This window comes from Martes martes (assembly GCF_963455335.1).
Source record: "Martes martes genome assembly, chromosome: 18".
Classification (NCBI taxonomy): Eukaryota; Metazoa; Chordata; class Mammalia; order Carnivora; family Mustelidae; genus Martes; species Martes martes.
Genome location: NC_137906.1, coordinates 31,843,415 through 31,915,027, shown reverse-complemented (window position 1 = coordinate 31,915,027; position 71,613 = coordinate 31,843,415). Strand labels below are relative to the sequence as shown.

At 44.5% G+C, this 71,613-nt stretch overlaps 2 protein-coding genes across 3 annotated transcripts in view; both read right to left on the bottom strand.

Moving 5' to 3' along the window:
* The window catches only part of RSL1D1 (ribosomal L1 domain containing 1), a 12,428-nt gene extending 6,681 nt beyond the window's left edge, over positions 1-5,747 (bottom strand). The window contains exons 1-5 of the mRNA XM_080830619.1: positions 5,585-5,747; positions 4,709-4,848; positions 3,752-3,890; positions 1,825-1,973; positions 1,634-1,735 (exon numbers count right to left, since the gene is read on the bottom strand). Coding sequence (XP_080686745.1) covers positions 1,634-1,735; positions 1,825-1,973; positions 3,752-3,890; positions 4,709-4,848; positions 5,585-5,707 — 653 coding nt within the window. The 5' untranslated portion in view covers positions 5,708-5,747. The remainder of the gene's footprint in view (positions 1-1,633; positions 1,736-1,824; positions 1,974-3,751; positions 3,891-4,708; positions 4,849-5,584) is intronic.
* Positions 5,748-14,770: 9,023 nt separating this feature from the next.
* On the bottom strand, positions 14,771-53,239 carry GSPT1 (G1 to S phase transition 1). 2 transcript variants are annotated; one of them, XM_080830618.1, is made up of 16 exons: positions 52,809-53,156; positions 52,569-52,622; positions 39,584-39,628; positions 39,422-39,463; positions 38,456-38,683; positions 37,430-37,463; positions 34,502-34,579; positions 31,037-31,217; positions 30,268-30,422; positions 29,932-30,072; positions 28,292-28,385; positions 27,358-27,438; positions 22,533-22,706; positions 21,624-21,713; positions 21,283-21,451; positions 14,771-19,516 (listed from the first exon to the last, which is right to left on the bottom strand). In XM_080830618.1, the coding sequence occupies exons 1-16, from the start codon at positions 52,936-52,938 to the stop codon at positions 19,464-19,466; spliced, it is 1,749 nt and encodes a 582-aa protein (XP_080686744.1). In that variant the 5' UTR covers positions 52,939-53,156; the 3' UTR covers positions 14,771-19,463. The 2 variants fall into 2 exon arrangements, with proteins under 2 accessions (XP_080686744.1, XP_080686743.1); XM_080830617.1 differs by having other exon boundaries at positions 52,569-53,239.
* Between the last annotated feature and the right edge of the window lie 18,374 nt (positions 53,240-71,613).

Here is a 71,613-nt window from a genome sequence, read left to right as displayed (position 1 = left end):
ATGGTCTGCTGGGAGTTGCACAATGAGGACGAGACAGGGCTGGTGCTGTCACCCCCCTCCAGCCAAAGACAGGGCTCTGCCCGCTACGGGCTCACTGCCAGCTGCAACCACATCCCCGGTCCCCCAGACGGGAAGAGACAAGAACTGAAGGAGAGAGGAGAGGGGGCAGGTGATGGGACGGGAGAGAGGGAAAAGAGAGAGAATGACGGGAGCCGGGAGGAGGGTGGGTGTGAAAGGAGAGCAAAGTACAGCTCAGGCGTCTGTACTGTCCGTCAGCTGCCCACAACTCTCTCGAAGGGAGAGAGACCGCTGCTCCTTCCTCTGCCTTCTTGGAGCCATCTCCCTCTCGCAGCTGCCCATCAATCCCAGGCCCCCAGGCCTCTGACCTGCCCGTGGACCACCTCCCAAGAGCCACGACTTTGATGTGTGCCTACAACCAGAGTCGGGCCCAGGCCTGACTACCAACTCTTCTCAGCCATTTCACTATACCCAGTTAAGGGATCGCCACCTGCAGACAGAAGACAAGGCCAGAACTTCCCCGGGGAAGCAGAGTCTAGACATCCCTGCGGTCCCATTTTACCATGGGCCCTGCCCTGGGCACACACAGGCTCCTGGGGTATCTGGAGGAGGGGCCCCAGTGCCCCCCAGCGCTGCCCTCCTGGCAGCTGCCCAACCCCACACCACAGATGCCCCAGCCAGGAGGTAATTTATCAAAATGATTCTGAACATGTTTAAAAATCCCCTCCTTCTGCTCATCTGCCGAGCGCTCAAACTTAACCGGCCCCTCAGCCTAATAAAAAAGGTGGAACCACATTCTCTGTCTACCCGGGGAGCCACACGACCCCAAAAGGTCTCTCCTGATCCCAGAGGCCGCGTGTGGGGCTTCTACCCAGCTCGCCATTCTGATTCAGAAGAAATCACTGTGATAACAAAGAGACACCAGACAGCAGATGAGGCAGGACGGATGACAAATTCACTGAACAAGAAGTCAAATCAAGACTCAGGGGTCTCGCCCCTGTAACGGGTAATATAATCCCGGGCAACATGAGAGCCCAGAACCACTGACGTTCCCTACGTGTTAATTTTGTCCTCCTTGTTTTCCACAATGCCTACAGGTGCCACCAGCCGCACATGCCTATTTCAGTTTACATTAAGTGAAATCAAGTAAAATTAGAAATTCAGCTCTTTGGCCACGGCAGCCACGTACAGCTCATGACTCCTTTTTTTTTTTTTTTTGAAGATTTAATTTATTTATTTATTTGACAGAGATCACAAGTAGGCAGAAAAGAGAGGAGGAAGCAGGCTCTCCGCTGAGCAGAGAGCCCAATGTAGGGCTCTATCCCAGGACCCTGAGACCATAACCTGAGCCAAAGGCAGAGGCTTTAATCCACTGAGCCACCCACGCATCCCGTGCTCATGACTCTTATACAGATCCCAGATACAGACCACTTCCATCACTGTGGAAAGTTCTATGGGACGGCGCTTTTCTAGGGAACCAAGTACTTCTTAGGGATACACCTTACTTTTAATAGAAGGATCTGGTTTCATTAACACGATCTTGTTAAAAAAAAAAAAAGTTTATGTAATTATTATCAAATGGATAGAAGACGAGACACTGATAGCTTTGACCTACCTGCAGGAACCACTTTTAGAGATGTTTAAGACCGTCCCACCTATGCATTCATTGATCTCCCTGGATAAATTCTTGGACAGAAGGTTTACAGGTACCGGAACTCTGTAAGAACACACAGGCGCTTGGAGCAGAATGTATACACATCTGCGAAGTTCACACTGTTCAAACCCCGTTACTGATAAGAAACCTACTTCTTTCTGTGGTAGAAATGTCTCCCCAGGTGGGATGGCAAGAGACGCCGGATTCTTGCGTCGGTAAGGAAGAAGTCAAAACTGCCCAGGAGGCGGAGCTTGGCTTCATAAGCTTTATACTCCTTTTTTAAAGTTCGGAGGGGGATAATCTAAAAAAAACACAAGGAAGAGGAAAAACACAATAAGTTAAGAACTTGAACAAGGGGCGCCTGGGTGGCTCAGTGGGTTGAGGCCTCCACCTTCTGCTCGGGTCATGATCCCAGAGTCCTGGGATGGAGCCCCGCGTCAGGCTCTCTGCTCAGCAGGGAGCCTGCTTCCCTTCCTCTCTCTCTGCCTGCCTCTCTGCCTACTTGTGATCTCTGTCAAATAAATTAAAAAAAAAAAAAAAAAGGAACTTGAACAAGAAGAAGAAATACTGAAGCAATAACTTGTGTCCGGATCTTAAAATGTGCCAGGGCCACAGTTTAGGGAACACGGGGAGAGCGCCAAGCATGGGCCAGGCACTGTGTTAACCACTGGGGACACAGAGACTGATGAGCTGGGATGGCCACATAACGAAAGGACACCAACAACTACAAACCACAAAGGGAGGCGCCAAGTCACAGGCAAACCCAAAAACGTTCTGAAAGTGTTGACCGTGACCTAACGGAACGATCTTCTGGAAACTCTTCAAGAACAAAAGTTAAGGACGGGGCACCTCGGCGGCAGTTAGTTAAGCATCTGCCTTCAGCTCAGGTCATGATTCCGGGGTCCTCGGATCCAGCCCGATGTTGGGCTCCCTGCTCAGTGGGGAGTCTGTTTCTCCCTCGCCCTCTCCCCTGGCTTATGCTCTCTCAAATAAATAAATGAAATCTCAAAAAAAAAAAAAAAGTTACTGATATACACATTAGCTTTTAGGTCAAAACAAACAAACAAACAAAACCTTAACAGTTCATCTATCATAGAAAAGATAGAACATAACTTACTGAAGCCAATGAAAATTATAAAGAAAAAATGAGATTAAAAATTAAATTCCTAAGACTATACTTTCAGGGATCATTTCTATAGTTTGTTACTAGAGAAGTTTCTCTGAATCTGTACGTGGATGGAACTAGAGGGTATCATGCTTAGCGAAATAAGTCAATCGGAGAAAGACAACTATCATATAATCTCTTTGATATGAGGAAGTGGAGATGCAAGGCGGGGGGGGGTTGGGGGGAGGTAGGAAAAGAAAAAACGAAAAGATGGGATTGGGAGGGAGACAAACCATAAAAGACTCAATCTCAAGAAACAGACTGAGGGTTGCGGGGGGGAGGGGGGACGGGAGAGGGTGGTGGGGGGAAATGGACATTGGGGAGGGTATGGGCTATGATGAGTGCTGTGAAATGTGTAAACCTAGTGATTCACAGACCTGTACCCCTGGGGATAAAAATACATTATATGTTTATTAAAATAAAAAAATTAAAAAAAAATTAAATTCCTGGGGCGCCTGGGTGGCTCGGTGGGTTAAGCCTCTGCCATCGGCTCAGGTCATGATCTCAGGGTCCTGGGATCGAGCCCCGCATCGGGCTCTCTGCTCAGCAGGGAACCTGCTTCCCCGTTCTCTCTCTGCCTGCCTCTCTGCCTACTTCTGATCTCTGTCTGTCAAATAAATAAATAAAAAATCTTAAGAAAAAAAAAATTGAATTCCTAGGGGCGCCTGGCTGGCTCAGTCGGTGAAGCACATGACTCTTGATCTCAGGGTCCTGAGTTTAAGCCCAACGGTGGGCGGAGAGATTATGCACAAAATAAAATTTTTAAAATGAATGAATGAATGACTAAATAAATAAAAATAAAATCTCTAGAACAGAAATACTACGTTAGGAGGTAGTGTAGGAATGTATGACTTATCACTTCAAGGACTGACTCAGATCTTCTAATCGTCCTGAAAATATTAACCACTCCTGACCTGAGAAATGGTTTTAATCCCATGCTTGTTCAAAAGCTTCTTGTAAAACCGTTCCGTCTTTTCAGGAGTTAAGTTGGGTTCATCCTTGGTAAGTAAACAAATATCTGTTAAATCTGATCGAATACTGTGAGGCAAGGACCTGCAAAATACAGAGATGGAACAGAGAAAGCAAGCGTTATAACAGACAAAATGTTTCTATTCCACAGAACACACAATAAATTCAGTCATTCCAACAAACTACGTTCATGCTATTTAAGCAAATACTCTACCAAGAACATTTAAAAATATATCTAGTCTTCAATGGTACGGAGAAGAGATTTAAGATGCAAATAAACCATCACAAATACCCAGAGTCTAAAATATCAATTAGGGGTGCCTCGGTGGCTCAGTCGGTTACGGGTCCAACTTGATTTTGGCGCAGGTCAGGATCTCAGGGTTATGAGATCGACCCCCGCACTGGGCTCCACTCCGGGTGTGGAATCTGCTTAAGATTCTTTCTCTCCCTCTTCCCAGGGCCCTCCCCCACCAAACAAAGTATCAATTACTATGTGGTATATAAGGAGACTTAAAACATAATGAAACCACCCAAGGTAGTACACATGGGGTTATTATTATTAAAGATTTTATTTACTTATTTGACAGAGATAGAGATCACAAGTAGGCAGAGAGGCAGGCAGAGGTGAGGGGGGGAGCAGGTTCCCTGCTGAGCAGGGAGCCAGATGCGGGGCTCGATCCCAGGACCCTGAGATCATGACTTGAGCCGAGAAGACAGAGGCTTAATCCACTGAGCCACCCAGGCGCCCCCGTGTTTTTTTTTTTTTTTAAAGGCACAATTACGTATTTCAACTCATAATTTGAGTTTGCAAAATTTCCACCAGAAACAAAAGGGCGACTGTTACAGCTCTACAGAATGACCGAGCAGATAACAAGGGCAAAAGTAGAAAAATCAGAACTTACAATCTGACCCTCAGTTCTTTACTTGGAATCTTCCACAATACCACCATTAAAAAGAAATTTTCGTTCTCATTCAAAAGCAATCCGTTCGCGTTTTTCCTGGACTTGGAATGTGCCAACAGGGCTTCCACTGCCTTTCTAACCTGCAAAGAGGAGATATGCAAATAAATTAAATCTCACTCTAATTTAGCATTTGCTCCCTCCTCTCGCCTTTTTTCCTTTTTTTTTTTTTCCCTCCTCAAATTCTATTTGAATAGGCAACTCCACAACCCTCTGTATTAGGATCCTACCATCTGGGATCAGACTCCATCAGAAACGACCGAAGTATCCGCTCACAACCCACCTGCCAAAGAGAGCCTCTCCCACGTGAAGGCATCGCGCCAGGTGGGAACGTGCTTCCCGCGGCCTCGATGATTGAGGCAGCGATCCCGGGAAAAGCGCAACACGCCCTAACCAGCACCCACTGGGCGCTTGCCAAGTGTCAGGCCCCTGGCTACAGCTCTTCACGGGCCTTGCCTCCTCTGATCCCGGGGAGGCGCCGAAGCCAGCCGAGGCCCGCTTAGACCCGAGGTCACTGAGGCTTGCAGAATTAGGCGACCCGGCCAAGTCAACGGGTAAAGAAGCAGAGCCAGGTGCGTCTCACCCCGGAACCCCAGGATGCATCTGCACTCTACCTGGGGGACCAGGCCGCAGGGCTGGGGGTCGGCAGGCGCCTCCCCGCGCGCAGGAAGGAAGGGGCAGGCTGAGCGCAGCGCGACCCAGCGACTCTCCCCAAACTCCGGGGGCGCCCGCGGGGACGCGATTCCGCACCGGCACCCCGCGCCTTACAAGCCCCCAGCCACCCCGCTTCCGAGCCCCCCGCCCCAAAGGGCCGCTCACCTGTCCTTTGTCCAGCTGCTCCACGGAGGCCGGGGTCGCTGGAGCGGAGTCCGAGGCTGCGGTTGAGGATGAGGTTGCGGTGGTAGCGGAACCCTCCATTTCGCTCGCACCTCGTGCAGCCATTCGCGCGGTACCTGGGTCTGGCACCCCGTGCGCACGCGCGAGCTCCGGCCCGTAGCCGGAAGTTGGGGGGCGGGACCGGCCTCTCGCGTCACGTCCGGGGGCGCGGGGTCCAGACCCCGGAAGTCACAGCTGCGGAGTTTTGGCGGCTCGAGTAAACCGAGCTAGCGGGGCGCCTCGGGTCCCAGCGTCTGGCGTGAGGCGCGGGAGCCTCCTGGTGACTCCTGGCTCTCACTCTGCGCGGAGGGAATCGAGCGAGCGCCTGGATGCGGGGGAGGGGTGCGGGGAGAGCGCGAGGCCTGGCCTGCCACCCGCCGCCGCCCCTTCGAGGCCGGGGGCGCGGGTCTCTCCTGGGCCTCGGGTCTCTGGGCGAAGCGTGCCGGGCTGGAATAATCCGAGGCCGGAAAAGGTAGAAGCCCCTCCCACCCCGCGTCCCCCGAGGTCGCCGCGGCCACCTGCTGTCCTGGAGCCTTCCAGGGATGTTCCAGGCACGTTTAGGAAATACATACTTTTTCCTCCTTATGGATGCGTGCGTTTAAACTTACTCTTTCCTTTTTGAGATTTTACGTACTTATTTGATAGAGAGCACAAGCAGGGGGAGTGGCAGGGAGAGCAGGCAGAAGGGGAAGCAGGCTCCTCGCCAGCGGAAAGCCCAAGACCCTGGGATCACGATCTGAGCGGAAGGCAGATGCTTAACCGGCTGAGCCTCCCAGGCGGCCATTAATTATCTTTTTTGGAAAGCAAATACTAGTCTAGTGTACCCACTGTTCTGTACGTTGTCTTTTCCTCCGGATGCATGTATCTTGGAGATTGTCCACGTCGGTACCTAGTGCTCTGCCCCATCTTTAAAAACTGTCTTCTATCATGTAGGTGAACTGTTTATTTAGGAGCATTTTGATGGACATACAAGATGATTCTAGTCTTTTTGCAACTAGCTGTGGACATTTTTGAGAGCTGAAAGAATGGGAGTAGGGGGCTTTCCATGTCTGTTGTTTTCCCAAAATGCTCCTTCCATTTTGGAAAACCTAGGGAAGGCTTGTTCTTCTGCTGGTCTCTGATAGTGACTTTGTAACCAGCTTGTGGAAGAAAAGTTTTTAAACCTTCAGCACTGGCTCTCACTCATCTGTTCTAGAATCTCATGTCAAAGCGTATTCATTTTAGCACAGTATTCTGAATTCATGTGTGAGGCCAGGTGTGCCAGCGTTTTCTAGCGTTCTGAGAAGAGCGTTAGGGGGAGTCACATGTGACGTTTGAATTCGAGTTTGAGAACCAGACTTGTAGACCAAAGCAAAGGCATGCCTTAAAGGAGCACGGTGGTGGTTGCAGGGAGCAAGTGGCTGGAGCGGGGACAGGCGGAGGGGAGGATAGGAGATGAGGCTAGAATGGTAGCTTAGGGAATTAATTCATTGTGAGACTGAAGGTTGCTATGTACCTTGGAGCAATCTGTAGGTATATAGTTTTTGAGCTGGTGGTAGGGAAGAAGAAGAGGTGGCCTAATTCATCACTAGGCATTGGGAAAGCTCATCATCTGGCTGCGATAGTGTGGTGATATAAAAAATAGGACACATGCCCAGAAATTCTTGGATACTTAAGCAATGGTGCTTCATTCCCCTCCCCTCGAGTGCGACTTGTTTCTGTCAGACAGGACACAGCAGACTGTCGTTTCCACCTCGAGTATTTTTTCCCCCTGCATCTCTCTCTCCCTCCCTCTCTTTTGTTGTGTTCAAAGTGTTTGCTCTGGGTGAAGCCAGCCACCATGTCCTGACGCTACTCAGCCTGCTGCAACCCCGGGAGTGAGCACGGAAGTGGATCCTCGAGGAGTCGAACCTTGAGACCATCAGAAACTTTTTTTTTTTTAAGATTTTATTTATGCGAGAGAGAGAGAGAGAGAGAATGAGTCGAGTAGGGGCCGGACAGAGGGAGAGGAAGAAACAGACTCCCCGCTGAGCAAGGAGCCAATGAAGGGCCTGATCCTGGGATCCTGAGATCATGACCTGAGCTGAAGACAGTTGCTTAACTGAGTCACCCAGGCGCTCCGACCACAAGCTCTCGGGAGACCCTTAGCCAGAACTATCGAGCTGTGCTGCCTCCTGACCCACAGAAACTGTGAGGCACTAAGTGTTTGTTATTTTAAGGCACTAAATTTGGGGTAATTTGTTATCCATCATAGATAGCTAATGGGAATTTGTAGACCCTCTGTCTTCAAACCCATCCCCTGTGTTGACGCAGAAGTCCTGGGAAGACCTCATGCCTAGCAGGTCCCACAGCAACTCATTACCTTCCCCACAGACCTGCGTGTCCCGTGTTTTCTGTCTCATTCGTTGGCACCACCAGCCGCCTAGTTGCCGCAGCCAGCATACGGGAGTCATCCTTAACTCTTCTCACCCCCCACACATGGTCAACAGCAAAGACTTGTGTATTCCTTTTAAATGTCTCTTGTATTTATCTAATTCTTTCTACCTCTGCCATCTTGTAGTGCAGCCGGCATCCTGTTTTCCTCAGACTGTGCTAACTCGTCTTCCTGTCTCCATTTGTGCATCTTGCTCCGTTCCCTGCCCCTTTCAGTTTTCGTCAGAACGTGCAAATCTGACCCTATCAAAGCCGATCATGCTTGACCGCCTCCGTGACCTTGTCGTTGTGAGGATAAGGTACAGATTGCTCCACACGCCTCACATATATCAGACTTGGGTCTGTTATCTGGTATCCTATCTAGTTTAGTATTTGCCCTGAAAAAAAGTGTCTCCGTTTGAACAATAAATTACACGGTTGTCTACACGGTCATCCACGCGTTAGGCGGGCTTCATCTGGTGCCTCCCTTCCATGTCCCTGACTTCACACACTGCCCCCACTCCTTGGAGATCCCGCTTTCAGCTCCACACCTTCCTCTCTGTCTTTATACCTTCCCACGCGCCCTAACTTCCCCGAACACTGCCGCCTCCGCAGTTGTTGCCCCGTAATTGGCTCTCCCATTGGAGGATAAGCTTTCAGAGGGTGGAGGAGAGCCAGTTAATCATAGGAAAATGATAAATGATACATGTTCACTGTGTCCTAGTACCTAGCACTTCTCCCATACACGACATAATTAGTATTTCTCTAAAGAATATATAATGCATTGGAATGGTCCGAGACAGGGCTTACAGGAAACCACTGTGGTCGTCTAGGTACTGAAACCTGATGGGGGGAGCAGCAGCGAGGACAATGTGTAAGACTTGACCAAAGGGGCACCGGGGTGGCTCAGTCGGTTGAGCATCTGTCTGTCGATCTCGGCTCTGCTTATGATCTCAGGGCCATGAGTTCAAGCCCCATATTGTGCCGCACACAGGGCACAGAACTTACTTAAGAAAGAAAAAGATCTGACCAAAAATTGGATATGTTAGGAGGGAAATTCAGATTACTCCCAAATTCTGAATACCTGGGCACATGAGTGGTGGTGTTAGAACTTGGGACGGCAGGAGGAGCAGATTTGGAAAGAAAATATGAAATTCTTTTTCAGTATTTTGAGCTTGACATTCCAGGGATCTGCACCGTGGGAGAGAAGGTTCTTGAAGGAAAGAAGGAAGTTTGGAAGTCAGGGAAGGGACGGTTATAGCTGTGGACGGATGAGCATGCACAAAGTGGGACCGGGGGAGAGCAGGGCTGTGCAGAGCCCACAGTTTGGGGACAGGAGGAAAAGAGCCACTATTGGAGCCTGAGAAATAATCCAGGATATCAAAGGAAACCAGGAGGGTGTTGTGTTCCCTCTGGAGGAGCGGAGATGCCGGGACAGGGTGACAGCACGTCAGTACTGAGGAAATTGGGAAGACGTACTGAATAAGGTCGTGCTGGTGGGCAGGTGGGTCACAGTGAGCTCACAGAAAGCCGTTTCGGTGGAAGGATTATGAGCGATAGCAGAGGCGGAGGAAAGATGTGTGTCACCTCGACCAGGAAGGCAAATGAGGTAAATGACCGTGTTTTTGTGTCCCAAGGACTTCGTTAGGGTCCCAGTTCTTTCAGCACCAGGGATAGCGTGCTTAATGACACTGCCTCGTCTCCCTAGTGGCATTATTGAATTACTTGCTAGCATCTTTGGTTTCCCCATAGACTGAACCTCCGTGGCCTCACGGGACTTCGGGTCCCCAGTGCCCAGCTTGTGTGTGCACGCCCGGCAGCGTGAGTTCCCAGGGTGAGCTGAGGTGGGGGAGGGTGTGAGGCCCACTGTGAACCGCGTTGGTGGGTGCCACGTGGACGCGGGTGGCTCACAAACCAGGAGGACAGCAGTAGTGAGAGTTCCTCTCTAGAGTCAGTGCCCTACCCTGCCCTGGTAAGACCTGCTTGTTCCGCGAGAACCGGGGGTACACACAGGGCCCTCCTGGCACGCAGGGAACGGACCCTTGCTCCCAGTGTGGCTCTTCCCGGTCCACTCTCTTCATTCCCTCCTCCAGGAGTGGTCTTTGTGCTTCCCAAGAGCTCTTTTTTTTTTTTTTTTAAAGATTTTATTTTATTTATTTGACAGAAAGAGAGATCACAAGTAGGCATAGAGGCAGGCAGAGAGGGGGAAGCAGGCTCCCTGCTGAGCAGAGAGCCCTATGCGGGGCTCGATCCCAGGACCCTGGGATCATGACCCGAGCCGAAGGCAGAGGCTTTAACCCACTGAGCCACCCAGGTGCCCCCCCATGTGGTCTTAAGACAGTGCCAGCCTTCCTGTCCTTTCCCCGTTCCCTCCCTTTCGCCCTTTTGTAGGTGAGTGCTGGTTCTCTGGACCTTAGAGGATTCAGTGAGACGGCAATCACCGGCATAGCGCCCAGCACACACATAATAGCACAAGACTTGCCCCGAGCTGAAAATAGGATGATTGGATGGATTGGAGGTGAACTGTGCATCTTAGCCACTGAAAGAGGGAAGGAGGTGCACCTGCGTTCAGGCAGGGGAGAACTGGCCAGTTAGTCAAGACATTAGACATTAGACATTGTCATTAGACTCGGTTTTCTAAAGAAAACTGGGAGGGCGCTGGGGAAGAGAAAGTGGGAGAGCAGCGAAGTCTTGGGCAATTAGGGGGCCTCCAACAGCGGTGGGGCCGGGTGAGCACCACGGGCACACTGAATCATTCAGCCCTGTGGTGTGTACCAGCCCCTCCTTGGACAGGACTTAGGAAGAAAACTTTGCAGTCCAGCCAGCCTCAGTCTAGAGGAATTACATTCACTGAGGAATGTCATATTCAGGCCAATCTGAAAAGTGATTTCTAGACTTCTGCGGAACAGATTACCAGTACCACTTGTCTCTTGGCATGGAAGATCGGCAGCTGACAAGTTCTTGGAGGACCGCGTCCACACTGGTATATACCTGCTTGATGTCCTTAACAGTTCAGTACATCTTTACTCAAATTAGGAAGGTTTTCAAGTAGCCGCCGTCAGGTTTATCATGGGAGGTCATCAATAAAAGGTCAGTAAAAGAACTTTTAAAAGTTATTCATGAACATAATTCAAGAAAGTAAGTCAACTGAACAAGAAAAAAAAAAAAAAAGGACTTGGTCCTGAGGTTGAAGGAGTTAGTAGAGGTATGAGTCCGGGTAATTTGACCTGGCAACACAGAAGTCTGTGGGGACAGTCCCGCTTGGGAACAGGCATGGCTCGCCAAAGGGCACGCAGTGGAGAAAGCATTCAGGATTGACAGATGAGAAGGGAGCTCGTGTCATTTCACCACCTTTTAGGGGGACAAAATGATCTGTTTGGTAATAAAAACAGATAAACAGAAAAGATGAAACTTTTCTGTCTGGTTTATTTATTTGTTTGCATTTCTAATGATAATTCAAAGAAGGTTGTATTTGCAACCAAGAGGACAGCATCCTCATTGGGAAACAAAATTAAATCTCCCTTCAAGGAGGGATAAAAAAAATTCTGGGATATTCATAAAGTAGAATGTTACTTGGCGATAGAGAATTAACTACTGAAAGACACAACGTGATTAATCTCAAAAACATGTTGCTTGAAAGAAGACAGTTGGGTGCCTAGTGATTCTGTGGAGGTTGAACCCAGAGAAAACAAGTGTACAACTGAACAGTGGTCACCTTGGCTGGGAGAAGGAATGGATTGGAAAGGGGCACAATGGAACTTTTTGGGGTGATGGAAATGTTCTGTATGTTGACATGCATTTCTACGTAATTGTACCCTCTTGACAAACTTAAATTATGTACATTTCACTGTATGCAAATTGTGCCTTAATAAAAAAACAACTTTTGTACACAAGTTCTGTCTGCTGGAACTTCTTCTTCTTTTTTTTTTTTTTTAAGATTTTATTTATTTATTTGACAGACAGAGAGATCACAAGTAGGCAGAGAGGCAGGCAGAGAGAGAGGAGGAAGCAGGCTCCCCGCTGAGCAGAGAGCCTGATGCGGGGCTCCATCCCAGGACCCTGAGATCATGACCTGAGCTGAAGGCAGAGGCTTTAAACCCACTGAGCCACCCAGGCGCCCCCCTGCTGGAACATCTTTACAAATAGTAATTACTCCTAAGAATCTAATTCTTTCAAAATTTCTTGATCCTAAAATTTAGTGTCTCTGCCAAGGAAATAACAAAGCTGGTCATGGAGATTGCTTTTATTCAGACTTGTGACGTCTGTGAGCAAACACAGAGTGCTTGAGTCCTACACTTTTATTCCATTGAAAGGGGTGAAGTCACCATAGTTAGCTTTAATCTAAATATAATCATACAACAAATACTACAAAAAAGTTAAATATCTCATTTACCCCACGATTTCCTCTCTAAGAGCTCTTTTACCAGCAGACTTAAGATGACCAGTAGCCTCTTAAACCAAAGAAAAGAACTTTTTGGTGAAAATGCCTAAAAATTAAAACGCACATAAATCGTAGGGCACCTGGGTGGCTTAGTTGTTAAGCATCTGATCTGCCCTCAGCTCAGGTCATGATCCCAGGGTCCTGGCACTGAGCCCCACATCGGGCTCCCTGCTCAGAGGATAGCCTGCTTCTCCCTCTCCCACTCCCCCTGCTTGTGTTCGCTCTCTTGATGTGTTGCTGTCAAATAAATAAAATCTTAAAAAAAAACCAAACCCCTATGTATCAGTGAATTTTAACACTTTTTACTGTTTAAATATTTGGGCATGATCATTTCCACTGAAATGAAATGTTTAAGAGCTCAAAGGTGGGATGGGGTAAGAAAACGTGCAACATTAAATGTGACTCAGTGCATACTGTGGGAAAAGTTTTTGCCTAATTTTTAACAGAAGGATCATATCATAAAAAAAATAGTAATTGATGGGGTACCTGGCTGGCTCAGTAGGCAGAGCATACGAATCACTATCAGGAACATGAGTTCAACCCCGCGTTAAAAAGAATGTCTTGTAGAAACAACAGTAATTGAATAGCAAAAGTATACTTGTCAGCTGCAAGGTTCTTGTTTCCTTGTTTTAACTAATCTATTTCTAGCAGAAAACAGGAAAATATTTCATGCAAGGAACTCGGCCAGAGCCTTGAGAAAAAGCTTAAAGGAAATGCATAATCACAGTAACAAAAATTTCACTTTTAAGACTGAATTTAGAGGATGAATATAAGGAAACAAAAAAATTTGCTGCTACAGTACGTGACTTTTAAAATTCTTCATATATCATCTGAATGGCCATAAATGGCCAGAGACTTATCTAAGTCTCTAGAAAGGTTAAGTAAAAAATACTTTCTGGGGGCGCCTGGGTGGCTCAGTGGGTTAAAGCCTCTGCCTTTGGCTCAGGTCATGATCCCAGGGTCCTGGGATGGAGCCCGCATCGGGCTCTCTGCTCAGCGGAAAGCCTGCTTCCGCACTGCACCCACCCCCCCACCCCCGCCTGCCTCTGCCTACTTGTGATCTCTGTCAAATAAACAAATAAAATCTTAAAAAAAAGTATTTTTTGGAACCTGTTTTTTTCCCATGGCCAGAGACTGGTGTTTTTTTCTTAAAAAGTCTTTTTAAATTTGGAAAATATTGTAACTTGACCCTCATTTATTCTACTGGATTGGATTTGTAGTTCACTATAAAGCTAGAGTGTCCGAGGTATTGATGCTACTTTTTAAAGATGCATTGATAGAAACAACCTGTTTCTGAAATGGGCGTCTGTGGGCCTGATGTGTAAGATTCCTTCCCATCTTTTCCCCGCCGCAGTACAGTGCCCACGTGCAGCTGATGGCCAGACACGTTTCGAGCACAGGGTCAGATGGGCAGGGTTGGAGACCTAGTCACTTGGGAGTCGAAAATTCTGGTGAACTGCCATGGTCAGTCCCAAGCCACTTAGAACTTCCCTAATATGAACCCCTGCTTCGACAGCAAGCTTGCTGACAAGTTGTAAGCAAAGACAGCGCTGAATGCCCGACACCTTTACTGGAGACCGATCACCAAAACTGGCAAATAAGTCCTTTCCCCTATGAAGGCTTAAGCAAGAACTCGTGGAGTAAAAGGGGGACCCAGGAATATACTGCTGCCAGGCAGCCCACTAGCCACTGTATAATCCTGCCTCTGTTTACCATTCATGTCCTGTCCTGGCATGTAAGTGTTTGGCTTCTTGATCATTATTAAAAACCCTGAACAGAGAGGGTAGTACCTCTGGCAGAACCCTTGATGTCTCCCCAAGTCCCCAAAGCCACATACTGAGATATAACTACGAAGCACCCCGACTTCCTGTGTGGTTGCTGCTGTTAAGCCTCAATCACCTGTGGGGCGCCTGGGTGGCTCAGCCGTTTGAGCCTGTCTCTGGGTTTCAGCTCAGGTTGTGATCTCAGTCCTGCGATCGAGCCCTGCGTCAGGCTCCATGTTCAGTGGGGAGTCTGCTTCTCTGCCTCTCCCTCCCCCTGCTTGCATGAGTTCTAAAATCTTAAAAAAAAAAAAACAAAACTGAGTCACATAGACTGTACAATGCTTTGCATCCCATGTGCAGGCAGACCACGCGTTTGTCAGGTCCTCATGGGATCCGGCTCGTCAGATCTGTCCAGATCTGCTGGGAGAGGGTGCCCATACCTGACCCAGAAATCGAGGACCATACAGAGGACGGACAGATGCACTCAGAGCATGAGACAATAATACAGGTGATGGTAAACAGACAGACACATCCTTCAAAAGGGAAGATGACAATTTTTATTGTTATTACAAAAGCAAATTCTTTTAACTTTAGTCATTTTGCGTAATTGCAAGAGCGGCTAAGGGCTTCATCCGCACACAGGCACCAAGTCAGGCACAGTAGGTAGCTACAAATCATAAGAAAAGGTTTCTTTACCTTGGATTCCCACAGTTCCTACCTAGAGCATTCTGCCATGCTTTGGAATTGGGTTAAAAACACCAACAGAGCTACTCAGTTCCCTTGAATTCATTGGTTTAAAAAAAAAAAAAGAGCTAGGTATTGACCTACGCTGTTGTAGTAAAAACTAGTCACTAAGTCCTGGCCTGAGAGAGATCCACATTTCCTTTACAACAGACGAACTAGTTAACTAAGAGGTGAGTTGATTTACGAGAGCCCAGTAGGAGTTCCTAAAATACGGAGACCTTCCTCTCCGGGCTCAGACCTGTCACGGAGAGCACGTGGAGATCACGAGGGGCTCGGAGCTCCCCACGCTCTTCCCCAGCGGCGGGAAAGGAGGTAGCAGGGACTTGCGCTGACGTCTGGAGCACTAAGCTAATGTGCCTGGCAGAGGGGAGCCTCAGGAAGCACAAAATGTCATTCTACCTTCGCTGTCCACAAACCTGAGGTTTCCGTGTTAAGTGTTGAAGGGCACAGTGGCATGTGTGGTGAGGCAGAAAAGACCGTTCCCATGCCGGGGGGCTTGCTTGAGAAATGCTCATTTTCTGCCTAATCAGACGTGGTGCCGATCTGCTCTTCCCTTGTGTTAGAGAGCGTTAAGGTTCTAATCTCCACTCACATCTCCGGGCCCTTATAACGTCCCCTGGTAAAACAACTTGGCTAGCGCAGTACTGTTTCAAGGAAGCATAGGATTAGAGGTATGTGAAACGTGTTACTTACTGAAGGGAAGACTCAGTATGTTCCAGGATACTGAAAATCAAGAATATCCTAGAACCAAAACCATCACGAGTTGTACCACTCTCCCCAGCCTGAATTCTGGCAATAAACTGGTTCACATGGAATCCACCGCGCTATCGCAGGAGAAGAAAAACTGTCCCTGTTCCGCTTACTAGGAAATCTAATATAACCGACTGCTAAATTTAAACCTAGCTAATATAGTGTCTTTTGAGTTGTGCACGTGTAATGACATTTATTTATTTAACAAGCTGCTGCCGTGGCAAGATCTCTAAAGAAATGAAGCGCGAGTATCAGACGGCATCTTGCTGGAATCACTGAAAAAAGAGCAGGAAGAAATGGAAACCACGTTATCCGGAGACAGAAAATTGTCCCCTAAACCCTGCTGATGGTGGTCTACTGCACGCGTGCCTGGGGGAGGATTCGCGGCACACTTTCCTCTGAGAAGGTAGGCCAACGCTTTACAGAACACTGAATCGTCCTAAAGGCCGCTGGAGGGCGGGAACCAGGACTGCGATGGCGACTTCTCAAGGTTCAGAGCTGCCTGAGGTTGAGAGCTGTCGGAAAAACTGTTTGCCCCTTGGCCGCCTGAAATCTGTCCCCAGAGCCACGAAGCCCCCACTCACGTGGTGGCCGGCGGTCTGTGAGGAAGTCCGCGCCACCGAGGACAGGAGCTGGAGTGCCGCCCCGTGGGACAGTCATCACAGACCGCGGGGCGGTGACGCTTGTGACCAGTCTTCCTGGAGATGCCAGGGAGTTTAGCGGATTTTTCTCAAGAGTCCATCCTGGAAGCAGTTTTTGACCAGAGGCTGGCCTTTTTCTTGGGTTGCAAAACTGCACTGACGGAAGGCGGGAGCCGCAGTATCTGTGGCACTGGAGCTGAGAGGGGGCCGGGGCGTGGGAGGGCACCCCCCGCAGAGTCCGTCCCACACCGAAAACGCAGTTCTTGTCACGGAGGGAACTTGCAGACAAGTCACCTCTTGTTGCGGGGAACCACCTATACTTTCACAATTTACAAAGTGTTTACATTCAATTATCACGTATTTCAAGACTTTCCATTCAAAACAAACATACATGGGCTTAAGTATTCAAGAACACTTTACTATGCGTCACTTAATTTCACGGCAGTACATCCTCAGTCCAACTCTCCGGGTTTGATTTCACATTGATTTTCACTGGCTAAGTCCTTTTTGCGAATGAAAAACAAGAAACGGATGCGGTCCTTTCCCCTCCCCGACAGTAAAGTTGAAAGTGGCAATTACTTCAGATGTTCATTTCAACAACACCTTCTTCTCTTCGATTCAGTTCATTAATTTAAAAAACTATAAACAGCCTAGCATGAAAGTTGTATACAGAACATTAATGTAAGAAGATGCGAAGAACATTGTGATTCTAACATATCTATGCTAAAGCCGGAGGAAAAAATGTTTGGGTCCGTGGGTCCGTATTACCCTCAACTACAGCCAATGACCCTAGTACGTTCGCGTGGTCAGCCACATGCACACGCTCGCAGGGCGGGGGACGACAGCACAGGGCCCTCCCTGCATGGCTCTGCAGAGCCCGGCGCCACACGCGGCCAATTCACACCAGACATTTCATTTCCTCATCCCAATCACCAGCCAGGGTGATGAGGAGTTTAAAATGCATCAACTCTGAATGAACACTTCCCAAGGAACTTCCAAGTCCATATTTAACAGGGGGGTTTCTTTTAAATGATTAGATCATTTGCACAAGTGTGTAAAAAAATTCAATGAAACCTCTAGTTCACAATGACATTTGTGTTCATTCTCTCTTCTGTTTTGGAGGCGGGCCCTTGACAGTTGGTTTCCATGTCGTTCTGCTGAAGAGTCTTGGCAACATGCACATAATATCCTAAAAGTGTAAGTGTTTTAACGGCAAACAGAACTGGTTTTTAAAAATATGCTCAATTTAAAAATGGAAATCTATATTTGGAAATAATTTCAACAACTCTTGAGCTTTTAAAGATTCATTAAAATCCAAGCAATTGCTATTTTGTTCCTATTAACTTGGAAGTACAAAAAGAGTCGTATGTACTGATTATGAAGCTCCCAGATTTCCCAGAGAAATAAAAGCCCAGAGATTCGCTGACATAATAAAATTTAGCTAAACTTCATGCAATTTAATAGCCATGAGTATACTTATAGGAAGATGTAGGACATTAACTTTGCTCTGTCCATAAGATACAGCCTCATTCATGAAATGAATGGTAATTCTATAGTAAAGAGAACAGGGTTAAATTAAGTTTTATGTTTTGTGACTGGAAATACAGTCTGACTAGGCTTTTCTTTTCTGAGGGAAGGTATGTGTCATTAAATATACAGTTACGAAGTACCTTATTTAGAGATAAACCACAACCTAAGAGGCCGAGTCTCTGATAAATGGCAACAGCCCTCGGAATCAATGGGGGGGGCTTCCAATAAACCCAGAAAGTGGCTTTTCATTTCCCATTTATTCTCATTAAAAACTTCAAAGTCGTGACAGTTACAGTATAAAGTCAGCCTTCAATCTAAAAACCACCACAATGCTCCATTGTGGTTCACCCAAATAACAGTTTAGCAAATTTCAGCTTTATATTTAAGAAAACAGTCAATTTCAAATAACTGAGAAAAACTTAGATACTGTGCTTGATTCTACTTATTACTGTTAACTTTAGTCTGTGCAGATTCGGGTGGTTCTAAGTATGTGTTCCTTTTGTGGCTGGATGAGATTTAGCTTGGAACCAGCAAGGATCATCCAACCTTTAAAATTACTGATACAAATAGTAAACGGAGTAATTTGCAGAACTGGCACTTGCAATGGGTACAGTTTTCATACTAGATGCATGCAGCTCTTATGAATACTAAAGGAGGCATTTCTGCCAGGTCTCAACATGCTTTCTTTATTGCAAATCCCACTAATTTAACAACTTAATGGAATTTTCTGTAGGGGTACAATTTCATTACGCTTTACTTATAAAAACTACAGCACGCTGCTCTTTTACTTTAAAACAACTTACTGTGTTTAAGAAATCACGTTGAATATAAATTGGCAGAAAACAGCTGGCGGACCTACTACTGAAGCAGTATCCCAGCTCCATAAAGATATGTAAGTGGACGTATGCATTAACCATCAAAGGAAGGGGTCAAACTAATGCGTTCCTTTAATACAAACTTGCGCGTCATTTGGAAATGCCTCATTTAAAGTAGTGGGGTAGGGAAAGAGTTTAGAAAAGTCCAAGTCATAAAATGTACTCAGTTACTTGGTAAGTTAAAAAGCTAATGCAACAATGTTACATCCAGATAAAAAACGTTATTCAAAAGCAATTCAAATACCGAAAAGGATTTCAAATTGAATATTTTATTAACATGGTAGTTGTCTGTAACATGTGCACACACTCGCACACTCAGAATCATCTGCCTGGGGGAAAAAAGACTAAGTATGCCTAAGGGGAAAATGAAAAATAAAAAAATTCCTGTAAGTTTTCATTATTGTAGGCAATTATGTCCACATCACTTACAAAGCTATTGCCAAATCTGTCCGAGGAAGCAGAGTTTGGGAGGGGAGGGAAAAAAATCTGGGGGAAAATTCAACAGTGGCATAGCAGAGCTCTCAATATGAGAAAGCTGACATAATGTGGACTTTTGCTGTGGATTTTTGTCTTTGCAAAATATGGGAAGAAGTTTGTCAATGGGCAGAAAATAAGAGAAGGCGGTGTGAAGTAGGCTTTTGCAGTCAATTTTCCTCACAGTATTGTGCAGGGTCATCAAGAAAATGCTTAGTCTTTCTCTGGAACCAGTTTCAGAACTTTCCCAATTGCAATGGTTTTACCTAGAAATGAAATAAAAAAAAAAAAAAAACAAAAAAAAAAACAGAAACAAAAACCCTTTTTCAGTAGTTAACAGCAAAGCTATGTGAGGCATTCAAAATCATGAAATTATTTTTCACAATGTAAATGACTAAATAATCGGCTTTACCACTAGAGGCACGACTTCTGATCAGGCAGTCTTACTAAGTGGGTCTTTAGAGGATGACTAGACTTGAAAGGAAACATCATCTGCTCTATCATAAGCCTAAGCCTGGACAAGGAAAATGTGCAATATCCGTACCATGGAATACTATTTGGCAATAAAAAGGGATGAATTAGATTCAATACATGTTACAACATGGCTGGACCTCAAAAATATGCCAAGTGAAATAAACTAGACACTAAAGACCACAAATTGTATGACTCCACTTATACGGCATGTCCCAAAAACACAAACAGAAAGATCTGTGGTTTGCTAGGGACAGGAACACAAAGTGACTTGTAAACAGGTAGAAGGGTTTTTTCAGATGTTCCAAATGTTCTAAAATTAGACTGTGGTGATGGCTGTAAAACCCGGTAAACAGACTAAAATTCATTCAACTATACACTTAAAATAAGTCAATTTCAAGATAGATAAAGGAACTCAGTAGAGCTGTGAAGAAGGATTCTCAGTCCTATTATAAGGGGTACAAATCCCAATAGGTCACGTGAAAAATCTTATAGCCAAGCTACTCTTCAGGAAAAAAACAACTCTGGGGTTAAACATTCTTGCTACATTAATTTCTTCCATTCACCCTCTTTTGTCAGTTTCCAATTGGTAACTAAGATTCTTATTTTGTTATGTTATTAGGACAAAGCCAAGTAACAAGGTTCACTATTACAAGAAGAATTTAAGATAATGACTTAAAAATACAGTGAATACTGTCTTTTATACAGATTCCTCTGAATAAGGTTCAGAAGCTATATTCATCATGACATCCCCAGTGCTTGTCACAGCTCCTGACGTGCAGGAGACACACAGTAAGTTTTCTGTCAAGCAGAAGTGGAACGAACTCGCAAGGTGCAGATGCTCTATTTCAAGTGAACCACAATGTTTTATGGAAAGTTTTCCACACTCTCAAAATAGTTACTGGAGTTAGAAATATTAATGATCCACAGAGAAACATTTAGGAAGAACCATCTTGTTTTCATGCTACCAGAGTTTCATGGCCACAAGTTAAGATTTCCTCAGAATGAGGTAAAAATGGACACCCATTTTACCTCCTCAGAACGAGGTAAAAATGGACACCAAAAAAATGACACTAAACCTCTATAAAAATCAGGTGCTGAAAGACCACAAGGTCTGTGTCCCTCTCATCCCCCCAGTATCAGCGTACTGAACGTTTGTCTTATTTGATTTTCAAGTGTCTCCTGACCACAAAAATGACAAGTTTTCTACTTCAGAGGCCCGTATAGCGAACATTTGCCTTACAAGGGTAAGCCCTTCGACACGGGCTTTAACCATATGTACTACAAAGGGTTTCATCATAGAAATGTCTCATTTAGGAAATAAAATAACTCTCAGAGCCCACTACTTGCAAAATATCAAAATTAAGATTCTTAATCTACAGCATATTGCTACATGGTCAGTTCTGTCTTTTCAATTCACTGAACTCATAAAATATTTATTATAGGAACACATTATAGGAAACGCAACCAAGTTTTCTATGAACTTGTGATGCACGCCATACTCGGACGGAACAAGCTCCACATCCCAGAGATGCTACGAGGCATCAGTGTAAAGGCTTACCCTCATCTCGTAAGGTAAAGCGCCCCATCTGAGGGAAGTCTTTAAAGGTCTCAAGGCAGATGGTTCCCGCTGTCCTTAAGCGAGCGATGCATACTTGATCTTGTTTCACAAAACGGGGTCGAGTCTTACTTTTTTCTCCTGATTTTTTGTCTACCAAGCAGATTAAGGCCTATCCAAGGAGAAAGAATGAGATCAGAATGCCGAATAAGAGAATCTTTAAGACATGGAGTGCCAGTAAATGAGTACATCACTGTTGCCGATCAGAAATGATCAAGACAGTCTTCAAACACATACATGAACAAAACCCCAGTTAGCTTAATTATCAACTGATTAAGACTTACTGTTATTTCGACTTCCTCAATACAGGTGTGAATATGCAGCACCGCATTATAACCTGGGCAGATGATCGATTTGTGCTCTATGATCACTATCTGTCAAACAAAAAAATTCACATCTTTATCCCTGGGGTAAAAAAAAAGCATTGAATGTTCTCCAGCTCCATACAGTACCACAATAGGGAACTCACCGTCTCAAGTTATTTTTGAGTTAAAAGTGCTGGGTCAGGTCGCCTGATCCAAGCTTGAACTCTGATATCCTCGCCCCACTTACCTTCTTGGCCAGACCCAGACTTTAGAAAAAAGAGCAGGTGAACTACTTCTCTGCGGAGCCTTCCCTCCACCCCGCCCAAGGAGTTCCAGTAATCACTACCACTACAGCTGCTTTGGGTTTGTTCTGTTCCAGATGTGAACTTCTCATAATTCTACCCAATTCTCAATATCTAAGGCCCAGTAAAAGTAAACAACATTGTATCCAGCATCAAAATCTAATTTATCATCATAGCTTGTAAGAAAACTCAAAAATTCTGTGAAACTCAATTGCTGAATTACTGAATTATTGAAAACACTGTCATTCTTCTGCGGAAGTCAGGTTGCCAATAACAGAGAAACTGTGTTTTCCTGTCTGGAAAGTTACTGACTCTGAATGAGCAGACACACCCTAATTTCCAAGGCAACTGTGCTCTATTTATGGGGAAAGACAATTTGGGCAAAATGTCTAAGTAATAATATGTATTATTAACAGAAGATTAAAAAAAAAGAAGAACTTGGGGTGCTTGGCTGGCTCAGTCAGTAGAGCATGGGACTCAATTTCAGGTTCATGAGTTCAAGCCCTATATTGAGCATGATGACACTTAAATTCTAATTTCATTTAAACAGTAAAGATCACAAAGACAGTTACAATAACAAGTTCACCTGGGCATCAAATGTGCGTCCAGAATGACAAAGATTATTAAGATCACAAAGTATGAATCCTGGAAGAATCTCCTCCTCTTCAATTCCTTTCAGTCTGATTTTGAGGTTTTCACCTGGAGCTACAGAATCAGTTTCTACATCATCGGAAAGGATTCCAAGAACTTCCACATTGTGCTTAAGAAAAAAAAAAAGACAAATCAAACCCAGGACTGGGGGTTTCCTGACACATTCACTGCAGAGCAGAACATAAAATGATCTGACTATTCATTTAAAGACTTACAAGCCACATTTTTCTAAGTTTATGGATTAGCCAAAACACTTATTTGGATATAAAACTTTATTACATTTATATGACACGAACTTTATGAAAATCCTATCCTACAAGTATAAACTGCCAATTAAAATATTAATTCATCAGCTTTTTACTATCACATCCTAATAATTTCCAAACTGAACACGGTATTAGCCAGCATTTGCCTTTTTTACCTTTTTCTTTTCCTTTTGTAAGAAATTGATGTTTCATTCTTTTTTTTTTTGTAAGATTTTATTTATGTATTTGACAGAGAGAGATCATAAGTAGGCAAAGAGGCAGGCAGAGAGGGAGGGAGAAGCAGGCTCCCCGCTGAGCAGAGAGTCCGATGCGGGGCTCGATCCCAGGACCTGAGATTACGACCTGAGCTGAAGGCAGAGGCTTTAACCCACTGAGCCACCCAGGCACCCCCTTTTTTTACCTTTTCAAAATTAAAACATTAAATCTAATACTTGGATTTTAATTTTATGAATGTCGTTTTGATTACTATGATTGAATTCTAGGGTTTAATGGGTACAGCTTCTATTACCTATCAACGCCAAATATCTGAAGAGTGTGCTTCTCAAAGGATATCTAAACAATTAAGCTTTAAAAGAATACTATTTAGGGGTGCCTGGGTGGCTCGGTGGGTTAAGTCTCTGCCTTCGGCTCAGGTCATGATCCCAAGGTCCTGGGATCGAGCCCCGCATCGGGCTCTCTGCTCAGCAGGGAGCCTGCTCCCCCCACCCCTGCCCCGGCCTGCCTCTCTGCCTACTTGTGATCTCTCTCTGTCAAATACATAAAACAGAAACAAAACCAAAAACAAAACAAAACAAAAAAACCTTTAAAATAAATAAATAAAAATACTATTTAATGGGTACAGGGTTTCCTTTTGGGGTGATGAAAATGTTCTTAAGCTTGAGAGTGGTGATGGCTGTGAAGGTACTACATGTCCAATGGTAAAATCTACATTATTTTGCCAGCTATTGAAAAAAGAGCATGGCAGAAAACGTTAGAAGCAATACCCACAAGCATGCCCTTATTTTACTCCCTTTCTGGCCTTGGAAATTTATATTTTTAAGACACATACCACAAACCAAACAAAATAACAGCCCTCAAGACAAACCAAACTATCTCATACGGTTGATAAACGGTGGAGAATCCCTAATCTGTTATGTTCCACTCTAGAACTCCACGGACTGTCACTTGCTAACTCCAGTAATCTCTCCCCTTTCTACCAATAATGGTATCCTTTTCCAAAAGGCAGCTTATACCTTATTGATACCTGTTGAAATTCATTCCAAGAAGTGAAAGAGAGCCATATTTGTTAGCTAAATTCAGGAAAAAAGTGCAGAAACTAGCAGTCCTACCGTAACAAACTAAGCAAATACTCTGAACTACTTTTTGCCCAAATAATCCATTGTAACAATCCCTCTTCTCCAAATGTGGTTTTCTATGGCTAAATACAACAGAGGAGCTAATCTAATCCTTAAATTAATCCATAATTTCAAAAATTAAGACTGAGACCAACAAATTCTCTTGGTTTATGAAGATAAGGATTTTCCCTGCTCTAAGTACCTCTAAGAAGTGGAATCACGGGGCCGCCCGGGTGATACGTTCAGTTAAACGATGGACTTTTGGTTTCTGCTCAGGTCACTGTCTCAGGATCACGAGACTGAGCCTGGCGTTGGACTCTACGCTCAGCAGAGAGTCTTCTTAGACTCTCTCCCTAGGGGGATGGGGGAGGGGGTAGTAGGGTGATGGGTATTGAGGACATGTGTTGTGATGAACACTGGGTGTTATGTGTAACTGATGAACCACTGAACGCTACATCAAAAACTAATGATGTACTATCCAGTGGCTAACCGAACATTTAAAAATTAAAATTAAAAAAACCTCTCTCCCCGCTCCCTCTCCCCATCCCCAAAGTAAATAAACAAACCTTAAAAAAAAAAAAGGTGGAATCATACATTATCTATCTTTTTATGACTGGCTTATTAACTCACTTAGCACAATTCCCTTGAGGTTCATCATGTTGTAAAATGTGTCAGAATTTCCCTCCTATTTTAGGCTGAATAATATTCCATGGTATGGCTAGATCACATTCTGTTTACCTACTCACCCATCCATAGACATGATAGGTTGCTTCCCCATTCTAGCTTTTGTGAATAATGCTGCTATGAACACTGGTTCTTGGACGGCCTTCCATACTTTTGGGCATATATCCCAAAGCGGACTGCTGGATCATATAGTTATTCTACTTTAAAATTTTTCTGAGGAAACCATGCAGCGGCTGTGCAGTTTCACGTTCTCACCCACAATATACGAGGGTTCCCATTTCTCCACATCTTCAACAGCTATTATTTTGTGTGGTTTTTTTTTTTGATGGGTGTGAGGTGTTATCTCATTGTGACTTTGATTTGCATTCCCCTAATGATTACAGATGAGATCTTTTCACGGGCTTGTTGGTCCTGTGCACATCTTCTTTGGAGAAATGTTTCAGTCCCTTGCTCGTGTTTTAGTTGGGTTGTTCTGTTTTGTTTGTTGAGTTGCAGTTCTTGATATATTCTGGATTTAGCCCCTTATCAGATTTATGATATACAATTACTTTCTCCCATTTCGTAGGTTACCCAACCATTAATTTTTTAATGTAAGATAGTCTGGCATCTGTGTCTTTTGAAATATTTAAGTCTGTTCCACGGAGACTCAGCAGGACTGACAGGAATGGAGTCTTCGAGGCTTGCCTCCCAGCGGCAGGCAAAGCTATGCCGACCTGCTTGCTCCTCTGTATGAGGTCCCGGCTCCCGCAGACAAGCTGTGACTAGTCTAGCCTGGCACCCAGCCCACCTGCTCGGCACGGTGAATTCTACTTTTCTTTCTACTACAGTAGACCACTCATGAAATTTACCTTTTATAACCATTCTACACTGTATAGTTACTTCAGTAGCATCTCCTTGTCATTCACGATATTGTAAAACCAACATCAGCACATAGTTTCAAAACATCCTCATCATCCCTAAAAGAAATTCTGTGCTTTCATTCAAGTCACTCCCCATTCTTCAAGCCCCTAGACTTTTGCAACCACCAATCTGCCTTCCATTACCATGGCTGAACTACTCCTGCAATTGCTCTGAGCCAGGATTCACAATGATGATTATTTTCATTCAACTGCTGTTGACATTCAAGTTGTGTCGATAAATACCTTAGTAGAAAGATACTATGATAGGATACTCCAGTCTTCCAGTCTTCCGTGCATAAGGCATCAAGAAAACTCAAAGTATAATTTGTAAAATGCCAATTACACCTGAGCATTACCCTAACAATGGATAAATTTTCTAATCCTTTTTTTTTTTTTAAAGATGTATTTATTTCAGAGGGAGAGAACATACACAGCTTGGAGGGGGGCAGAGAGAGGGAAAGAAGCAGACTCTGTGCTAAGTGTAGAGCCCAATGTGGGGCTGGATCCCAAGACCCTGAGATTGTAACCTGAGCCAAAAGGAAAAATCAAACACTCAAATGACTGGGCCACCCAGACGCCCTATTAATTTGGAGGTTCTGATGGCTGAGGCCCTAGTTTCCTACATTAACATCTTTGAAGCTGTCAGAGAAGGCCCCTCTGGAAAACAGGTAACAGTTTCTCAAGGAACATGTCTATAATTATCAGCAACCAAGCAGCCAGAAATAACACGAAGGAAGAGTTCATGGAGACTTTATGCGTTTTAATGAAACCTACCTCAATAATAAACAAATTACAAAAAGGCAGGAAGAACTGAGAAAAAACTCATTTATGATAACGGCACATTCTCTTCTCTCAAAACAGATTAGGAGTATAGATAGGGCACATTTTATAGTATCTAATGTAACAATACAAGAAAAAGAGAAGAAAGCAGGGATGCCTGGGTGACTCAGTTGGTTGAGGGTCTGACTTTGGCTTTATTTTCAGGGTCCTGGAATCCAGCCCCACATCACACTCCCCACTCAGTGGGGAGTCCACTTGTCTCTCTCCCTCTGCCCCTCTCCCACACTTGTGTTTTCTTTCCCTCTCTCAAATGGATAAATAAAATCTTTTAAAAAACTTTTTTTAAGAATTTAAAAAAAAGAAAAAGAAAGCAAATTATATCATGATTAAACTTGAGTTTTCATCCTGGGCTCACTTTGCTAATCCAATGTGTTAACAGAAACAAGTCACTTAACCACTCCAGAGCTCTACTTGCATCTGGTGAAAGAATGAAGTAAAACTCTCTTGAGGATACATCTTTTAGCTCTAACGTGATACTAATACTGGCTCTTCCCCATTTGTCACTGGATAACTATAACATCTTATCTTCTATACTAAATTGTGTACTTAATATTAATAAAACATAATCCTGGTAGCTGGCCGGTTAGCTCAGTTGGTTAGAGCGTGGTGCTAATAAAACATAATCCTGGATTTTAGGTTTCTTTTAATGGAAATCCCTACATTTTTGAAAAGTTCTAACTCTTTGCTAATATTTTTAAGAGAACATCTAAATGAAAAATACCATTACTAATTCTCACCTTGTTTGGCATCATCACAAGCTGCTGGCCTTTACAAATAGATCCTGATTCCAGCTTTCCCAGGACCACAGTGCCCATATCCTGTTTAAATGTGAAATAAAAAAAAAACAAGTTATAGACTTTTATTACTACTCTACAACAGTTCAACAACCCCAAGTGAAATCTTACGGAGCTTACTCAGAAAATCTTTACCTCAAGTGTCAGAATGGTTAGGATTAATCCTAAACACAGGATAGGTAAAAAATATATTATGTCATTAGCATATAAGCAATTTTAGTACTAATATGTATGCCTAAGATCTTAAAAAAAAAAAAAGGAAGCACAGTACCAGAAACAGCATAAAATCTTACATATGAAGATCTCAAGTATTTGTTTAAATTCCAGTTCTCTCAAAAATTTCTGAGCCTGCTTCCTCATGTATAAAATTGGAAAAATACTTGTATAAGAAATTTAGCATGGAGCTAACGAAAGAATCAATTCTTTGAGGAGGTCAAAGCATTACATACTGATAAAAGTTTTTAAAAAACCAAGTTGAAAATCCAGTTAAAAATAATAGTTTATTTTTCTAAAATAAACTATTTTAGTTTCGGTGTCGGTGAGGCTACAGTAAAAGCCGTGCTCACACACCGCTGGCGGTATTTTGGATGGCTATCGGTCAACATCCCTCAACGACTGTGCAAATCCTTTGAGTCTGACAGCTTTAGTTGTATGACTTTCTCTCTAAAAAAATGCCCACTGGCTCACTGGGAAAACAGCTTGAGTAACTAGGCCAGCTGATGAAATTATGATCCATGCACAGCACTAAATAACATAAGGTCATTAAGAGAGAGACATCCACGCTGTGTTGTCAATGATTAGGGTTGTTTCTCAAAACACAAATCAATGACTTTCCCTCCCATAATTTCCCTCCCAATCTCTTACACATTCTGGGTACCTTGTATTTATCCACAATTGGCAGCCTGATTGGTCCATCAACTGATCTATTGAAGTTTGGCAAATTATCCAGGTAAGGAATAAATGGTAATCCACTGAGAACATAACAATATCATTAAAGAGCATCAACATGAATGTCAGGATTTTAAGACTGTAACTTTACATGAAAAACCCAGCTATAATACATTCTTTCCATCCACATACTCTTCTCATCCAACCCCATTTATTATCTGATTCCTCCCCTTCATTCCTCAGAAAACAAAAATGTAACAAAACAGCCCCATAGATAGAATGAAAAAAGCTTCCCCATAAACTTAAAGATTTAGAAAAAACTTTATAGCAAAAGGCCTATATCTTGTAATAAAGTGACTACATTCTTTTTTTTTTTAAGGAGAGAGAGACAGCGAGTGGAGGAGGAGGGCCAGAGGGAGAGAAAGTATCTCACGCAGACCCCAAGCTGAGCATGCAGCCCGACGGGTCATGACCTGAGCCGAAAGCTAGAGTTGGGACACTTAACCGACTGAGTCACCCAAGTGCTCCTGAAATGACTACATTCTATTACTTATTTCTTATGGACTTTTCCAGCTCTCAAATCAGGGCTCTATTAAAATAATTTCCCCTTTAAAACTACAGTGCATGAACTGGGAGGCTTACTATTGCCAAGACAGCAATGCTACGCTCCTCAAATTCATTTACGGATTCAGTACAATCCCCATTAAAATCCCAGCTGCCTTTTGGCACAAAGTGACAGGCTGATCCTAATGTCCATACAGAAATTCAAGGGACCCAGAATAGCCGAAATAGTCTTGGGGAAAAAACAACAAAAAATTGAAAGACTCACACTTCCTAATTTGAAAACTTAAAAAGCTATAATAAGCAAGACTTTACCTAACAACAACAACAAAAAAGCTTTTAAGATACTCTTTCAAAATGAAACACACATCTAAATGTAAGAGCTAAGACTTTAACAACCTTAGAAGAAACTAATATGGCTAGATCTTCATGATTGAATTAGGCGATTTTTTCCTAGGTTTGACACCGAAAGCGCAATCAACAGAACAAAAAATAAACTGGACTTCATCAAAATTAAAACCTGTTGTGCCTCAAAGGATACCATCAAGAAAGTGAAAATACAGGGGTGCCTGGGTGGCTCAGTGGGTTAAGCCTCTGCCTTCGGCTCGGGTCATGATCTCGGGGTCCTGGGATTGACCCCTGCATCGGGCTCTCTGCTCAGCGGGGAGCCTGCTTCCCCCTCTCTGCCTCTCTGCCTACTTGTGGTCTCTGTTTGTCAAATAAATAAATAAAATCTTAAAAAAAAAAAATTGCTCTAAGATTTTCTTCTCCTTTAAAAAAAAAAAAAGAAGAAAGTGAAAATACAGTAACAAAAAGACAACCCAATTAAAAAACGTGCAAAGGTGATGGTATTTTTTTTTTTTAAGAGAAAAAAAAAAAGAGGGAGCCCGATGTGGGGCTCGATCCCAGGACCCCAAGATCATGACCTGAGCCGAAGGCAGAGGCTTTAACCCACTGAGCCACCCAGGCGCCCTGGTGATGGTATTTTTAAAGCCACAGTTACTTACAGCGTTTTCTGAGATAACTTGAAAAGACTAAGTTTTTCCACAAGACGAAAAAGTTACTTACGTGTACCAAGGACAAAAGTCTGACTGCTCCTTAAGATTTGCTCCCGTCAGTCCCGAGCAGGGCATGAAGTGAATGTCTTTTTTGGGATTGAAGCCAACTTTCTTCAAAAATGGCACTAGTTTCTCTTTACATTCTTCGTATCTGTAAGTATTTATAAATAACTCAATCATAATATAAAGCAAGTGAACTCTAGGCTCATTATTAAACAACTTAAGGTTTTAGAAAAACCCGAGGGGGGAAAAAAAGCACAGAGTACCAAAACCATCCTTTACTCTGTTCCCACGTCTGCGAACACTAGTCCAATGGCAAAAAAACTAGTCCGATGGCAAAGCTCACCTCTCGTTGCTCCAATTTACCGTCGGATCATCCATCTTATTTATAAGCACAATCAAGTGCTTCACACCCGCCGTCTTTGCCAACATCGCGTGTTCTCTCGTCTGTCCGCCTTTCTCAAATCCAGTTTCAAACTCTCCTTTCCGAGCAGAGATGACCTATTCCAAGAAATCCACAGTTTATTCCTACATACTCAGTCAGGTAGACCCCCTGGGCAGTGAAACAGCTTTCCTTTCAGTTGTCAGAAGCTTTTTGCAAGGAAATACCAGTACATGAGCTATAACCTGCATGCTTTTGAATGTCACAATGTCTAACTGGCTTAAGATTTCGGTAAATGTTTCTTCTGATCCCCCGATCTTCCAAAATCTATTTTGCAGTTCCAACATGTATGTGATTCAGCGCTGGTAGTCTAACAAACAAACAAAAACCACCCCGCAAAACAACTGAGGCCTTAAGAAAACAGATAATTTCTTAACTCAGTTCTGCGCCGATGGCACATACGGTATGTACAAAGTGGACCCAGCTTGGCATTTAGTGGACACTAAACTCTGACACAGTCATAGGTACAGCAATGGTAGAGAAAAGATGAAACACGTTTTCCGAAGGGAATCCAATTACGAAGATTTCTTGAGCAGATGAGTGAGCCGAAAGTGAAATTTGTCACTGTGTCTTACAGCTCACTCCAACCTCCACTTTAGCTTTGAGAGGATAAACAAACACTGAGCGGGGCGGCTCACAAACGCGCAGGTGGAACCGGCAAGGTCGTACTTACCAGTACGGCCAAATCAGCTTGAGAAGCACCACCTATCATATTCGGGACAAAACTCTTGTGGCCAGGGGCATCCAGAATTGTGAAATGTTTCTTTTCTGTTTCAAAATAGGCACGGCCCACTTCTACTGTTTTACCCTTGTCTCGTTCTTCCTGATTTGTATCTAAGGCCCAAGACAGATACCTGAAATAATTTGAAAATAAGGTTAACATTGCTAAGAACATAAGGTTTTAAGATATTCCTCTACCACTAAAGGCGTAATGATGACATCCAGCCTTGTGTTCGGCATACGCTTAAAATCATCAACAGGACAGGGGCGCCCGGCTGGTTTAGTCAGTGGGGCACGCAACTCTTCATCTCGGGGTTGTGAGTTTGAACCTCGCAGAGATTTCTTAAAAATAACAAAACAGGGGTGCCTGGGTGGCTCAGTGGGTTAAGCCTCTGCCTTCGGCTCAGGTCATGATCCCAGGGCCCTGGGACTGAGCCCCGCATCGGGATCTCTGCTCAGCGGGGAGCCTGCTTCCTCCTCTCTGCCTGTCTCTCTGCCTACTTGTGATCTCTGTCAAATAAATAAATAAAATCTTAAACAAAACAAAACAAAAACCAGTTTTTAAAAAAATCACAACAGGACTAGACCGAAATGAAAATCAAGAGAATGAAACTTGCATTACTGTGATTCAAACACTTGGGAGCTTTTACAAATATCCAGTCAATTTTTCAAAGTTCATGTGATGCCACTTCCCTTTTACAAAAGCCCTATGTCAGAAAAAATTTGAAAATTAAAAAAAAAATTAAATACATACCTAAATTAGTATCTGTTTTTGCTAACTGAAAGATAATTGAAGAGGTTTTTTCTTTTTTTAATATTTTATCTATGGGGCACCTGGGTGGCTCAGTGGGTTAGAGCCTCTGCCTTCAGCTCAGGTCACGGTCCCAGGGTTCTGGGATCAAGTCCCGCATCAGGCTCTCTGCTCAGCGGGGAGCCTGCTTCCCCCTCTTTCTCTGCCTGCCTCTCTGCCTACTTGTGATCCCTGTCTGTCAAATAAATAAATAAAATCTTAAAAAAAAAAAAAAGATTTTATCTATTTATTTTATTGAGAGTGAGTGAGCCGGCGAGCAGTGGGAGGGAAAGGGTGAGAGGGAGAGAGAATCTTACGCAGGCTCCCCACTGAGTGCAGAGGTGGATGCAGGGCTCAATCCCCGGACCCGAGATGATGACATGACCCGAAACTAAGAGTCAGACAGGATAACGTTTAGCGCGTTGAACGTCTGTTCTGCAACAAGCTGTCCCAGAGACAGTGTGGCACCCTGAGCAGTGAGAGTGGTGCCCTCAAACCCTTCCAGCTTTCCCCAGGAACTACACGCAAGCTGCCATTGCTTTGAACTGTGTCTGTGAGCATGTGTTATATCTCCATTTATTTTGTGCACCCATTATCAAGATGCGAGCCCTAAGGTATCAGAAAAGCCTAAGGGAGATTATTCTGTGGGTCTGGGAATACTCAAAAATTTCTCCATGTAAATTAATGACAACTGCTTCTTTGCTTCATGCCATTCTGGTTTACAAAAGGTTTCAAAAGAACGCTTTACTCTTAGATGAGGAAAAACTGTATATATACGTATTTTTTAAGTAAGCTCCAAACCCAGCATAGAGCCCAATGCGAGGCGTGAACTCACAACCATGAGAGGAAGACCTGAGCTGGGATCAAGAATCAGACACTCTGGGGTGCCGGGCTCAGTCAGTTAAATGTCTGCCTTCAGCTCAGGTCATGATCCCAAGCTCCCGGGATCGAGTCCTGCATCTCCTGCATCGGGCTCCCACCTGAGCTGGGAGCCTGCTTCTCCCTCTCCCTCTGCCTGCCACTCCCTCTGCTTGTACTTGCACGTGCGCACTCTGCGTCAAATAAATAAAATCTCAACTGACTGAGCCACCCAGGTGCCTCAAACCTATATAGATTCTTTTTTTTTTTTAATTAATTTATTTATTTCAGAGAGAGAGAGCATGAGTGGGAGGAAGGGTAGAGGGAGATGCAGACTCTCCAATGAGCAGGGAGCCCAATGTGGGGCTTGATCCTAGGACTGCGGGATCATGACCCAAGCTGAAGGCAGATGCTCAAATGAGTGAGCCACCCAGGAGCCCCAAACCTGTATATATTCTATAAGCAAACTGTATTTATGAAAATAAGCTGAGGACATAAAGTCTACTTTGTACCAAGGCCAATGTGACTGTGACCTTTTATAATCACCTGGCACAAAGTATACTACAAATAATGGCTACCTAAAGATATTTTTCTTTTCTTATTTTTATTTTTTTAAATATTTTTATTTTTTTAATTGACAGAGACAAGAGAGAGCAAGAGAGGGAACACAAGCAAGGGGAGTGTGAGAGGGAGAAGCAGACTTCCTGCTGAGCAGGGAGCCTGATGCGGGGCTCGATCCCAGGACACTGGGATCATAACCTGAGCTGAAGGCAGATGCTTAATGGCTGAGTCACTCAGGTGCCCCATACCTAAACATATTTTTCAAAAGTGAAAGTCAGTAACCACCATTTGGGAGCAAGGGTTACTTGCTAAAAATTATTTCAGATTTCCTGCTATGTGAAAATGCTTTATTTTTATGTAAGTTCAGACCACCTAGAATAGTAGCTGTTAATCTATATCACCTTATCATGTGTATTACATAGTATGTAATCCCTTTTTTTGGTATAACATTGACGAGGAATACGTTTTTTAATTTTTAAAATTTATTTATTTGAGTGAGAGAGAGAGAGAGCATGAGAGGGGAGAGGGTCAGAGGGAGAAGCGGACTCTCCAATGAGCAGGGAGCCCGACATCCAACTCGATACTGGGACTCCAGGATCATGACCTGAGCCGAAGGCAGCTGCTTAACCAACTGAGCCACCCAGGCACCCCAGAGAGGAATACAATTTAAAAATAGCAACAACAAAACAAAAACCATTAATGTCCCAGTCAAATCTTAACTTTAAAAAGGGATTAGAAAGAAAACTGACCCCTTCTCTCACCACTCAGAGGAACCCACTGTCAATAATTCTGTCCATTCTTTTTATCTTTTCTGTGTTTATTTACATCATTAATCATCCTATCTTAAGTACTATCATTTCATCTGCTTTCTCCTCAAATTCCATTGAAACTTAAGTTCTACTTCTGGCTGTAATAAATTCTATAAACGCAATTTTTCAGTATTTAGGTAATGACCCTATTAAGTGAATGGTTTAGAACTTATCCAACAAGTCTATTACTAGATGTGTGGATGTTCCCAAACGTTCCCTGTGCAAGTTGTGAGGTCATCAGGAGCCGATCTACTCTGTAGTATAGGGGAAAGGAAACTTCTCCTCTGTTATGACACCACCTCAGAACTCACGCACTTAGATAACTAAGTAGACGACAACAGCATTAAGCAGGCAGTGCTTCCCTAAAAGTAATTTATAGTGCCGTAAAAGTCTACTATACCAAGTTTCTCTGTTCTTCTCTTTAGCTTCTCTTTCATATTTCTCAAGTGTCCTTTTGTCAACCATTCCAGTCAAATACCTGGAAACAAAGAAAAAAGAAGTAAACAGTTACAAATTATTCAGTAAAGTCAAGAAGCCCCTCAGGGGATTTTAACTCCAGAAGACAGCTATTTTAAAATAAAGGAACCTGGGGCGCCTGGGTGGCTCAGTGGTTTAAGCCTCTGCCCTCCGCTCGGGTCATGATCCCGGTGTCCTGGGATCGAGCCCCGCATCGGGCTCTCTGCTCAGTGGGGAGCCTGCTTCCTCCCTTCTCTCTCTGCCTGCCTCTCTGCCTACTTGTGATCTGTCTGTCAAATAAATAAATAAATAATCTTTAAAAAAAAAATAAATAAAATAAAGGAACCACTGATGGATGCTGAAATCAAGGAAAGTATCAAAGGGGAAGATATTTACATGGTCTCAAATTCTCTCTCCCAGATAAAGGGGAAAAATAGTAACTTTAGTGTGGAGAATCCTGGCAGACAACACATTCACCAAGCAATCCTGGCTAAGAGCGCCAGAAGTAGAGAACACACTGAGAACTGACATGAGGCACCCCTGACAGGATGCTCTGGGAAGCACACAACATGGCCTGTGATAGTCTTGCCCGACTGTATAACCTCAATCTAACCGTGAAAAACCTCAGTCGAACCCAAACTGAAGAGCACCGTAAACAGCGCTCTCCAGATGAATGAGAGTCGTGGAAGAGGAGACTCGATGCAGTGTCGCAAGCCGGAGGGGACTAAGATGGAACGACTGACATGCAACGGTGAATCCTGGAAGCAAAAACCGACATTCACAGAGAAACTGGTGGAATTCCAGTGTAAGAGCCACAGATTAGTTAATAGTACTGAACCAATGTTAACCTAGTTTTGAGGGCTGTACTATGGCTATTTAATATGTTAATGCTAGAGGGAAGGCTGAATGAAAGGTATATGGGAACTCTGTACTATTTGTAACCTTTCTGTAAGTCTAAAATTATTTCAGAATAAATGTTTAATTTTTCTGAAGATTTTATTTATTTGCCAGAGAGAGAGAGAGAGAGCGCACAAGCAGGGGGACCAGCAGCCAGAGTAGGCAGAGGGAGAAGCAGACTCCCCGCAAGCAGGAAGCCCCACGCAGGGCTCCATCCCAGGACCCTGGGATCATGACCTGAGGCAAAGGCAGATGCTTCACCAACTAAGCCACCTAGGCATCCCAGAATAAAATATTTTTAAAAATTTATTTATTTTAGAGAGAGAGTGCAGTGCAATTGGGGGTAGGGTGTGGGGACGGCAGAGGGGTTGGGGTGTGGGGATGGCAGAGGGGTTGGGGGTTGGGGGAAGAGAAGCAGACTCCTTGATGAGTGCAGAGCCCCACATGGGGCTCGATCTCATGACCCTGAGATCATGACCTGACCAGAACCAAGAGTTGGACACTCAACTGAGTCCCCCAGGCACCCCAGAGTAAAAACTTTTTTAAGGGGCAAATATAAATATATAAAAGAAGTGTTGTCTAGGTAATTAAATCTTATTAATACATTTCAGTATTTAATATTTTTAAAAAACTATTCAAAATACTATTTGTAAAACAATTCCTTAGAAGTACTGAACTGCTTCCCTTGACTCAATCCAAACCAAAGCCTTCCTGTTCAAGCTTTCATCTCTGTGGGTTCTCTGCAGAGTCATCTGCAGGGCACGTTCCTAACCAGATGAGCACAGAATCCTAGTGAAATGCCCATGAAAATTACAGCCCATAAGGAAAACATATACATTCTCCTAATACACACAATCAAATGGGCCCAACACTTCCATCCATAGAGCCTTAGTTAAGGATCCTTACTTAATAGTTTAAAGGTGTGTTGTTGAATTTTCAGAAGTAACTGGGAAGATTACCAATTAAGACTACAAGGCAAGACAATGAAGATATGCCTTCTAGATCCTCTGATGATACAGTTTAAAGAAACAGATCTAATACAGCAGGGATTAAAACTCTAAAACCTTAAAAAAAATAATCTCTATCTCCAATGTGGGGGACTTGAACTCACAACCCTGAGACTAAGAGTCTCAAGTTCTACGAAATGAGCTAGCCAGGTGCACGGAAATTATAAGACCTGCTAATTTTAAAAAACTTTCTTCAATGCTAGAATCCACTGCTGAAGATCAACCATGGTGTTTTCATACTCGGATAGCTTCTGTACGTAATAAAAAGTTATGATAACAAATTATCTTAGTATGCTAGCTGGACTACCGGTCTTTGATTAATCCACCTAGGATTTAAAGAGTTGATGAATAAGGAGATCCCCCCACCACCACGTACCAGATTCATGTGGTGGTTTTCATTATTCCTAAGAAAATTATATTCAAAGCAAATTATGATTTCCTATAACCTGGGGTTCTATATTAGCTTTTATTTTCCTTTAAGAATTTTATTTTTTTAATTTGACAGACAGAGACACAGTGAGAGAGGGAACACAAGCATGGGGAGTGGGAGAGGGAGAAGCAGGCTTCCCACTGAGCAGAGAGCCCGATGCAGGGATTTGATCCCAGAATCCTGGGATCATGACCTGAGCGGAAGGCAGCTGCTTAATGACTGAGTCACCCAGGCGCCCCTATATTAGCTTTAATTTTTTAAAAATCTAAAATATAGCCTTCATAAATACACTTAATGTTCCAGAAGAATCTGACAATGATAACAAAAGAATTTTAGGGAATACCTAAAATCTATCAAAAATACTAGCAATTATCACACTGCAAAAATTCCTTCTTAACATCAGCTTTCCTTACAAGTAAGGTCTTTATAGCGTTTTCCGGAGACCTGTTTTATCTCCGTTGTAGGACTGTATGTTTACAATGCCCAAAATTCATTCAATCAAGTTAACTCTATTATTTAACAAAAAATACAGACTTACATTATTTGTCCTCCAATGGTTGACTTGCCAGCATCTAAAAGTAACAACAACATCAATAATGTGCAAACTACAGGCATAAAGAGAAAAAACAAAAAAACAAAAATAACCCCTGCTATGTGCACTATTACCAATTAGCACATATAATTACATAATTTCAGTTGTAAAAGAAGCTGCCAAGACCCCTTGCAGCTCAACAATGACTTATACTGATAGAACTACTTTACTGATAAGCAGCCATTTTCAACAGACTGCTCTCCCACCTTCAGCTCAGAGCGCAGCAGCAAAAGAAAATAAATTACCCAAGGGGAATCTCAGGGGAGAGCAAAAGTAGCCAAAGGGCTGTGAACTACATTTAAGTAGTCTGCCTTTCACTAATTTTAGCAAATACAGATGTTCCTTTACAAATTTCAAAGGAGTTCCTTGCTACTAAAAAAGTAGTATGGTGTAGCATTATATTCAGGAGAAAGCGGAGACTAAGGGCAGCAAAAAAGGACACATGATTCTGTGTTTCCTTATCATGATTCTGGGGCTAAGTCAGATGGTCAGACAAAATCTGAGCAAATTAAGTAGGGTTTTGTTTTGTGCTAAACTGATTATCTGACAAGCATCCAGAAGTCACTCCAAATTATTAATTTCCTTCGTCACACAAAATTAAACTAGGTTAGATGAAGCCCATAAAATTAACAAATTAACTGAAGTTCACAGAGAACAACAGGCCCGTTTTCTAGGATATTAATTACCAGATGTCATAATATGCTTAGCCGCCATCGGGGGGTCTACAAACCAATTGTGCAACCCATACAAATATACTAAAGCGTATTTTCTTCCAGCTTCCATGACATTACAAAATTATTTATCTGTCCAACAAAAGAGCTGGCAATATTTTGTCAGCTAAAAAAATTCTAGCGAGTTAAAAAATCAAAACATTTCACATTAATTCTGTTCAGTTCCAATAAACATCTCCAGGTAGCTGTTCGATGTAGCTAATGACGGGTTATCGCTTCACTGCCGAGGAGCGCAACTTACCTACGTGTCCGATGAATACCACATTTACGTGTTCTTTTTTAGGAGCCCCAGGGGGTGCGACCACAGATTTAGGTTTTGGTATTTCCTCTTCCTCCTCCATCATTTCTTGGGTGCCCTCCTCTGGGGGTCTTCCATCTCCCATGGAACCACCCCCTAACTCTGCTTCACTTATTTCTTCTTTGTGCTCCCATGATTCTTCTGGGGACATTTCTGTCTCCCCATTTTCTACTGAAATAAGACATTTAACTTAGTATTCTGAAAAACACTTACAATCTGTACTGTAAAACAAAGATGCCTTTAAACAACAAATAGAACTTTGCATATTTAGTTCTATTTCCTAACATCTAGTGAAATATAAGTAGGAAAATCTCTTTCACAACAGAAAAGGATTACAGCTTTCAAGTCAGCCCCACTGCTGACATCAGAGCTGACTCAGAGACTCTGGGAGATTGCTATTTTAACAAAGCTTCATTTCCATAAGGACAAACTGGAAACAGGAGATGTCGCGTTCCTAAGGGCCCAGTGATTCCAGTGTCAGGATGTCCTGACAAAGAAAACGGTAAAGTTTAAAATCTGAACGCGCGACTTACAATAGCTTCGCTTTTCCCTCTGCAAGTCATCTGGTATCAACTTTATCAATGACTTGGGGAATCCGACACCCTTAAGAGTAACAAGGTTGCAAAAAGGAAGGAAATTTTTCACAAAGGACATGGAATAAGCACAAGTCCTTCAACCGCCTTTAGTGCTCTTCCACTCAGCTTTCCCATCTGCGGTCACTCGGGACATCGCTCAGAGTATCACGGCAGTGCTCATGGCCACCTAGTCCTGCTTTCTAAATCCCAACAGCAAAGACTCAAAGTCAGTTCTGAATGCAGGCATTACAATAAACCACGACACTTACATTTGCACCTTACATCCTGAAAGGGTTTCATATTACTGTATTAATATGGTCAGAAATTTTCTTACCAACAGGTTCTGAAAGTTCCATGCTAACAGCTGAATTTGAACCTAGACAAGAAATTGAGATATAATATGTATTTACAAAACAATTATCCAGGCTTCACACACCATAGACAACTTAATGTTTTCTCAATCAGACATTCAAAGGGTCGTATCATAGGAAATTACCTTCACACAATAATGACTGTTCCTCCTGGGAAGGTTCCACAGGTGCTGTTTAATAGAAATAAGTTCAATTAAAAATTAAGTCCCATACAGCCATTTTCATCTACCTTTTAAAATACGGTAAAAATGGAATTTCAGTAACACAACAAAAACCTCAATAATGTACACCACCAGCAACTAACTCAGGTGTTCCAGTCAGAAGTCTCTGTTTAAAAATCTTTTTAAACATCTATGACTACAGCCGATTTTACATTTTCAGTAACTGAAATGTATTCATAAAGGTATGCTTCTTCTCTTAATTTGCTTCATAAAACTTTTCCAAGGCATTATCAAAGTAATCTGCAGCCCACTGCAGATCAAATTATTAAGATTCTGCTCAACAAATACGCATTATTACTTCTCTAAATTCTCTCTTGGTAAGCTCTAGCCCAAGAAGGCTATGATTAGCTCTTTTTAAGATCCCATAATCACAAATTACTACTAAGATCTTTGAATAAATTCTATTGGATGCCAACAAAATAAAAAGGACATTCACATGAAGTCCTTGAAATGTAAAGGATTCTTTACAACATGTCAGAAATGATGATTACGACACCAGTTTTTTTTTTTTTTAAAAGATTATTTATTTATTTATTTGACAGAGATCACAAGTAGGCAGAGAGGCAGACAGAGAGGGAAGGGGGAAGCAGGCTTCCTGCTGAGCAGAGAGCCTGATGTGGGGCTCGATCCCAGGACCCTGAGATCATGACCTGAGCCAAAAGCAGAGGCTTTAACCCACTAAGCCACCCAGGCGCCCCTACAACACCAGTTTTGCCCTGTGTTAGAATTCTATGCTCAAGCAACAATCCAGTTTCCACAGAACTATTTTTCCCGGCAAATCTACTTATGACATCCCTGGAAGAGAGGAATGAGAAACATATACTGTTAAATTTACAAATATGTAAATTTTTAAAAATATCTGATAAACCTAAATGATATTCCAATATGAAAGTGCCCTTGCTTCAAAAAAAACCTCCAAGATGCAAAAGGTATCAAAGAATCTGAAGTCACCTGAATCCTGCACACCAAATAATAAATAATGAATTCATAAACTGCAAAGCCCATATTTAAAATCACTGCACGGAAACACCTGTAAGTCTAGACAGTTTTGGGCCCAGTCTTCAACAAGGTGAAGTGTTGAAGAAAGTAATTTCGTGTTCCTGAAAGTTAAAGGGCGAACAAATTCTTCTGAAAGAAGTGACATGCTGAGTGTCACTTGGGAAGGTCCCTGTAGGGTGGAAAGAGAGAACTAGAGGGGGGAAAAACACCACTGGCAGAAAGACCAATATCACCACTACAGGCAAGCCCGCCCTATGAACCTGTGACTGGTCCCACCAGAGAGGAGGGGCTGAGTGCAAAAATAACGGAGGCCTCATCTGGCAGGAGGAGGAAGTGAAAGGTCTCCGATGACCCCAGCCTACATGATTAGAATATAAACAGAAACTTAAAAAAAACAACAACAATCATTTGAACAAGGTTTGGGAGGAAACAGGAATTATATTTCAGATGTAACAGAGGTTACCTTTTTTTCGTTTTCCCATTTCAAAGAAAAGTTTATGGGTAGGGGAAGGAAAAATTGCTCAATTTTCAGAGAAAGTGAACCAAAGCCGTGCTAAGTGAACCAAGTTCATAAGCCTCCCTCGGGCTGGAGGGGGCAGCACAGCGTTAGCGGTAAGGGGCGGGCGCTAAGCTGACGCCTGCTTTAAATGCCAGCTTGCCACTTGGAGTTGTGAGATGCAGCTCCGTCCCTGGAATTCTGGAATCGACAGGCCATCCACCTGACAGGACTGCCGAAACAGCTACATGAGAGAATACATTTGCTTGGTGTCTGTTAAGTAACTCCTGGCACCAAGCAGTATTCAACAGGTGAGTCTCTCCCCACTAACCTGTGCCGGGATACTCTCAACCCTACCAACCAGCACAACTATCAAATGTGTGCCAGGCCGGACCAAGGCACCCACAAACCCACACAGCGCTGGAGGCGGGGGCAAAGTAACTCCACCAAATGATTTTTAACAAGTCCTGATGTGCTGACTCATTCAATCCCCTCCAAACACCCTGAAGTCTGTAACTGCAATCACTCGCATCTAACATTCGGACAAAACCGACCCAGTTGGGCTTTTCCAACTTAGACAAGCACCATCTCTCCGTCTTCAAACAGCCCCTGCTGAAAAATTACTCGATAAAAGTACACTGAGTCAGAGATGATGTAGTTAGTGTGTCAAGGCAGGAGAAAGATCATGTAGTAAGATACCCCAAACTGCGGCTGAGCTTTACAAAACGCAACAATACACATACCTGACCACCCAGTTCTAGAACCAACTCTTAGGTTTACAAGTACACAATACACGCAGAGGACTGTAAGGCACTTCTCAGAATGACATCAGCCACGAGACCACCTCCGTGGCTGCAGAATGCACCTTAATGAAAATCTGCTCACGGCTTTATTTTTCAAAACATCCTATTGATGATACGTGTGCCTTAAGTTTGTAAAGCTCACGGGACAGAGAGAGTCAAGCACCAAAATCAATTAAGTGCTTAATATATACCTCATGGTATTAAAGGGCCCCAAAATAAAAAGTTGACCATACCTTCCCCAAGGTGGAAAAAAGCTTTCCATGCATCCAGACTCGGACCACATTATAAACCTAATGGCAGTGTTATCGACATTTGTGAACTGGTATTTTTGTAATAATGAACCAGAAAAATCAGATAGAGCAAAATATTCTTTTAAATTTAAACTTCTCAATATAATTGTATCCGGTCTTCTCACCCGCACACAAATACACCCACAGGTAACCCTTTCCAGTTCATTCTACTCAGATTTTATTCATAATGCATATCACATCCTGACTCTACTGGCACCAAGGAGCCCCGGCTTAGAATTCTACTAGGGCCCAAAGTCAACTGCTCACGGTCAACAAACAGATGGCCGTGATTTCTCAAGTCCCACACAGTTCATACCCCCAGTGAAGGGAAAGTCAGTAAACCTCCCGAGGAGTAAGGAGTGACACTACGGTTTCATATTTGCCAATGGTGTTTCCATGGTCAGAAATACCCCTTGTCAAGTATTCGAAAAAGGAACATTCTAATTAAGTGGTAAAGTAATCAGTGCATCAGTGAGTAACCTGCCATATCCCAAATTAAAAGGGAAACTAATACTCTAGTTCATGATAAAGGAAGATTAATGAACTAGGTGTGATACTGGGTATATCACCACGAATTTTAAATCAAGAAGTGAAAGATGTTACCAGAACACTTTCAGGCAATATTAATGCCTGTGCCTTAACACCGATGATAATCTGAACTGTTAGAGAAGAGCTGTTCCTGGTGAAATAAGCCAGGCACAAATGGTCACATGCTGTACAATTTCACGCATATAAAATGTTCAGAATAGGTAAATCCACAGAGACAGAAAGGAGGCTGGTGGATGCCAGAAGCTGGGAGGAAGGGAAGGGAATGAGAATTAACTGCTTAATGGGCATGGGTCTCCTTCTGTGGTGGTGAAATTCTGGAACTAGACAGACGTGGTGACTGCACAACACTGCCTGAATTAGTCACTTTAAAATGGTTAATTGGGGGTGCCTGGGTGGCTCAGTCGTTGAGCGTCTGCCTTCAGCTCAGGTCGTGATCCCAGAGCCCTGGGATCAAGCCCCTCATCGGGCTCCCTGCTTGGCAGGAGGCCTGCTTCTTCCTCTCCCACTCCCCCTGCTTGTGTTCCCTCTCTCGCTCTGTCTCTCTGTCAAATAAGTAAAATCTTTAAAATGGTTAATTGTAGTTACATGGATTTCACTGTAATTTTTGTTTTTAAAGATATATTTATTTGAGAGAGCAAGCAGGAAGAGAGGGTAAAAGAGAAGCAGACTCCCCACAGAGCGTGCAGCCCAACACCAGGCTCAATCTCATGACCCTGAGATCGTGACCTGAGTGGCAATCAAGAGTCAGACGCTTAACCAACTAAGCCACCCAGGCGCCCCATGATTTCACCATAACTTTTATAACAAGAATGTATTTTTAAAAGATCTGATCATGGCTGTTTCAGTCGACAGAGCACGAGACTCTGTCCTGTTAGTGAAATGGTATGCTCATTAAAGAAAAAAATAATAACGTCAGTGCTGTCACAGAAGTCACAGTGTGTTACACTGTACAGAAGTGAGAAATGAGTTTCTGCCGTGATGGACGTGTCCTCTGTACTGTGACAGGACAGTCCTAGGCCACATGTGGCTATTAAGCATTTGAAAGGTGGTACCTCAACTGAGGGATGGAATTTTAAATTTGACTTAATTTCAGTTAATTAAAGAGCCACAAGTGCACAGCTCTAGCTGCTCTCACACAGCTTCCTCCACTGTACCAACTGGCCACACCTGACGCTCCACCTTCATCACACTCCGGGCTGGCCCACCACCTGAAGGCTGATGATCCCTCCTCAGAACTCCTCTAGGACAGGACCCTCCCTTCAATTACAGGTGCACACACAGATCTTCGTTCTGGTTCCCCAGGAGATCACAGACTTCCAGAACGACGGTGGTTTTCTGAAATGTGGAGACCTTTTTCTCTACTCCTGTAGTCCCCACAGGCTGGCCCAGCACACATACCATAGAAAATAAACACACAATTGATTTTACTGAAATTTTTTCAGCTTTCTTTTTGTTTTCGCAGGGTTAGTTCCTCGTGGTCTTATTGGTTCAGTTTTTTTTTTTTTTTTAAGATTTTATTTATTTATCAGAGATCACAAGTAGGCAGAGAGAGAGAGAGAGAGAAGCAGGCTCTCACTGAGCAGAGAGCCTGACACAGGGCTTGACCCCAGGACCCTGAGATCATTACCCGAGCCGAAGGCAGAGGCTCAACACACTGAGCCACCCAGGTGCCCCTTTGTTCAGTTTTCTCAGCAGTCCTACGTTTACTACGTTCCCATTAGGGCTCAAGAGAGTAAATGTGAGAGTAAATGCCATGTGCCAACTTTTTAACACGGGGTTAGAGAAACGATATCCAAGAGATGCGCAAGTACAGTGTGGTAAGGAAGGAGCCCTTCTTTGGTGCTCACATGACCACGCAGTCTCACCAAAACTGCACGCTGAGGTGTTTTTCTCCCACAAACAAAATCAGAGAACAGTAAAGGCAGACATCAGAAAGAAGAGCCCACAGAACACGTACAAAGGCCCATGGTTTTGCCCTTATTACCTAACACTCTAAAAATAAAAGGCATGGTGTCACAGTAGTGAACACAGCTGTTTTAATGATTTTACATCATCGTTTCCTAAGACGTACAAAGACGCAATTTCTGAGTATTACTTTAGAGCACTGTCTCCTTCTGAGAATGTTACTCGGCTCCCACTGAGACAGAACACGGAGACAGTGCCATAGCCCACACAGTCGGGCTCCTTTTCTGAAGGAAGCATCTCAGCCAAAAAGATCTTTTAATATCAAATCACCAGGAAAGGGCTAGCAGAGTAACCATTACGAGAACAGCTTTGAAATCAGACCTAGATTCTAATCGTAGCTCCTCCGTTCAGTCACAGATGTCACCTTGCTAATTTCCTTAGCTTCTCTGAGCCTTAATTTTCTTTTTTTTTTTTTTTTTTAAAGATTTTTATTTATTTGACAGACGGAGACCACAAGTAGGCAGAGAGGCAGGCAGAGAGAGAGAGGGAGGAAGCAGGCTCCCTGCTGAGCAGAGAGCCCGATGCGGGGCTCGATCCCAGGACCCTGAGATCATGACCTGAGCCGAAGGCAGAGGCTTTAACCCACTGAGCCACCCAGGTGCCCCTGAGCCTTAATTTTCTTATCTGTAAAATGTGTTAACAGTATCTACAGTGTGGTGAAGATTCCACATTAAGCAAGTGGTAACTGCTCAGTAAATTTATAATTACAACAAGCAGTTAAAAGCCCCATAATAATTACAAAAATTCAAGAATGAAATACAAGAAAGGCAAATTCCTGAGTGAGAAGACCCATGCTGTTTGGAGTATTAGCTCTAGGCATAGCCTCCTTCCCATTATTAAACAGTGATGTGTGCAGAGAGCACTGAACGAGCAGTTGGCAAATGTAGATTCTAGAATTAACCATGGCATTAAAGCTATAAGTGACCTTAGGCCTTCACTTAGCATCTCTAGGCTTCAGTTTCTTTATCCAAAATGAGCCATTTTATTACTGCTGGGGTCACTCCTAGCCCTCACGTTCCAAAACCCTATTTACTCAATCACTTACACAACACCACGTACCAACCTGATTAGACTTTCTGTAGAGTTAAGTCGCACTGTATTCTCCAAACAACCCTACAATATTCATCTATGGTTTATATCCCACCTATGTCAAAAACAATTTAAGGTATACTTAAAATACATCAACCAAAACCATTTCAGGCTGCCCCAATAACGTACAAAGAGAACAGGAAAACACGTACACGCAACCAACATCAACCACCCAAAGGAGATGTAGACAGAACGCTTAGCAGTATGGAACCCACTGGAGTTCTGCAGAAATGGTCAATCAGGAAATTGCCCCAAGGACATGCACAAGTACACACTTTTTGTTTGTTTCAAGTGAAGTGAGCTACCATTACCTAGTCGGAATGTGGTCTGGAATTTGTGTCACCACTCTCAGGCCAGGCTAATAACAGATGCTCAGAAAAACCTTACCGAATGTTTCTCTCACCTGGAAGTAGAATTATGCTGGGAATCTGGTTCAACTTGGAGTAAGATCACAATTAGGTTTCCTCAAAACAAAGCCACTTATGAAACAACCAAACACATCTACAGGCCAGCCATGCTTTGTTAAAATCTACTGAAAACAAGGATTCACACCTTGTATGAATCAACGATTGCAGAACAATGACTGTTCTCAGAACAATCAAGAACTAGGGGTGCCTGGGTGGCTCAATCAGTTAAGTGTCTGCCTTTGGCTCAGGTCATGATCCCAGGGTCCTGGGATAGAGCCCCACATAGGGCTCCCTACTTGGCGAGAAGCCTGCTTCTCCCTCTCCCATACCCCCTGTTTGTGTTCCCTCCCTTGCTGTGTGTCTCTCTGTCAAATAAATAAATAAAATCTAAAAAAAAAAAAAGAACCTTCAACTCGTGGCCAAATTCTTGCTTCCCAAAGATTTTAAGAACTGTGAAGAGAATGATGCAATCCTAAATTAACAGGCCCAACAGATACACCACCAGGACTGCACTAACTCACTGCTGCTCATACGAAAGAGACAACAAGCAACGTAAAAAGAAAAGCCAGCAATGTTCATGGGGACCCAGGGCACAGGAGGGTACAGGGGCACAGAGAGACAGGAGCTCTACTTGTGCTGGGAGGAACCACTACACTGCACACCTGAAACTGACACTGTGGGTCAACTGTACTTCAAGTAACAAAAAGAGAGAACCAATGCCCTACTCCAGCAAATTCCTAGCAAACTTAGTGAAATAGAGAACATAAGGGTGGACTGTATATATAAATTAGATCTTGATTTAAAGAAAGTGTTCACAAAAAACACTTAGCAGAAAATAGATGTGTAGTTTTACGATTAGGGTGACAGGACTGAAATGATTTACGTAAGGAAATCTGTGGGCAATTCCTCCTCTCAGCTTTGAAAACCCTCTGCCCACTCTGTATGGCCCTCTTACCACTTTGGGTCTCCCACGAGAGTAAAATGGGTATCGGATCCATCCCTTTCTATGCTCCTTGAGGGATCACAAACTCTCAGTGGCATCCACTCAAGTGCCCAGCAGAGCATTCTGTGTTCCGAAGGCCTGAAAACATCTGCTCGTTAATTACTACATATACAAGCAAAGCCACAGATTCGCATCTCAAAACATTCCACTAATTCTGCTAATTCGCCCCAAAACATTATCAAACTTCTCTTTCATTCCCTTCTTTTCAACCAGAAAGACAATACTATTTTAACACTTTAAGACTTTCCTCCCTGAGACACCTGAGGGGCATCGTCGGGTAAGCATCCGACTCTTGGTTTCAGTTCAGGTTTTATCAGGTATATGAGATCAAGTCCTACGTGGGGCTCTGGAGTCTGCTTGGAATTCTCTCTCCCTCTCCTTCGCCCCTCCCTCTTGTGTGCACACATTCTTTCTCTTAAAAAAAAAAAAAAAAAGATTATTTCCTTCCCAGTGAACAAAAGAAGGCAAAACAAGGGTTAAAATCTGTTCTCTACATTTCTCTAACTCGCTTGATAAATTTCAATTGCTGTCTTTTCATGCAGTACGATTCCAGAACAGGTGAAAAAAAAATAAGCGAAGGACAAAAGAATGCAAAAAGCTATGTACTAGTAACTACATTAAATAAAACCTGCCCGAAACAGGGTTTATTCCCAATCAAAATTTCTAACAGTGTGTAAAATCATGAAATAAGAGCCCAAACCTAACAGTCTGATAATCAGTAAGATCAGGAAAAGAAATAACCAGGAAGAATAGAAAATTAGGTAGGAAAAGAAGTGACACTCCAGGAACAATACTTCCCCCTGATTTCCTCTGCTTACTCTATTCTTTTTTTTTTTTTTTAAGATTTTATTTATTTATTTGACAGAGATCACAAGTAGGCAGAGAGGCAGGCAGAGAGAGGGGGGAAGCAGGCTCCCCGTCGAGCAGAGAGCCTGATTCGGGGCTCGATCCCAGGACCCTGAGATCATGACCTGAGCTGAAGGCAGAGGCTCAACCCACTGAGCCACCCAGGTGCCCCGTGCTTACTCTATTCTTTACGGTCCCATGGAAGTCTGAGAAATTTGACAGAACTGTTCTTGCAGGCCTCTGGTCTTACAGAAAGACAAACAAATCTCAAGAGTCTTATCTATCATCTATCTAAACTTACCTCTCTCAGTTTCTACGGGTATCATTTAATGTAAATAAAGTCTAAGAGCCCTTCTGGACAAAACCAGTACTTGATCCTGGATCTTCTCTACTCCGGTGGCTCCGAAGAGGTCACCTTTGCGAGATGAGTGATTAACAAGCATTCACCAAATGGTGACAGCTGCAGAACTTTGTGTATATACACTAAAACCACTGTGTACTTCTAAGAGGTAAATTGTATGGGACGCCCGGGCAGTCGGTTAAGCCGCTGCCTTAGGTTATGATCCCAGGGTCCTAGGATTGAGTCCCGCATCAGCCTCCTTGCTCACAGGGGAGCCTGCTTCTCTCTGCCTCTGCCTGCCACTCTGCCTGGTTGTGTGCTCTCATGTGCTCGCGCTCTCTTTCTCTCTCGGACAAATAAATAAACAAAATATTTTTTAAAAATAAAAATAAAAGGTAAATTCTATAGTGAGTTATACCTCAATCATTAAAAAAAAAAGGAAATCCCGCCCCTACAAAAAGCCATTCAGCAAAACTCAAACACTAAAAAATAGACCATTTCTCTTCAAAATTCAAGTTTCACAATACAAGGTACAACACCTTGGGGGCAGTTCTGAGGGCCTAGTGAGGACTGCTGGCGTTAACTATACTGCTTTCAGTGGCAGAGTTTTGAGAGATGTTGAGGGTGGGCTGGGGGAAAGAACACCACACCACTATTTTAGAAGCTCCAGCTGTTCCAAAAGTCCAGGTGCTGTGTACGGTCTGAATATGTCTCTCCCATAATCTCTATACTGAAATCCTAATGCCTAACGTGATAAAGTTAGGTGGGGCCTTTGGGAGGTCCTAGGTCATGAGGGTGGAGCCCTCACCAACAGGATTATCTTTCACTAAAAAAAAAAAAAAAAAAAAAAGGTCCTATAGAGCTCCCCATTTTCTGCCTTGAGACACAGGAAGTCGGCAGCTGGCTATCCAGAACGGGCGGGGCTCTCACCAGAACAGGCTGGGACCCTGATCTTGGGCTTCCAGCCTCCAGAGCCGTGAGCAGTAAATTTCTGTTGTTCAAAAGCCACTCAGTCTGGAGTATTTTGTTAGAGCAGCCCAAATAAACCAAGACACCAAGTAACCCTGATCACCACCGCTAAATCTGTTTCTCATTTAACAACAGCAACAACAGAAAGACTGAACTGGGGTGCAAAGTGGAACTTCAAGTACATTCGATCACAGGAAATGTTAGTTCTAGTACAAGTAACCCATGTCTTTTGTTTTCATTCATTTCAGGACCTCTACTTTTTTTTTTTTTTTTTTTTTTTTTTAAGATTCTATTTCTTTATTTGACACAGAGAGAGAGATCACAAGTAGGCAGAGAGGCAGGCAGAGAGAGAGAGAGGGGGAAGCAGGCTCCCTGCTGAGCAGAGAGCCCGATGCGGGGCTCGATCCCAGGACCCTGAGATCATGACCCGAGCTGAAGGCAGAGGCTTTAACCCACTGAACCACCCAGGCGCCCCTCAGGACCTCTACTTTAAGGAGCATCACGTACCCAATTTACTTGGATCTGTAGAGAATTACACTTAAATGTGTTCTACTTAATCATTCCTTTGGAAAACTTTTATTAAATTTTCAAAGGATTCAAGGTCAACACATGTCCAAGTTCTGACATGGGACAGCTAAACACAGCTAAAACAGGCATAACCAGCAGCCCTCCAGTAGACTGAATGACACCTTGGGAAAAAGCATCTTCCTCCTCTTGTTCAAGGACCACTGAAACTACTTCCCAAAAAAAAGAGAGAAGAAGGAATGGAGGGAGGGGAGGAGGAAGGTCGGTAAGGAGAGAATTTTCCAGAGAAATGACAGATACTCATTCTAGACAAACACATTCTACAAGTCATTCATTCTGGTGCTCTACCTTTAGACAGACACCTTCAAGAGCTCTCCTGGTATTTAGTTTCCAAAACACACCCACCACAAATTTCGGCTATGGCTAACAAAGAAAACATGCTTGCCCTACTGACTATTTCTTCACTATAAAAAAATCTGCAAATTTCACGGTTCCCCCTTTAGGAATTTCAATCTAAGTGCTACTTCCAACTTTTCCCCGGCTTCTTCCAAGCACAGTTCCCTGCTCTAACGGTGGTATTTTATGGACCTCAATGGGCTGGAACATGCAATTCAACATAACTCTGGACCTCAATTTAGAAAATCTATTCTTTTCTAAATAAACATCCTACAGAGGAGCATTTTTTTTTAACATTAACAGGCATTTTATAGAAGCATCTGATAAAGTAACACCAAAATAGATTTCTGATAAAAAAAGAAAAACCTGACACCATGTAAGGAATTTTCTTACCAACAACCACTCCCCCACACACTTTTACAGCTCCCACTTCTAGTAGTGTCACAGAGGAAAGGGTTAAGAGGAAAGCTGAAATTGGCAAATTATCAGGAAGAGAAAAGCAGTCCCCCCACCTAAGAGGTAGTGCCTAGCCACTCAACAATAGCCATCATTCCAGACCACTGCTCTAGGGATGACTGTCCTTTGATAGGTGACGGGCTCCACAGACTGGAAGCGGAGTTCCAGGTTGGACCAAGTGGTGCTGGAGCCTCCCAAGGAAGTAGTGGGGAGGGGCAAAAAGAAAATGGCTGGATAAAAGGGATAATGAACTAGCCTGGGCAGCCAAAACGGCTTGATCTAAGCAAAACAAAACAAAACAAAACTGGATTTCCTTATTCAAAAAGAAAACATCAAGTGGCTATACAAATAAAAGAAATACCAGTCAAAAAAAACCAAATGCGAACTGTGTATTCACATATACACGGTGAAGTATTTCTCCAAACTCTTTTTGCCTCTAGGGAGAAAACCATAGCAAAAGTTTCTGGAGAAACTAACTTCCCAGAGCACTTTTATGATGTTCACCTAAGAAATACCAATTTAGAACCTGAAAGAGAAATCAACAATCCAGTCTCACACACAAGTTGTTGGGAACATCTGGGACCCAGTCCCCAATACCCTGGGTAAATAATGGGAAGGACAGCCCACCTTTTCCTGCCGTTTCTCTCTTTAAACTGAGACCGGCAGCTCCTAACAAAAGCACCTGTCTCTGGGAGGTCTAAAGTTCTCTCACTTGACATTCCTATAAATCAGTTCCTGAACGCATGCCGTCACTGAAGCAGAACACAGCACGATTTTTAAAAACTAACGTGAAACCACAGAAAGAATGCCTACCGGCGCTGATGAGAACGGCCCAAGACGACTACGGAGTCCTAACAAACGCTCAAGTGTGTGAACAGACTCACTCCTGGCCCATCAACAGAGAGAAAGAGCGAGTTACACCAGGCGGCCTGAATAAGGTACACGATTTTAACGCAAAGAAAATTCGGAACGTGTCACTAAGGAGAAAGGTCCGAGTCCCCACTTAAGAAAAAGGGCACAGAGATCAATGCAGTTTCCTAACCCAGGAACGTTTAGGGGAGTAACCCTAACTTCCTGACACTTGGCGAACTTCACAAGCCGACAAATGCTTGATCTTTGTATTGATGGCCAACAGTTTCTGCCGGATCACAAGGCTGCAATGCATCTTGGGATTCCTTCAGGACGGTTCCGTGTCACAGGCATTTAAAACGCAATTACAGCCTCAATAATAGAAACTGCAGCGAGAGGCTCTCCCGCCTCGGCCCAAGGTGAAGGGGGGAACTCGTGCATTCGTCCTCACCAACTACTCGGATCTCTCAACGCCCACCCGACCCCCTCGTGGCTCCATCTGTCCTCACTTCCAGGCCTCGTGGCACTGACCCGCCGCGGCTCCCTCTCTGTCCCATACGGTCCCCACTTCCAGTGGGAAGCTGCGGGGCCCCCCCCCCGGGAGAAGGGCGGCCCCCAGGCCTCGCGGGTGTCCCCCGCACGCTGCCCCCGCCCCGCCGGGCCCTCCTCCGCCGCCGCCCCGCGCAGGCCGCCTCCCCGGCCCCCGGCCGCCCCACCCAGGGCTGCCCGCGCCCGGCGCCGCTGTCAGCGCTCCACGTGCCGCCCGGCCCCGCGGGGCGCGCCGCCCGAGCCCACCGCACCCCACCCCCAACCCCAGGGGGCTACGGGCCCAGGCCGGCTGCTCCCGCCCTCGCAGGCCGGCTTCCTCCCGTGCCCAGAGGCCGCCCCGCGCGTCCCGGCCCTTTACCCGGAGGGCCTCCCGCGCCGCTGCCGGCTCCGTGGTTGGGGGCGGCGGCGCCAGCTGGGGGCGGCGGCTGCTGGGCCGGACCCCGCAGGAAGGACGGCACGAACTCGGCGGCGTGGACGTTGGGCACGAAGGGCTTGGCGTTGACGTTGAGTTGCCGGCTGAAGGCCGCACTGAGGTGCTCACGCTGGGCCTCGGTCGCCGCCGTAGCCGCCGCCGCCGCCAAGGGGCCGCCGGCGCCACCACACGGGCCCGGCCCGGGGGCTTCCATGTCCGCCTGGTCCCAGCAGTCGGGCGCCGAGTCGCTGCTGCTGCTGCCGCTGCTGCTCCCGCCGCCGCCGCCGCCGCCGCCACCGCCACTGCCCGGATCCATGATCGGGGGGGCCGTGTGTGTGGTGAAGAGAGGGCGGGAAATGGAGGCGGGGGCGACGGGCCGGGCAGGAGCAGGCCGCGCTGACCCGGCGAGGCGGCGAGGCAGAGGGGCCGGAGGCTAGCGACACAATCCCCGGCGTCGTCGCGGCGAAGGCTCCAGTCCCAGCTCCGCACTCGCGACGACAACGGCGGCAGCGGCTCAACCCTCCTCGTGTGTGCGAGCGGATCTCCTCCCACCCAACCCCAACCACCTCGGACCGCCTCAGCGCCAACCCCACGCCGGCGCGGATTGACCCCTCCCCGCCACCCGTACCTTCGCCTCGGTAGTTCTTGGCCCTGCCCTTCCCCTTTCCGACTATGAAGCGCAGCAGCAGATGGAACTACTAGTTCCGGCAGCAACCGCGCGACCCCGCTGCGGTTTTCCCGGGGGCCGACGGGAGTGGGAGTTCGGAACCCCAGAGCAACCGGAAGCGGCTCCGGCTCCCGGCAGGCAGCGCGAGGAGGAGGAGGAGGTCCAGTTGTCGCTCGGCGGCCCCACCTGTCACCGGGTGGGGGCAGGGGCGGGGGCGCGTCCTTGCGCGACACTTCAATCGCCGGGGTAGTCCTCGCCGTCCAGCTGGGCACGGGAGGAGGGGAGACGGACTGCAGTTCTAAGGCCCAGAGCACAGCGGTCCCCTCCTGGAATCCCTTCCTTTCCCATCACCAGCCTGTGCGTTCTCTGCCTGCCAGGCTCCCTACCTTGTGCTCTCTCTTTCCACCCTCCTCCTCCCCGCCCCCAGCCACATTTTGCCCTACATTTCAAAGCCGGCGCTGCGCGTCTTACATTTTATGTATTCATTTGGTAGAAGAGAATAAAGCCGTGAGACGGTACAACTTCAACTGCAGTGTGGCTCGTAAAGCGCTCGGGCCCAGGCTCTGCCCCGGCACAGGGGATTATTAACTGGAAACTTTGAATGACTCACCGTCTGTTTGACTAGTCATTTAAAGCCTTCACCCAAACTTTTCCATCCCTCCCTCCTCCCGGCCAAGGGCCTTGCAAGTGAAACAGAGGATTGGCCTATTCCACGGTGTGTCCAGCTGTATCCAACTAATAGGGTTATTTTGGTGCGTCCAGCTTCTACATGCAGCATTAGGTGAAGTGGTTTTCTTCTGAACGCTGGGATTTGCTCGAGTATTCCCCTAGGGCTTTATTGACTGCTTCTGACTGCTTCTCACCCGGGGCCGACCGGCTGAGTTTAGGTAAACTTGCGGGTGGGACGGGGGGAAGCAAAAGATAAATACTTAGACCCAATTATATGAAGTAGGAAAATAACGTTGTTCTGAGTCCCTGTTAAGTTTTCCCGTAATTCACCCATGTGGAGCCCCAGCGGGGGGTGGGGGGGACATATTGTTGATATTTTTCTCCAAGGAGTCTAGACAGAGTGCAACTGACGTGCTAAAAATTACAGAGTAAAGGTGTAGACACAAAGACAATAGATGTTTCTTAACAACCGTATGTTATGGTTCAAAATCTAGATCTAGATACGAATTTAAATTTTAAATACCTCTGTCTTCAAAGAGGATCCAGCCCATTAATGAGACCCCTCAAAAACAAAGCTGTCAGGTACCTTTCAAAACAAATTCTATGCTAAAGTGGTTTGAAACTGGGTTTAATATTAAACTAGCAATTTTTTTAAAAGATTTTATTTATTTATTTGACAGATCACAAGTAGGCAGAGAGGCAGGCAGAGAGAGAGGAGGAAGCAGCCCCCCCCCCAGCAGAGAGCCCAATGCAGGACTGGATCCCAGGACCCTGGGATCATGACCTGAGCGGAAAGCAGAGGCTTTAACCCACTGAGCCACCCAGGTTCCCTAAACTAGCAATTTTAATGAATGTTTTTTTCTTGAACTCTTAACACTTGGGATATCAAGTGATGTATATGGGAAGAAAACAGAGACCTCCATTATAACAAGGTTGGCTTTAAGTTTTTCTTCAGATCTGTGGCCAGTGGTCCCTGAAAACTTCTGGGCATTGATTTTTTCCCCAAGACAGATGATGTATTCCCCGATTAATACAAAGTTCAGATTACAGCCTGTTAATATAGTTCTCTGAAGACCCATTTAAATCTTTCTTAAGAGTGTCCCACTTTAAAGTTGGTATTAAGTGATTGCCCTCAGATTTACATAGTGCTTATTAGCAATCGAGATAAAAACTCAGAATCTTCCTTCATATAAGGGAGATCTGCATTGCCTTTTTTTTTTTTTTAGGACATGTAGCTTTTTTGTTGTTGTTTTTAAGATTGTATTTATTTATTTGACAGACGGAGATCACAAGTGGGCAGAGAGGCAGGGGGTGGGGGGGGGGGAAGCAGGCTCCCCGCTGAGCAGAGAGCCCCATGCAGGGCCGGATCCCAGGACATTGAGACCATGACCTGAGCCAAAGGCAGAGGCTCAACCCCCTGAGCTACCCAAGCACCCCCCTGCATTGCTTCTGAGATAAATATTTTTATCTTATATTCACAACAGGAAGAAAATACAATGTGTCCAAAATAAAGTGCCTTTCCACTCAAGACTGGCACTCCCTAACATACTCCTTTAAAAAAAAAAAGTCAACACACACATACACGCACACAGACAAATGTCGAAACAAGCAGCTGACTCAAAGACTGATCCACACTGTCCTTTACATGCTTTATCCTGGGATGCCATATTCCAATATGGCTCACCCATAGGGCACTGGATGACCGGTCCCTCTTAGGTTAGGTCTTCACATCGGGTTAAATTAGCAATGTCTTTGTGTCTGCGGTCTTTTTCTAGAGACAAACCCTGCTGAGACCTGCAGCTTAGAAAAGCAGTTGATGTGATTAACTTCCAGGTCCCTGAATAGGATAATCATGGAAATTCAGGGAAGGATCCACTCCATTGGTTTTCAAAAGCCTTGACTTTCCAGGGTTGAGGCCCTGCTCCAGCAGGAGAGTGAGAAGTTCTTCTTGGTAATTGCTGTTGTGCAGAGATTGAACGACTTGAGGTCAGCCTCTTTTCATCTTCTTTACATTCCCAATGCCCAGTATCATGCCGGGCAGAGAAAACGAAATATTTCATCGGATGAATCAGTGCACCAATAGGGAATTTTCAAGGATGCTCCCCTTTTATACTCATTTAGGGCTGTCGAGACACAGGACTATGAACTTTTAAGAGTTTTCCCAAGGACATCCTGCTCTGGGCTGTGATGCACACACGGGGTTCACCTGCCCACCGCTTTCCTTCACAACGCCGTGCTTATTCAAAGTCTAACCCTAACCATGACAGAGAATTTCCATCTTCCGATGCAAGCCCCACCAGCTGGCATTCCTAGTATGCTCTCTCTTTTGCTCTCTGCCGTCTTCCTCTCCTCCCTTAGTTCTTCTGCCTTTAAAGTGAATCAGGGTCACCTGATTAAAGGTCGGCAGCTTCCCCTTTTACTTTACCACAGGGTACTTTGTTTTGCTTCTTTGATCGAAAAGCTGAGCTTTGGGGCGCCTGGGTGGCTCAGTGTGTTAAGCCTCTGCCTTTGGCTCAGGTCATGATCTCAGGGTCCTAGGATCAAGCCTCATCGGGCTCTCTGCTCAGCAGGGAGCCTGCTTCCCTTCCCCTCTCTCTCTGCCTGCCTCTCTGCCTAGTTGTGATCTCTGTCTGTCAAATAAATAAAATCTTAAAAAAAAAAAAAAAGAAATACAAACGCAAGTGTAAAAAGCTGTCCTTTCCAGCACTTTTGCAGCAGCTCCAAACCAGAAACAACCTAAATGTCCAGCAACTTGGAAATTCTGCTAAAATACGTGATAGATAACAGCAGTATGGAATAATACACAGCCATCAAAAAGAGTGATACAGACTAGGTGCTGATGGGGAGATCCCCATCAGCAATGTATCTTATATGTGTAGGATATATACTGGATCAGTGTATCTAGTGCAGTCCTATTTCTTTAGAAGCGCCTAGATTTTTCCGCTGCCTGGAATGCTCTTTCCCTAGATCTTCGCCTCTCCAGCTCATTGCCATTCAGTGCAGAGGCCTTTCCTAGTCCCCTTGGCCCTCCACCAACCCACATCACTCTCTACCCTCCTATCCAGTTTTATTTTTTCAGATGCCTTACCACAGTCTGAAATTCTTATTTGTTCCCATGCTTACTGCCCATCTCCTCCTACTGGAAAATTAATTCCAAGACTCTGTCTTATTTGCTATTGTGTTCTCATGGCCTACAGCATTGCCTGGCAGGGATAAAGCGCTCAGCAAACATTTGAGAGTAAAAGAGACATACGTATCTCTTTGTAGGTTATAAAACGTTTGAAAGTGTGAATAGTTACATATTAAATAGTTAATGGAAGGTGGATTTGTGGTGGGATTTGTGGTGGGATTTGTGGTGGGATTGGATGTGGAATGGAGAGCTGCTAGAAGAAGAAATTGCAATTTTTTTTTTTAAGATTTTATTTATTTGACAGACAGAGATCACAAGTTGGCAGAGAGGTAGGCAGAGAGAGAGGGTGAAGAAGGCTCCCTGCTGAGCAGGGAGCCTGATGTGGGGTTCGATCCCAGGACCCTTGGGATTATGACCTAAACCGAAGGCAGAGACATTAACCCACTGAGCCACCCAGGTGCCCCGAAATTGCAATTTTTTACTACACTTTTATGTTTGGATTTCCCTACAAGAAACAAATTGCTTTAAAAAATTCTTGTATCAGGGTGCCTGGCTGGCTCAGTCTAAAGAGCATGCAACTCTTGATCTCAGGGTACTGAGTTTGAGCTCTATGTTGGGTAGAGAGATTACTTAAATAAATAAAACTTTTGGGGCACCTGGGTGGCTCAATCATGAATCGTCTGCCTTCGGCTCAGGTCCTGATCCCAGGGTCCTCAGATCAAGCCCCGCATTCCTGCTCAGCGGGAAGCCTGCTTCTCCCTCTCCCACTCCCCCTGCTTGTGTTCCCTCTCTTGCTGTGTCTCTCTCTGTCAAATAAATAAATAAAATCTTTAATAAATGAATGAATGAATGAATCTTTTTAAAAAATCCTTTTACTGGGCGCCTGGGTGGTTCAGTTGGTTAAACCACTGCCTTTGGCTCAGGTCATAATCCCGGAGTCCCAGGATCAGGTCCCGCATCAGGCTCCCTGCTCAGAAAGGAGCTGGGTTCTCCCTCTGACCCTCCCCCCTCTCATGCTTTCTCACTCAAGCACCCTCAAATAAATAAAATGTCTAAAAATTTTTTTAATTAATTAATTAATTCTTTTATTGAGGTGAAATTCACATAATATAGAACAAACCATTTTAAAGTAAACAATTCAGGGGTGCCTGGGTGGTGCAGTTGGTTGAGCGTCCTACTCTTGGTTTTGGCTCAGGTCATGATCTAAAGGTTGTGAGATCAAGCCTCACATTGAGCTCCATGCTCAGCACAGAATCTTCTTGAAATGCTCTCTCCCTCCCACTGTTCCTTCTGCTTGTGCTCTCTCTCTCTGTCTCCAAAATACATTTTTAAAAAATGTATTAAAAATAAATAAATAGGGGTGCCTGGTGGTTCAGTCGGTGACGCATCTGCCTTCAGCTCAGGTCGTGATCCCAGGGTCCTGGGATTGAGTCCCACACTGAGCTCCCTGCTTAGCAGGGAGCCTGCTTCTTCCTCTCCCTTTACCCCTCCCCTCCCCTGGTTTGTGCTCTGCTCTCTCTGGCTCTCTCTCAAATAAATAAATGAAATCTTAAAAATAAATAAATAAAAAGTAAAATAAGTAAAGAAAAATAAAGTGAATAATTCAGTGGTAATTATTCACAATGATGTACAACCACATTTGTCTAGTACCAAAGCATTTTTTTTTGTTTTTAAATTTTTTTAAAGATTTTATTTATTTATTTGACAGATCACAAGTAGGCAGAGAGGTAGGCAGAGAGAGAGAGAGAGAGAGGGAAGCAGGCTCCCTGCTGAGCAGAGAGCCCGATGCGGGGCTCAATCCCGGTACCCTGGGATCATGACCTGAGCCGAAGGCAGCGGCTTAACCCACTGAGTCACCCAGGTGCCCCACCAAAGCATTTTTATCATGGCACAAGGAAAACCCATAACTGTTTTCAGAATGGTTCCCATTCCCATGGAAACATGCTCCCCATTCTCTTCTGCTTCCTGCCCCTGAAAACCACCAATCTCCTTTCTATCTCTTAGATTTACCTATCCTAGACATTCACGTAAAAGGAGTTACACAACAGAAAACATTTTGTGCCTGGCTTCTTTCCCTTAGCATAAAGTTTTCAAGGTTCATCTACACTGTAGCATGTATCAGTATCATTCCTTCTCGTGGCTGAGTAATATTCTATTGTAGGCGCATAGCACTGCTAAAGTATCCACTCATTCAATAATGAATTGCTTTTTGTAACTTAAAGACATTAAAAAAAAAAAAAGGTTAAACAGGTGGAATTCCAGTAAGGTGTAGAATCCTCAATTGTATTGTGGAATATCAGTTACCTGTATTTGACAGTGTACCACGGAGACAGAAGATGTTACCACTGGGGGAAGCAGAGTGATGGGTACAGGGGACCTCTTGTAATACAATTTCAATTTCTCGTGAATCTTAAATTATTTCCAAATAAAAAGTTAAAAGTTTCAAAACTCTCATACTAACAAAAAGCCACGCTTTCTAATCTCTCAGAGACCTCTTAGAGTTGCACAGACTTTAACCTTGGTTCCCAGGTTTTACCAAAAGGCTTTTTTCTGCCTTCCTCAATTAAATTTGGACCAGGGGCAGCATTGGGGAAAGGGTGTTTTTTGTTTGTTTGTCTGTGTCTTTGAGAATTCTATAAATATAAAATAGTACAAGACTCACATTCAGGGCACCTGGGTGGCTCAGTGGTTAAGCGTTGCCTTTGGCTCAGGTCATGATCGTAGCATCCTGGGATTGAGTCCCGTATCGGGCTCCCTGCTCCATGGGAAGTCTCCTTCTCCCTCTCACACTCCCCTTGCTTGTGTTCCCTCTCTCGCTGTGTATCTCTCTGCCAAATAAATAAATAAAATCTTTAAAAATAAAAAGACTCAAATTCACGTATCTATATAGAATCCTGAGATAGGCAACTGCTAACATCTCATCACCTCGTCTCATGTTTTAAAATCAGAAATAAAACAATTCTCATACAGGGGCCCCTGGGTGGCTCAGTTGGTTAAGCATCTGCCTTCGGCTTGGGTCATGATCCTGGGGTTCTGGGATCAAATGCTTCGTCCAGCTCCCTGCTCGGTGGGGGTCTGCTTCTTCCTCTAACCCTCCCCCACTCTCATGCTCTCTCTCTCTCTCACATTCTAAAATCTTGGGGCATCTGGGTGGCTCAGTAGGTGAAGCCTCTGCCTTCGGCTCAGGTCGTGATCTCAGGGTTCTGGAATGGAGCCCCGTGTCGGGCTCTCTGCTCAGCAGGAAGCCTGCTTCCCCCTCTCTCTCTGTTTGTCAAATAAATACACAAATCTTAAAATAAAATAAAATAAAATAAAATAAAATAAAATAAAATAAAATAAAATAAAATCTTAAAATAAAATAAGTCTAAACATATAACATACAAGGCAATAAAAGATCACTGTCCTGTTTCACAATTTACATAGACTATATAAAGCCTACTTTTCACTTCCTGTGCTTGTCTTTTTTTTTTTTAAGATTTTATTTATTTATTTGACAGAGAAAGACACAGGGAGAGAGGGAACACACGCAGGGGGAGTGGGAGAGGGAGAATCAGGCTTCCCGTGGAGCAGGGAGCCCCATGTGGGACTTGATCCCAGAACCCTGGGATCATGACCTGAGCCAAAGGCAGATGCTTAACGACTGAGCCACCCAGGTGCCCCCCTGCGCTTGTCTTTTAACTGCTATAGAGCAACTCCATCTATGTTTATACTTCTTTTTTATTTGTCCCTTTTCCTACTGATGGGCTTTTAGGTTATTTCCAAACATTTTTTTGTACCAACCGTAGTTGTACAAGTGTCAGGATCCTTTCAGAAAACAAGTTACAGAAATTTCCATTCAAACTAGATTTAGCCATAAGAAGTGTATTATTTTACATAACTATGGTAAAAATTCAACTGGTTAAATTTTAAAGATCTTATCGTCTTTATTCAACGATTCCCAAATTACACAGCATCCCACCTGGCAGACAGAAAAGAGCTCTGAATTGCTGAACAAAATGATAGACTTCTACAGGCAGAAGGGAGTGGGACAAGGAAATTACAGTAGCAAAAAGGCAAATTAGAGGGATGCCTGGGTGGCTCAGTGGGTTAGGCGTCTGCCTTCAGCTCAGGTCATGATTCCAGGGTCCTGGGATCGAGCCCCACATCGTGCCCCTTGCTCAGCCGGGAGTCTTCTTCTCCCTCTGCCTCTGTTGCTCCCCCTGCTTGTGCGCACGCGCTCTCTCTATCATAAGTAAATACATAAAATCTTAAAGAAAAAGGGGGGGGGTAGACTTCCTGAATCATATGGTCATTCTATGTTTCATTTTCTAAAGAATCTCTGTACTGTTTTCCACAAGGCTAAACCATTTTTTTAAACAGATCTTATTGGGCGCCTGGGTGACTCAGTCAGTTAAGGGTCTGCTTGCCGCTCAGGTCGTGATGCCAGGGTCCTGGAATCGAGTCCCGCACCGGGCTACCTGCTGGATGGGGAGCGTGCTTCTCCCTCTCCCTCTACCCCTCCCCGCTGCTCAGGCACGCTCTCTCTTGCTCACGCGCTCAAGTAAATAAATAAATAAATAAATCGTTTAAAAAAGATTTTATTTTATTTTTTTTTAAGATTTTATTTATTTATTTGACAGATTACAAGTAGGCAAGAGAGGCAGGCAGGGAGAGAGAGGAGGAAGCAGGCTCTCCACGGAGCAGAGAGCCCGATGTGGGGCTCGATCCCAGGACCCTGGGATCATGACCTGAGCCGAAGGCAGAGGCTTTAACCCACTGAGCCACCCAGGCGCCCCTAAAAAAGATTTTATTTATTTGAGAGAGAGAGAGAGAGCACCAGCCAGCGAAGGAGCAGAGGGAGAGGAAGGAAACAGATTCCCCGCTGAGTGGGGAGACCCACGTGAGGCCCAATCCTAGGACCCCAAGATCATGCCCCAAGCCACCCAGATACACCGAGGTTCAACCATTTCACATTCTCACCAGCAATGCTCAAGTGTTCCAATTTCTCCACATCCTCACCAGAGTGGATTGCTTTCTGTTTTGTTTGTTTGATTTTAAAGATTTTACTAATTTATGTGGCAGAGAGAGAGCGGGACAGTGAGAGAGGAAATACAGGCAGGGGGAGTGGGAGAAGGAGAAGCAAACCGGCTCCCCGCTGAGCAGGGAGCCGGATGGGGGACTCGATCCCAGGACTCTGGGATCATGACTTGAGCAGAAGGCGGACATTTAACCATCTGAGCCACCCAGGCATCCCACGGATCTTGATACATTTTAAAATATGAGGCCTCTATGTGAGGTCAAGGTTGAGAGCCACTGGTCTAAAGACAATCTGGCAAAAAAAAAAAAAAAAAAGCATGTTGGGAACCTATCATGGCACTCAATACTACTCAGAATTGAAACTACAGAGGCTTTAGTTGGGTTTCTGTAGTTGGTACGTATAGCTAACTCTAAATTATTCATAGAAATTTAGAGACAGGGTAGCATGTTAGCTCAGGTAATCATAATGGATACAAAATAAGATTTACTGCTTAATTTCCTCACCCGGCACATGTTTTGGTAGAATTGGCAACCACCACTATGGTAAGTTGACCTGGTTCTGCACTTTGGCTGGACTTTCTCCTTTCATGTGGTTGGTTTTCAGTTTTTAACAGCTTGTTGAAATTCCATTCACATGCCATACAATTCACCCATTTAGAGTTCCCTGCAGGGCAGTTGCGGCCAACTATCACGGTGTTTGTTTGTTTTTGAAGTCTGGATGAATGGAAATGCAGTTTGGGCTGACATCAAACAGAAAAGCAGCAGAACCAGGGATCTCGATGAGTCACAAAAATCCATAAGCAAAGACGACCACAGTGTGCAAGGTAAGAAAGGTAACGAAACACTGAATGGAAAGCAGGGGACAGGGACACCTGGGTGGCTCAGTGGGTTAAGCCTCTGCCTTCAGTTTAGGTCATGATCTCAGGGTTCTGGGATCGAGCCCCGCATCGGGCTCTCTGCTCAGCCTGCTGGGGAGCCTGCTTCCCCCCCTCTTTGCCTGCCTCTCTGCCTACTTGTGATCTCTGTCAAATAAATAAATAAAATCTTTTTTTTTTTTTTATTTATTTGACAGAGATCACAAGTAGGCAGAGAGGCAGGCAGAGAGAGAGAGGAAGGGAAGCAGGCTCCCTGCTGAGCAGAGAGCCCGATGTGGGGCTCGATCCCAGGACCCTGAGATCATGACCTGAGCCGAAGGCAGAGGCTTTAACCCACTGAGCCACCCAGGCGCCCCAATAAATAAAATCTTTTAAAAAAAAAGAAAGAAAGAAAGCAGGGGACAGCGATGTTAAATTGGGTAATGCTGGCACGACAGCAATGACTTTGAGAGCCAGCGCTCCGTCTGAAGGAGTCCATCACCGAGTCCTGGTGCGGAATTTGGCTCCCTCAACCAGCTCCTGTGGGTTAACCGCCTGGTCAAGGAACTGCTTTGAAAACCAGTTGTTCTGGTTTTCCCAGGACTGGGAGATGCTTCCATGTGCCAATTTTCTATATCCCTTTGTAGGCTTCCCGTTTTCCAAAGCCATCCACCCAGAGGAAATGCTTGCATTCAGAGATCTTAACTCAGTGTAATCCCAGTGCCCTCCTGTGACTAAAATCCAGGAGGTTCAATGACTGCTCACCCCTGCTGGCTTTCCCTGTAAACGATTTGTCCCCCTGAAGCAGAAGGCAGCTACCAGGTCACCCCTTGCTCCCCAGATCTGTGCATTTCCTCAGCCAGTCTGGCCCAGCTCTGCTCCCTGTGTTAGCAGAGCTTGGCTATCTAAGCGGCCTCAGTCCCCAGGTTCCCCTAGCCGATCAATTTACATCCGAAATAGCTGTCTCGTTGCTAATGATTATCTCATTACATCCCCTTTGTGAGTGCAAAAGACCCATAATAGAGAGTACAGAGAAAGTCTGATAATGATCAGTTAACTCAGATGAAAAGTTGATTGATTCTGCAGAAATCAGGGCTCATTATTCCAGAAGTATTAGCATATTGCTTATTATGCTTTTTTTAAAAAAAGATTTTGTTTATTTATTTGACAGAGAGAGATCACAAGTAGGCAGAGAGGCAGGCAGAGAGAGAGGAAGGGAAGCAGGCTCCCTGCTGAGCAGAGAGCCCGATGTGAGGCTCGATCCCAGGACTCTGGGATCATGACCAGAGCCGAAGGCAGAGGCTTTAACCCACTGAGCTTATTATGTTTTATATCTAGGAGCCTGACTAGCTTCATTCCAGGGTCCCGGTGTGTTTTCACAGACCCCCTTGTGGGGGGAGGGGGTGATTTATAAGTGGAATCAGGAAAAGAGCAAACTTCAGTAGCTTTAAGCTAATCTAGTAAATAACATATATTTTGCAAGTATGTAATAATAGCAATTGTTATTTAACCGTTTTCATGGTACATTTTAGTGCCATTATATACATCCCTATTGCTCTGCAACCATCACCACCGTCCATGTCCAAAACTTTTCATTTTTTTCTAACAAAAACCTTGTAAACAATAGCTCCTCATTTTCTTTCCCCAGTCCCAGGGAACCCCTATTTTATTTTCTGTCTCTATTAATTTGCCTACTCTAGGTATCTCATATAAGTGCAAGCATACATTTCTTTTGTGCCTGGCTAATTTCACTTAGCATGTTTTCAAGATTCATCCGTGTTGTAGCCTGTATCAAAATCAAAATCTCATTCTTGGGCACCTGGGTGGCTCAGTTGGTTAAGCAACCGCCTTTGGCTCAGGTCATGATCCCGGAGTCCCGGGATCGAGTGCCGCATCCGGCTCCCAGCTCCATGGGGAGTCTGCTTCTCCCTCTGACCTTCTCCCCAACTCATGCTCTCTCTCTCTCATATAAATAAAATCTTAAAAAAAAAAATCTCAGTCTTCTGTAAGGCTGAATAACATTCCAGTGTGTGAATTGACCACATTTTGTTTATCCATGCATCTTTGGATGGATCCTTGGTGGTTTCCACCTTCTGTTTCCTGGGAGCAATGCTACAGGTACATAGGTATACAATGTATCTGTCTGGGTCCTTGGTTTCAAATTTTGGGATATAAACCCAGAAGTAGGAACTGCTGGAACATATGGCTATTATCTTTTTTATTTTTAAATTATTGGGGCACTGAGGGGGCTGAGTCATTAAGCATCTGCCTTTGGCTCAGGTCACGATCCCAGGGTCCTGGGATGCAGCCCTGCATCGGGCTCCCTGCTCAGTGGAAAGCCTGCTTCTTCCTCTCCCACTCCCCCTGCTTGTGTTCCCCCTCTCGCTGTGTCTCTCTGTCGATGAATACATAAAATCTTTTTAAAAAATAAATTATTCATGACATTTTCAAAAAGATTTTATTTATTTATTTATTTGAGAGAGAGCACAAGCAGGGGGAGGCGCAGAGGGAGAGGGAGAAGCAGGCTCTCTGCTGAGCCGGGAGCCTGATATTGTGAGGCTCCAGCCCAGAACCCTAAAATCATGACCCAAGCTGAGCTGAAGGTAGACGCTCAACTGAGCCACCCAGGTGCCCCAGGCCATTATCTTTAACAATACCCTCCAGGTCTGCCTGTACTATGTCCATTGCCAAGGGAAGAAAACAGTTCAGAGATACTGAATTACCTGAACCGGGGTCTGTCAGACTGCAAAGCTATGGCTCATTCTCTACATCCTCACACATAATCCCAGCATCACCCGTGTGTCTTGATTAGGGAATCAATCCTAAATTGCACAAGTCAGTTTCTCTAAAGAACACCTCTTAATGCTTTGCTTTAACAAATAACCTGTTTTCTCAGCAGTTGGATTGGAAACGAATTTCCGGTTTAAAAATGTCACTGAGGGACGTCTGGGTGGCTCAGTTGGTTAAGTGGCTGCCTTCCGCTCAGGTCATGATCCCGGCATCCTGGGATCGAGTCCCACATCGGGCTCCTTGCTCAGCAGGGGGCCTGCTTCTCCCTCTGCCTCTGCGGCCACTCTGCCTGCCTGTGCTTTCTCTCTCTGACATATTTGTCAGAATAAATAGAATCTTTAAAAAATAAAAAAATAAAAATGTCACCGATTCCAGCAGGATGGCCAAACATTCTAAGAATGTCACTGATTCAAACCCCTATTAACTTCCAAAGAAGACTGGGAGCATTTTATAACAAAAGTAGGAACAATAATGCCGAAAAGCATAAAAGGAGAAAAGAGTCAGAAACCAAGATAAGCAGAAGGGGGGAGGGGGAAAGGATATCAAGATTTGTTGAGTGAATGGTATGTGGAATTTGAGAAACAAGACAGAGGATCCTAGGGCAAGGGAGGGAAAAATGAAACAAGATGAAACCAGAGAGGGAGACAAACCGTAAGAGACTCCTAATCTCAGGAAACAGACCGAGGGTTTCGGGAGGGGAGGGGGGCGAGTGGGATGGGGTGGCCGGGTGTAGACATTGGGGAAGGTATGTGCTATGGTGAGCGCTGTGAATTGTGTAAGACTGATGATTCACAGACCTGTACCCCTGGAAACAAAGAATACATTATATATTAATAACAAAAAAAAAATTTAAAAAAAGATTTGTTGTGTGAGGAAGGCCACATGGACTGATCATAATATTTAACGCCAAGTTCCTCAGCACTCAGGGGAGATGGGTGGATTGTGTACCTCTCTTTGGTAGTAGAGTATACACTAGTTTGTTCGTTCATTCATTCATTCATTCATTCATTTTACTTCGATTGCTCATGAGTCTACTGAGGACCTACAAACTTTTTACTGATCCTGAAGTCATTTCCTGGAAACTGATGTTAGCGCACCCAATGCAACACAGCCCACAATGCTGGGGTCCCACTTTCCCTCCTGGGCTCCTGACCTCCCCACATGTGACTGGCCTTCATTATTTTTTTTTTTAAAGATTTATTTATTTATTTATTTGACAGAGAGAGATCACAAGTAGGCAGAGAGGCAGGCAGAGAGAGAGGGAGAAGCAGGCTCCCCACCAAGCAGAGAGCCCGATGTGGGGCTCGATCCCATGACCCCGGGATCACGACCCGAGCCGAAGGCAGAGGCCTTAACCCACTGAGCCACCCAGGCGCCCCTGGCCTTCATTATTGATACCAGCTTTGCTGGGGGCCTGGCGAGCCTGGAAGCACACCCGGGGAACACAGAATACGTTTACTAGCATAGGATGCTACGAAAGCCAAACTACACAGTTTTCAGGACGTGAGTGACATTAAAGACGTTCCCTGCCCTCAGTTCATTTCAGCTATTTACTCATGCCTCACTGATTCCTCAGCAGCCTCCTGGTTCTCCTGCACCTCCCCTAATGGGATTTCCTCCTCCAGATACCATCAGTCTTCTGAGAAGCAGCAAAAGATGAAAAAGAGGCTTGTGCCAAGAAGGGCTCGTTGCTTTTCCGAGCTTAATTCCTGCCTGCCTGTTCCCTTCTTTCTTCTTTCCCCTAGAAAAGAGAGGGAGAGAAATAAAATGAGGCCACGGTTTTAGCTGTCTGTGTAACATTTTATTTAGTAAGTTAGCCTGTTAGTTATTTTTACAAGAGGCCTGATGCAAATGTTGCAGACTGTTTTCATTTGGGAACTCCAAGTGATAAGTTGGCAGGTGTCTGCTCAGCTCTTTCCGTGAGCTCGTGCAGCTCGTGTTTGAAATCCGTTATACTCTTTAAACACCTGATTTGTATAACAATAGAAATCTAGGCAAGACTTTTTAAATAGCTGCTTCTGGTTTTTTCTTTCAGCTTGATTAAGGTATAACTGACAAATAAAATGGTAATGTGTTTGAGGGGTAGGGAGATAGGCAACAAGGTGAAGGGAGTGGGAGGTACCGGCTTTCATACACCTGCAACTCCAGGAACGTGGTGTGCCGACTGTATTTCATTTCATTTTATTTATTTTTAATTTATTTTATGTTTAAAAAAGATTTCAGTAATTAATTAATTAATTTGAGAGTGAGAGAGAGAGCACAAGCCAGGGGAGGAGCACAGGGGGGAATCTCAAGCAGACTTCACGCTGAGCGGGCAGACACAGGGCTCGATCTCACTACTCTGAGATTACGACCTGAGCTGAAACCAAGAGTCCAACACTTAACGGACTGTGCCACCCACGTGCCTCTATACTTCATTAAAAAAAAAATACACACACACACACACATATATATATATGTGTGTGTGTGTGTGTGTGTGTATATTTAAAGTATAGAATGTGATGATTTCATACCCATATACATTGTGAAGTGTTGCTATAATCGAGTCCGTTAACAGCTCAGACAGTTACTTGGTTTCTTGTTTGTTTTGGTGAAAATGCTCTATGCGAAGTTTAAGGGCAGGGAATACTTAACTTTTTTTTTTTTTTTTAAGATTTATTTATTTATTTATTTATTTATTGGGGGTGGGTGGGCGGGGCAAAGGGAGAGGGAGAGAGAATCTCAAGCAGACGACCCTGAGATCCTAATCTGAGCTGAAATCAAGACTCAAATGCTTAACCGACTGAACCACCCAGGCACCCTTATAGGTAAGTTCCTTAGAATAATATCCGGGAAGGCTTCTCGTAGGATGTGACCTGTTAGCTGGGTTCTGAGAAATGGATAGGAGTTCACCAGAGGAAATGATGCTCAATACTAACTCACATAATAAGTTTATTCGATTACTAGAGACTGCACGGAAATGTATGGCCCTGATTATAGCAGAATAAGGTTTTACTTATTTAAAATGGTTTTTGAGGGCGCCTGGGTGGCTCAGTTGGTTGGGCGTCTGCTTTCGGCTCAGGTCATGATTTCAGGGTCCTAGGAGCCCCACAATGCTGGGCTCCCTGTTCAGTGGGGAGTCTTTATCTCCCTCTCCCTTTGCCACTTCCTGCCCCCAGCTTGTGGTCGCACTCTGTGCTCTCCCTCTCTCACAAAAATAAATAAATAAAATCTTTAAAATGCTTAAGGAAGGGTAGCAGAATATACCACCCCCAAATATGCCACTTTAGCATAAGGATTATTTTGAGATGAGAACGATTGAGAAGAAACAGTTTTAAGAAAAATTCTCTGCCCTTCCCCTATTTGCCTACTGTGTATGACAAAAACTTGTGAAGGTGTCTCCCCTTCCCCACTACCAGGAAGGACAGAAGTTAATCACTGTAGACAACTCTGGATGATCATCACCAAAGGCATCCGCATAGCAAGCCCCACTAACGGCCAGCCCTGACCACCATTAGTTACTCTATTTACCTTCCCATGATTTGCTGCCTCTGGAAGTTCAAAGTCTTTTTCCTTTGATTTGTCACTTCTCCAAAAATGCATCGTTCTTCTATTAAGATGCTTATAAGCCCAAGTTCTAACCACCCCTTCCTCGGGTCAGTGTCTCCACTAAATGCACAAGCTAATAAACTTCTGTTTGTTTTTCTCTTGTCAATCTGTCTTTTGTTAGTTTAATTTACAGGGAGCAATTTGCAGCCAGAGGACAGAAGGTGGGTAGAGGGAAGAGATTTCTTTTCTCCCCTCACTATCAAAGCAGCAGCCAGTTTGGACCCATCACGTGATCTAGGGTGATGGTGGGTGCAGCAGGAAAGTGGAAGAAATGTTCGTTCTGCGAGTTGACTTAGAACCACGTGGATCCTCCTAGGGACGTCATTCCTCACTCTCTGACCTCTGGAACAGAGTTCCCGTCTCTGCGGCTCAAGGACTGTTCTCAGCACACCTGAGGGCAGTGCTTCTCAGAGTTCAAGGCTATCAGATTTACCTGCGGGCTTGCTTGGAATGCAGACTCAGGCTCCGGAAGATGCTGGTGTAAGGTAGCTCATTCCAGGGACAGACAGAATGTCATGGAGGGAGTGGGGCAGAGAAGGGGGTGACATGAGATAAAATGAGGGGAAGAAGCAAAATCCAACCCTGCAGAGCCTCAACAGTAGCAATAGCTGTGTAGCAGAGCTCCCCCCATGGCCTTGGCTTCCTCCATCTGTTCTTGGCACTGAAGCTATGGTCATCCTCAGTTATTTTTTTTTTTTAAGATTTTATTTATTTATTTGACAGACAGAGATCACAAGTAGGCAGAGAGGCAGGCAGAGAGAGAGGAGGAAGCAAGCTCCCCGCTGAGCGGAGAGCCCGATGCGGGGCTCGATCCCAGGACCCTGGGATCACGACCTGAGTCGAAGGCAGAGGCTTTAACCCACTGAGCCACCCAGGCGCCCCATCCTCAGTTATTCTTGTACTTAAAATGTTATGTGAGATGATTTCCCATTGCTCCCAGAGATGAAGGTCAAAGTCTTCATCATGGCCAATAAGGCCCTGCATCACTTGGCTTCAGGCTACCTCTCCCATCACTCTACTCCCATCACTTGCTCGACCTTGACCATGCCAAGAGTACACCCACCTCAGGGCCTTTGCACTTGCTGATTTCTCCGCCTGCAGAACTTACACCCTCACTACCTACAGGTCCCTAAATGACTTAGCAAAAAGACCTTCTCCATAGTATTTATTACTACCTAACATACAACTTATTTCACAGATTTAATTTCCTCATCGTCTATCTTGTAAAGGTGGAGATTGAATATCATGTCCCAGTTGCACGACGTAGCAGAGAGCTTCTCTGAAAAAGCAGGCTAAAACTAGGAGTTCTGTTTGTTTGTGTGTTTGTTTAGGAATTTTTTTTTTAAGATTTTATTCATTTATTTGACAGAGAGTGAGACCACAAGTAGGCAGAGAGGCAGGCAGAGAGAGAGGAGGAAGCAGGCTCCCTGCTGAGCAGAGAGCCCAATGTGGGGCTTGATCCCAGGACCCTGAGATCATGACCTGAGCTGAAGGCAGACGCTTAACCCACTGAGCCCAGGTGCCCCTAGGAATTTTTTTTTAAAGATGTTTTTATTTTAGAGAGAGAAAGAGAGAGCACGAATGGGAAGGGCAGAGGAAGAGGGAGAGAATCTGAAGCAGACTCCGTGCAGAGCACAGAGCCCGGCATGGGGCTGGATCTCAGCACCCTGAGACCGCAACCTGAGCTAGAACCGATTTCTGGTTTTGTGTATATTTATATATAAAATATAATATTATATTTTATTAAATATATGCTATATATAAATACATAATATTTATATATACAATATAGTATAACATATAACAATATAAAATATATACATTTTTATAAATATATATATATATAAATACATATTTTAAGTAACTCTATGCCCAGCGTGGGGCTTGAACTCATGACCTTGAGATCAAGAGTTGCGTGCTCTGCTGACTGAGTCGGCAGGTGTTCTGGCACTGTGTTTTCATAAAGACAACAACAACAATACCTTGATGCTTAAAATCTATAAATGTGCTTTCATTTGCCAATCTTTTGAGGGAGGACCAAACCCTTTCCTCTAGGACAGGTCCAGGTGTTTTTTTGTTTGTTTGTTTTTAATATATTTTACAGAGGGAGAGAGAGATCACAAGTAGGCAGAGAGGCAGGCAGAGAGAGAGAGGAAGGGAAGCAGGCTCCCCGCCTAGCAGAGAGCCCGATGCGGGGCTCCATCCCAGGACCCTGAGATCATGACCTGAGCCGAAGGCAGAGGCTCAACCCACTGAGCCACCCAGGCACCCCAGGGG

Excerpts from the sequence above, each read along its gene's own strand:
- GSPT1 (XM_080830617.1), bottom strand. The coding sequence starts at position 52,938 with ATGGATCCGGGCAGTGGCGGTGGCGGCGGCGGCGGCGGCGGCGGGAGC. Across the intron at positions 39,464-39,583 it reads ACAGTCATTATTGTGTGAAG|GTTCAAATTCAGCTGTTAGC; the intron begins GTAATTTCCTAT and ends TTTCTTGTCTAG. Across the intron at positions 27,439-28,291 it reads CAATTGTGGATAAATACAAG|GATATGGGCACTGTGGTCCT; the intron begins GTACCCAGAATG and ends ACATTTAAACAG.